General features: G+C 42.0%; 1 long non-coding RNA gene across 1 annotated transcript; it reads left to right on the top strand.

Annotated features, from left to right (window-relative positions):
- The first annotated feature begins 15,052 nt into the window (after window positions 1-15,052).
- Window positions 15,053-52,732, top strand: LOC138372361 (uncharacterized). Its single transcript, XR_011230795.1, has 2 exons — window positions 15,053-15,357; window positions 52,380-52,732. It is a non-coding gene; the product is annotated as an uncharacterized lncRNA (long non-coding RNA).
- Window positions 52,733-72,089: the final 19,357 nt, after the last annotated feature.

Genomic DNA, 72,089 nt, shown 5'->3' with positions numbered 1-72,089 from the left:
TTCATTTTATTCTTTATGCTCAATTAGTATTAAGTTTTAGTCATTTAAGTTTTTCATGCCCGAAACGCTTTGCGTAATAGTGACTTTAGGCATTGTATGTACTCTCCCTATCTATAAATCCATCACTCTTTGTAAAATCTCTTGTATGTATGTACCTTACCTAAATAAACATTTGATTTGATTTGATATACACTGATGGTTCCCTACACCGCACCACGGGTGCAGTTGTTCTGACAATGGGCGATGGCTTGTACTTTGAGTGGGGAGTCCGTATAAACAACTGGGCCTCTACACTTCAGACCGAACTATTTGCCTTGCTTCTTGCACTGAAATGTGTACAAGTCTCCAAACTTGATACATTAATTGTCAGTGACTCCTTATCATCCTTAATTGTTCTCAACTCTTTAACACATAACTGTAACGTGCTCGTGTACGAAGCTAGACACAAATACAACAAAATTATAAAGGATTGTAACAGAGTCCATTTCATGTGGCCTCCATCTCATGTTGGCCTCCGAATGCATGATAGAACTGATAAGTTAACCAAAGAATCTGCCTTTAAAGGAGATGTTGAGTGTAACCTTGGATTGTCAATGAGCAATCTGAGAGCAGCAGTACACCGAGAACTTCAACAAGATCTTGTATATCTGAGGCAAAGTGAAATTGACACCAGTAATTCCATCTATCATCATACTATCATGCAAGAGGAGCCACACATCAATGGTTCATCCAATAAAGTCACACCTTCCCTGATATCCTTAAAAAAGCAAGAGTAACGCCAGTCCATTAAGGAGGCAATCCGGCGGACATAAACAGCTATAGACCAATATCAAATCTACCCATTCTATCAAAAATATTTGAAAAAAATTATTTACAAACAGCTCTATTCCTACCTCGTAAAATTCGACATACTCAGCCCCTGCCAGTTTGGCTTCCGGTCCCAAAAGAGCACCAATGATGCAATCATTAGTCTCCTTGACGTAATCTACTCAGCCCTTGACAAAAATGAGTTTCCGATTGGACTCTTCATTGACCTAAGAAAAGCCTTTGATACTGTTAATCACAACTACCTCCAGCATTATGGAATCCGAGGCCTTGCCCTCGACTACATCCGATCCTATCTTAGTGACAGACACCAATGTGTAACCATCAATGGCACAACTTCTTCCACTCTACCAATTACCGTTGAAGTGCCACAGGGCAGCATCTTAGGACCTCTTCTATTTCTTATATATATCAATGATCTGCCTAATGTCTCTAATATTCTTAAACCTATATTGTTTGCTGATGATACTACCCTTATCTAGTCAGACCCCAACCCACATACACTAAATAATGTTGTGAATAATGAATTAAAAAAAGTCCACTTATGGATGTCAACTAACAAACTAGCATTAAACATACAAAAGACCTACTATATCTTATTTGGAAGCAAATCATCGAATGCAATTCAGCTACAGATAGACAATATTAACATCAGTAATAAAAATGATGGCAAGTTTCTTGGCCTATTCCTAGACAAGAGACTCAACTTCAGCACCCACATTCAACACATAACTAAGAAAGTCTCTAAAGCAGTTGGTATACTCTCTAAAATAAGATATTATGTTTCTAACTCTGCTCTCCTCTCACTATATTATGCACTAATCTACCCCTATCCTAATTATGGTATCTGTGCATTGGGGTTCTACCACTGCAAACCACCTTAAGCCTATCATCACCCAGCAAAAATCTGTTATCAGAATAATAACAAACTCTGCTTTCAGACAATACTCAGCTCCCTTGTTTAAATCCCTAAACTTGCTAAATATTAACTCCCTCCACACATTCTCTTGTGTCAACTACATTTACAAAACCCTGTTCTTAAACGCAAACCATGCTCTGAAACTCTCCCTGGACAGATGTAATAGGACCCATTATCACCACATCAGAAAGAAATATCTCTTTGATATCCCCAGGGTCAAACTTAATCTTTTTTTTTTTAGATATATACAAGAGTTGTTACATTCATGTACAGCCGCTAGTACGCGTAGCGTTTCGGGCAGGTCCCTGGAATACGATCCCCTGCCGCGAAGAATCGTTTTTTCATCCAAGTACACATTTTACTGTTGCGTTAAACAGAGGCTACAGTTAAGGAATTGCGCCCAGTAAATCCTCCCCTAACTGTCTAACATATTCAGAGATTTGAGAAGGGGTACCGAGTGATGTCTGGGGCCAGAGTTGGATATTGTCCTAATAGCAGCTTTGTGTTGAGTAATTAGAGGACGTAAATGATTTTGGGTAGTAGAACCCCAAGCACAAATACCATAGTTGAGATATGGATAGATGAGGGAGTAATAGAGAGTCACCAGGGCAGGGCGGGGTATATAATATCTTTTTTTTTTATTTATGCATATACAAGAATGTACATAAGGAATGTGAGGATACAAATATGGTAATTACAGTCTTGTAAAGCCACTACACGCGCAGCATTTCGGGCAGGTCCTTAATCTAAGAAAATTTTAAGGAGGTAAATACTTGCAAAAATTAGACAAAAAAAATGATAACAGATTACATGAAATGAAAAAAAGATGAGAGAAAATTGTAGGTACAGTATATTAAAGCACATAGGTAGCTGAGATTGATTGCAATGACAGCTTGAATGGTAGTTGACAAAAAATTGGTAGGCACAATACAGCAGAAACAATATAAGATTGGTTGCAATGACAGCTTGAATGGTAGTTTACAAAAAATTGGTAGTCACAATACAGCATATGGCTAGCACATAGAAGAAGACAGCAATGAACACAATGATAAGGTTGTTTGATATTACATAAAAATTAGGAGATTGGGTAACACTAGGTACAGAGCAAATTTAAAGCTCAGTGTAGGAAACTAAGAAGATGAAGTTAGGTACTTTTTGGTTTTGCTTTTAAATAAGGCAAAAGTTTTACAGTTTTTCAATTCACTAGGGAGTGAGTTCCATAGACTAGGTCCCTTAATTTGCATAGAGTGTTTACACAGATTAAGTTTGACCCTGGGGATATCAAAGAGATATTTATTTCTGGTGTGGTGATAATGGGTCCTATTACATCTGTCCAGGGAGAGTTTCAGAGCATGGTTTGCATTTGAGAACAGGGTTTTGTAAATGTAGTTGACACAAGAGAATGTGCGGAGGGAGTTAATATTTAGCAAGTTTAGGGATTTAAACAATGGAGCTGAGTGTTGTCTGAAAGCAGAGTTAGTTATTATTCTGATAGCAGATTTTTGTTGTGTGATGATGGGCTTAAGGTGGTTTGCAGTGGTAGACCCCCATGCACAGATACCATAATTAAGATAGGGGTAGATTAGTGCATAATATAGTGAGAGGAGAGCAGAGTTAGGAACATAATATCTGATTTTGGAGAGTATACCAACTGTCTTAGAGACTTTCTTAGTTATGTGTTGAATGTGGGTGCTGAAGTTGAGTCTCTTGTCTAGGAATAGGCCAAGAAATTTGCCATCATTTTTATTACTGATGCTGATGTTGTCTATCTGTAGCTGAATTGCATTTGATGATTTGCTTCCAAATAAGATGTAGTAAGTCTTTTCGATGTTTAATGTTAGTTTGTTCGTTGACATCCATAAGTGGACTTTTTTTAATTCATTATCCACAACATTATTTAGTGTATGTGGGTTGAGGTTTGAATAGATAAGAGTAGTATCGTCAGCAAACAGTATAGGTTTGAGAATATTAGAGACATTAGGCAGATCGTTTATATATATAAGAAATAGAAGAGGTCCTAAGATGCTGCCCTGTGGCACTCCAACGGTAATTGGTAGAGTGGAAGAAGTTGTATCATTGATGGTTACATATTGGTGTCTTTCACTAAGATAGGATCGGATGTAGTCAAGGGCAAGGCCTCGGATTCCATAATGCTGGAGTTTAAGTAAGAGGTAGTTGTGATTAACAGTATCAAAGGCTTTTCTTAGGTCAATGAAGAGTCCAATCGGAAACTCATTTTTGTCAAGGGCTGAGTAGATAATGTCAAGGAGACTAATGATTGCATCGTTGGTGCTCTTTTGGGACCGGAAGCCAAACTGGCAGGGGCTGAGTATGTCGAATTTTACGAGGTAGGAATAGAGCTGTTTGTAAATAATTTTTTCAAATATATTTGATAGAATGGGTAGATTTGATATTGGTCTATAATTGTTTATGTCCGCCGGATTGCCTCCTTTATGGACTGGCGTTACTCTTGCTTTTTTGAGGATATCAGGGAAGGTGTGACACTCTATAGATTTGTTGAACAGTAGTGCTATGGGTGGGGCAAGGGCATGGGAGGCTCTCTTGTACACAATGGACGGAATTTCACTGGTGTTCCCTGCCTTGGTTTTTAGAGAGTGTATGATGGACACAACATCTGCCGGGCTGATTGGTGAAAGGAGAAGAGAGTTTGGATAGCTGCCTGAGAGATATGTGTTAATATGTGTCTGAGTCTGTGGGATTTTACTGGCAAGATTAGCACCAACCGATGAAAAGAAACTATTAAATTCATTTGCCATTTCTAAATCAGTTGACGGTATATCCCCATCCTTGTAGAGTTTTATTTGGTTATGTGAGTGTTGTTTAGTTCCTAGGATACTAGAGATAGTTTTCCAAGTGTTTTTCATGTTGCCTTTTGCTTCATTGAATCTATTCACATAATATGCAAGTTTTGCCTTTCTTATGATACTGGTAAGCATTGATGAGTACCTTTTAGCTACTTCCTTTGAAACTAGGCCAATCCTAACTTTCTTTTCATATTCATGTTTCTTGTTGATTGAGTTGAGAATGCCACTTGTGAGCCATGGATTGTTTAATCTTTTGTCAGTTACTTGCTTGGTAAGAAGGGGACAATGAAGGTTGAAGAGGCTTAGAGTTTTGGAGAGGAAGAGGTTAGCTAATGAATTTATATCATGGGTATTATTGAATTCAGAATCCCAGTTAATATTGTGAAGTGCCTCTGTAAGATTGTCTAAAGCTGATTCACTGTGTAGCCTAAATGAAAGTTTCTTGCTTTTTGGTGGTGTTATGTCCATGTTCGCTATGAGAAAGGTAGGATAGTGGTCAGTTGTTCTGTCGTAGATTATACCAGATACAAGGGGAGCTGTTATGTTTGTCCATATGTGGTCCAAGGTAGTGGCTGATGTTTGAGTGACTCGGGTAGGTTTGGTGATTGTGGGGATTAGCATACAGGAGTTCATGCCGTTAAGGAAATAGTCAACTTGAGAGCAATTTTGTTGACCCAGGTCAATATTAAAGTTCCTCCCAGAATGATGTGGTTATTTGATTAGAGGATTTATTGCCACACAGAATATAGAAAGTTTTGTCAATGTTAAGGGTGAGTTTGTTGGCAGTTAGCCAAAGATGGACTTTATTTAGCTCAGTATTTACTGTGGCATTTAGAGCAAGGGGGTCAGGACTGGAGTAAATGAAGATTGTGTCGTCAGCAAATAGAATTGGTTTGAGGTGTTGGGAGGCATTTGGATGGTCATTAATGTAGATGAGAAAGAGGAGAGGGCCAAGTATGCTGCCCTGAGGAACACCAATGTTGATGGGTAGGGTGGGAGAAATTAAATTATTCACAGAAACATACTGGAGCCTGTCAGTAAGGTAGGATTTGAGGTATTGCAGGGAGTGTCCTCTGACTCCATAATAATGTAATTTAAGAAGAAGGTTTTGGTGGTTGACAGTGTCAAAAGCCTTACGCAGGTCCACAAATAACCCAACAGGGAACTCATTTTTATTAAGAGCTGTATGAATCGAGTTAAGCATACTAATAAGTGCATCGTTAGTGCTTTTTTTGGGTCTGAAGCCATATTGGCAAGGGCTAAGTATATTGTGTTTGGCTAGATAAGAGTGTATCTGATCTGTATAAATGATCTGCTACCAGAAATTTTAGCCAAATATCCCCAGTTTGCTAACTGTAGGTAGTAACTAAGTGATTGTTACACTATCCACCGCTGCTCACTGGATGGGGGGGGGGGGGGGTGGCGGTGTGCAGGAGAAACATATCAATTGTGACACCAGCTCTCCACATATGTCAGTTGCTTAATTTACAAACTGTACTTGTGGTCGATCTCGAACCCATTGTTGATGTGACGACTTATACTGAATTTTGTAACTAACTCATCAAGATTGTAACTTACTTAGATAGATGAATTGTGGGGTTCAGTCCCTGAGCCTATTATGTGCCTCTGTAACCCTTTCCACTACCGCCCACAAGATGGGTATGGGGTGCATAATATATGAACTAAACTAACTGTTGCAGGTGTATAACCATCCCTGGAGATTTTTACCTGGTTATATGAATGTTGTTCAGCTCCAAGGATGTTACAGATGGCCCTCCATGTGCTTTTCATGTTGCCTCTTGCTTCTTTGAATCTATTCTCATAATAGAATAATAAATAAATAAATAAATAAATAAATAAATGTTTATTTAGGTAAGGTACATACTTACAAGAGATTTTACAAAGTTTGTTGGATTAATAGATAGAGCTAGTACATACAATGCCTAAAGCCACTATTACGCAAAGCGTTTCGGGCAGGAAAAACATTAATGACTAAAGCTTAATACTAATGGGTAAAAAGAATAAAATGTGTTGAGAACAAATAAAAATAGAGGTAAAAGAGGAGGGAACATGGCTGAAAAAGCAGCACAAATACCATTACAAATTATTACAGAAAATTACATTCAAACAGCGTTGTTTTGAAAAAAAAAAACAGACATGGGTTGACAACAGAGAGGTAAGGTAGGTTACAGGGAATTTATTAGGTAGTGCTTCGTTTTTATCTTAAACTGGTTGAGAGAGGTACAGTCTTTAACATTGTTGGGAAGGTCATTCCACATTCTGGGTCCCTTGATTTGAAGAGCATTTCTAGTTTGATTAAGTCGTACTCTAGGAATATCAAAAATGTATTTCTGGTGTGGTGCTCATGGGTTCTGTTACAACCTTCAATGAATCTTTTGAGGTCAGGATTGGCATTACAGTTCAGCGTTTTATATATGTATAATACACATGAGAGAATGTGCAGTGATTTAATATCTAACATATTCAGAGATTTGAGTAGGGGTACCGAGTGATGTCTGGGGCTAGAGTTGGATATTGTCCTAATAGCAGCTTTGTGTTGAGTAATTAGAGGACGTAAATGATTTTGGGTAGTAGAACCCCAAGCACAAATACCATAGTTGGGATATGGATGGATGAGAGAGTAATGGAGAGTCACCAGGGCAGAGCGGGGTCGTAATATCTGATCTTAGAAAGAATGCCAACAGTTTTTGAAACTTTTTTTGATATATTTAGAATGTGTCCCTGGATATTCAGCTTGTGGTCGATGAGAACGCCAAGGAATTTGCCATCTAATTTGTTACAAATTTGGGTATTGTTTATTTTGAGATTTATATGATAAGAGGATTTATTGCCAAACAGAATATAAAACGTTTTGTCAATGTTAAGGGTGAGTTTGTTGGCAGTTAGCCAAAGATGGACTTTCTCTAGCTCAGTATTTACTGTGGCATTTAGAGCAAGGGGGTCAGGACTGGAGTATATGAAGGTTGTGTCGTCAGTAAATAGAATTGGTTTGAGGTGTTGGGAGGCATTTGGAAGGTCATTAATGTAGATGAGAAAGAGGAGAGGGCCAAGTATGCTGCCCTGAGGAACACCAATGTTGATAAGTAGGGTGGGAGAAATTGTATTATTCACAGAAACATACTGGAGCCTGTCAGTAAGATAAGATTTGAGGTATTGCAGGGAGTGTCCTCTGACTCCATAATGATGTAATTTAAGAAGAAGGTTCTGGTGGTTGACAGTGTCAAAAGCCTTACGCAGGTCCACAAATAACCCAACATGAAACTCCTTTTTATCAAGAGCGACATGAATAGAGTTAATTAAGTTAATCATCCTAATAAGTGCATCGTTAGTGCTATTTTTGGGTCTGAAGCCATATTGACAAGAGCTAAGTATTTTGTGTTTGGCTAGAAAAGAGTAAAACTGCTTGTAGAATAGTTTTTCGAATATTTTTGACAAGTTAGGCAGGATATTGATATAGGTCTGTAGTTGTTAACATCTGCGTGATCACCACATTTGTGGACAGGGGTTACTCTTGTTTTTTTTAGAATGTCTGGAAAGGTTTGGAGTTCAAGTGACTTGTTGAAGAGCAATGCAATAGCAGGGGCTAAAGATCTGGAGGCTTTTTTGTAAATTAAAGTTGGTATCTCCTCGAAGGCACTAGACTTGGTTTTAAGGGAAAGGATTATCTCAGTGACATCAGTGGAATTAGTAGGCTTTAGGTACAGAGACTGTGGATAGTTACCTGTAAGATAGTCCTTAACATCAGTACAGGAAGATGGAATATCATTTGCAAGGGATGACCCAATGGAAGAGAAGAACCTATTGAACTCAATAGCAGAATCAGAGGCTGAAAGCTGACCATCGTTATTGGACAGGAGTGTTGGTTTGTTATTTAAAATCTTCTTTGATCCCAATATTTGTGAAATTGTGCTCCAAGTTTTTTTAATGTTGCTCTTTATTTGGGTAAATTTATGTTCATAGTATTTAGTTTTGGCTCGTCTAATTATTTTAGATTGCAATAACTTCATTGTAGGCATAGAAGTGCTTTCTGGCTACTAGGTACGACATATATATATATATATATATATATATATATATATATATATATATATATATATATATATATATATATATATATATATATATATGTCGTACCTAGTAGCCAGAACGCACTTCTCAGCCTACTATGCAAGACCCGATTTGCCTAATAAGCCAAGTTTTCCTAAATTAATATATTTTCTCTAATTTTTTTCTTATGAAATGATAAAGCTACCCATTTCATTATGTATGATGTCAATTTTTTTTCATTGGAGTTAAAATTAACGTAGATATATGACCGAACCTAACCAACCCTACCTAACCTATCTTTATAGGTTAGGTTAGGTTAGGTAGCCGAAAAAGTTAGGTTAGGTTAGGTTAGGTAGGTTAGGTAGTCGAAAAACAATTAATTCATGAAAACATGGCTTATTAGGCAAATCGGGCCTTGCATAGTAGGCAGAGAAGTGCGTTCTGGCCACTAGGTACGACATATATATATATATATATATATATATATATATATATATATATATATATATATATATATATATATATATATATATATATATATATATATATATATATATATTATATATATATATATATATATATATATATATATATATATATATATATATATATATATATATATATATATATATATATATATATACCCTCTTCTTAAATGCAAATCTTTGTCTGAAACTCTTCTTGGACAGATGTAATAGGACCCATTATCACCACACCAGAAATAAATATCTCTTTGATATCCCCAGAGTTAAACTTAATCTGTGTAAACACTCTATGCAAATAAAGGGACCCAGTTTATGGAACTCACTCCCTACTGAATTGAAAAGCTGTCAAACTTTTACATCATTCAAAATCAATAGTAAAACGTACCTAATTTCATCTTCATAGTTTTTCACTTTTTGCCTTAAAATTGCACTGTATCAATTGCTACCCAATCTCCGAACCTTTATGTTCCCAATTTGTACATCTTTACCATTGTGATCATTCTGTTTTCTTATATGTGCTGCCAATCTGTTGTATGGTGTTTATAAATCTTGTTTATCTGTATCTTTTGCTACCCAGTCTCCCAATCTTTATGTACCCAATCTGAACATCATTACCATTGTGATCATTGCTGTCTTATATGTGCTGTCAATCTGCTGTATGGTGTCTATTAACCTTGTTTAAATTACTAATCAAGCTGTCAATGTAATCAATCAGAGCTTTAATATAACAATATACTTTATTATACCTACTTATCTCTCTCATCTCATTTTTCTCTTGTAATGTATCTTTATCATTTATCAATTCTGATTGAAATTACCTACTTAAAATTATCTGCTAGATTAAGGACCTGCCCGAAAAGCTGTGCGTACTAGTGGCTTTACAAGAATGTATATACTGTACTATCCAATGTATTCTCACAAACCCAATGTACCTTCTTGTATATATATAAATAAAATAAAATAAAATAAACAATAATATATATATATATATATATATATATATATATATATATATATATATATATATATATATATATATATATATATATGTCGTACCTAGTAGCCAGAACGCACTTCTCAGCCTACTATGCAAGGCCCGATTTGCCAAATAAGCCAAGTTTTCATGAATTAATTGTTTTTCGACTACCTAACCTACCTAACCTAACCTAACCTAACTTTTTCGGTTACCTAACCTAACCTAACCTATAAAGAAAGGTTAGGTAGGGTTCGTTAGGTTCGGTCATATATCTATATTAATTTTAACTCCAATAAAAAAATATTGACCTCATACATAATGAAATGGGTAGCTTTATCATTTCATAAGAAAAAAGTTAGAGAAAATATATTAATTCATGAAAACTTGGCTTATTAGGCAAATCGAGCCTTGCATAGTAGGCTGAGAAGTGCGATCTGGCTTCTAGGTACGACATATATATATATATATATATATATATATATATATATATATATATATATATATATATATATATATATATATATATATATGCAATTGACGATCACAAAACACTGATCATTTTATGCAGAAAATTCATATTCATATTTCTCTGTGGATTTTCCGCATATATATATATATATATATATATATATATATATATATATATATATATGTCGTACCTAGTAGCCAGAACGCACTTCTCTGCCTACTATGCATGGCCCGATTTGCCTAATAAGCCAAGTTTTCTTGAAGTAATATATTTTCTCAATTTTTTTTCTTATGAAATGATAAAGCTACCCATTTCATTCTATATGAGGTCAATTTTTTTTTATTGGAGTTAAAATTAACGTAGATATATGACCGAACCTAACAAACCCTACCTAACCTAACCTAACCTATCTTTATAGGTTAGGTTAGGTTAGGTAGCTGAAAAAGTTAGGTTAGGTAAGGTTAGGTAGGTTAGGTAGTCGAAAAACAAATAATTCATGAAAACTTTGCTTATTAGGCAAATTGGGCCTTGTATAGTAGGCTGAGAAGTGCGTTCTGGCTACTAGGTACGACATATATATATATATATATATATATATATATATATATATATATATATATATATATATATATATATATATATATATATATATATATATATATATATATATTAGTATATTTTGGTAGCAGTCTTTCCTGTAGACATATATTATTAAATATGACCGAAAAAGTAAGATTAATAATTCTAACACGAATTTTCTCAATCTTTCGTACATTACGCTTCACTGTTGGAGGTAAATCAAAAATCACTTCTCCAAAATTCATTTTTATTTCTAGTCTGACGCGACACGGGCGCGTTTCGTAAAACTTATTACATTTTCAAAGACTTCACAAATACACAACTGATTAGAACGTATATCTGATTTTATATCTACATTTGAGTGAGGTGGGAAGGGTGATGTGGCATTAACACAAGACAGAACAGGAGGGGATATTAATAGGGTATTAAAAGTATCAACACAAGACAGAACAGAAACAATGGGTATTGAATAGAAGTGTTTGTAGAAAGCCTATTGGTCCATATTTCTTGATGCTTCTATATTGGAGCGGAGTCTTGAGGTGGGTAGAATATAGATGTGCAATAATTGGCTGTTGATTGCTGGTGTTGACTTCTTGATGTGTAGTGCCTCGCAAACGTCAAGCCACCTGCTATCGCTGTATCTATCGATGATTTCTGTGTTGTTTACTAGGATTTCTCTGGCGATGGTTTGGTTATGGGAAGAGATTATATGTTCCTTAATGGAGCCCTGTTGCTTATGCATCGTTAAACGCCTAGAAAGAGATGTTGTTGTCTTGCCTATATACTGGGTTTTTTGGAGCTTACAGTCCCCAAGTGGGCATTTGAAGGCATAGACGACATTAGTCTCTTTTAAAGCGTTCTGTTTTGTGTCTGGAGAGTTTCTCATGAGTAGGCTGGCCGTTTTTCTGGTTTTATAGTAAATCGTCAGTTGTATCCTCTGATTTTTGTCTGTAGGGATAACGTTTCTATTAACAATATCTTTCAGGACCCTTTCCTCCGTTTTATGAGCTGTGGAAAAGAAGTTCCTGTAAAATAGTCTAATAGGGGGTATAGGTGTTGTGTTAGTTGTCTCTTCAGAGGTTGCATGGCTTTTCACTTTCCTTCTTATGATGTCTTCGATGAAACCATTGGAGAAGCCGTTATTGACTAGGACCTGCCTTACCCTACAGAGTTCTTCGTCGACTTGCTTCCATTCTGAGCTGTGGCTGAGAGCACGGTCGACGTATGCGTTAACAACACTCCTCTTGTACCTGTCAGGGCAGTCGCTGTTGGCATTTAGGCACATTCCTATGTTTGTTTCCTTAGTGTAGACTGCAGTGTGGAAACCTCCGCCCTTTTCCATGACTGTTACATCTAGAAAAGGCAGCTTCCCATCCTTTTCCGTCTCGTAAGTGAAACGCAGCACGGAACTCTGCTCAAATGCCTCCTTCAGCTTCTGCAGATGTCTGACATCAGGTACCTGTGTAAAAATGTCGTCAACATACCTGCAGTATATGGCCGGTTTCAAGTTCATGTCGACTAAGACTTTTTGCTCGATGGTTCCCATGTAGAAGTTTGCAAACAGGACACCTAGGGGAGAACCCATGGCGACCCCATCTACTTGCTTATACATGTGCCCATCCGGGCTCAAGAAGGGTGCCTCTTTAGTACAAGCTTGGAGTAGTTTCCTCAGAATACTTTCTGGCATGTCAAGAGGAGTACAGGCTGGATCACGATACACTCTGTCGGCTATCATTCCGATTGTCTCGTCCACAGGTACGTTGGTAAACAGTGATTCTACGTCCAACGAGGCTCTTATCCCTGTGGCCCGTGTGCCCCGCAGTAAGTCCACAAATTCCTTTGGAGACTTCAGGCTGAAGGCGCAAGGAACATAAGGAGTCAGCAGGCCGTTGAGTCGCTTTGCCAGTCTGTACGTGGGTGTGGGTATCTGGCTAATGATTGGCCGAAGTGGGTTTCCAGGCTTGTGCGTCTTGACATTTCCATACGCATATCCAGGTTTATATTCCCCAATGATCTTTGGCAGGTGGAGTCCGGATTTCTTTTCACTTACGAGACGGAAAAGGATGGGAAGCTGCCTTTTCTAGATGTAACAGTCATGGAAAAGGGCGGAGGTTTCCACACTGCAGTCTACACTAAGGAAACAAACATAGGAATGTGCCTAAATGCCAACAGCGACTGCCCTGATAGGTACAAGAGGAGTGTTGTTAACGCATACGTCGACCGTGCTCTCAGCCACAGCTCAGAATGGAAGCAAGTCGACGAAGAACTCTGTAGGGTAAGGCAGGTCCTAGTCAATAACGGCTTCTCCAATGGTTTCATCGAAGACATCATAAGAAGGAAAGTGAAAAGCCATGCAACCTCTGAAGAGACAACTAACACAACACCTATACCCCCTATTAGACTATTTTACAGGAACTTCTTTTCCACAGCTCATAAAACGGAGGAAAGGGTCCTGAAAGATATTGTTAATAGAAACGTTATCCCTACAGACAAAAATCAGAGGATACAACTGACGATTTACTATAAAACCAGAAAAACGGCCAGCCTACTCATGAGAAACTCTCCAGACACAAAACAAAACGCTTTAAAAGAGACTAATGTCGTCTATGCCTTCAAATGCCCTCTTGGGGACTGTAAGCTCCAAAAAACCCAGTATATAGGCAAGACAACAACATCTCTTTCTAGGCGTTTAACGATGCATAAGCAACAGGGCTCCATTAAGGAACATATAATCTCTTCCCATAACCAAACCATCGCCAGAGAAATCCTAGTAAACAACACAGAAATCATCGATAGATACAGTGATAGCAGGCGGCTTGACGTTTGCGAGGCACTACACATCAAGAAGTCAACACCAGCAATCAACAGCCAATTATTGCACAACTATATTCTACCCACCTCAAGACTCCGCTCCAATATAGAAGCATCAAGAAATATGGACCAATAGGCTTTCTACAAACACTTCTATTCAATACCCATTGTTTCTGTTCTGTCTTGTGTTGATACTTTTAATACCCTATTAATATCCCCTCCTGTTCTGTCTTGTGTTAATGCCACATCACCCTTCCCACCTCACTCAAATGTAGATATAAAATCAGATATACGTTCTAATCAGTTGTGTATTTGTGAAGTCTTTGAAAATGTAATAAGTTTTACGAAACACGTCCGTGTCGCGTCAGACTAGAAATAAAAATGAATTTTGGAGAAGTGATTTTTGATTTACCTCCAACAGTGAAGCGTAATGTACGAAAGATTGAGAAAATTCGTGTTAGAATTATTAATCTTACTTTTTCGGTCATATTTAATAATATATATATATATATATATATATATATATATATATATATATATATATATATATATATATATATATATATATATATATATATACTGTATATATATATATATATATATGTATATATGTATATATATATATATATATATATATATATATATATATATATATATATATATATATATATATATATATATGTATATATGTATATATATATATATATATATATATATATATATATATATATATATATATATATATATATATATATATATATATATATATATATATATATATATATATATATATATAGATAGATAGATAGATAGATAGATAGATAGATAGATAAATAAAAGGAAATATGAAACTCCTGTTGGTCAACTCTGCGCATGTAGTGCATCCAGTATGGGAGAGCTATTTCCTTCAAAAAGTACAATCGTGTGGCTTTATGTTTAAAAAAACAATTTCAAGTACATTGTTTGATTGAAAAACTTGAATATAAATACAAGTGTTAATTGTAAATGATCAGTTATAAACAAAAATAAGAAGTAGGAAAAATGATATGTGGAACTAGACAAAAACATTGGAACGCTCAGGTGATGAGAGGGTAAACAAACGCCACCATTTTAGCAGCGCCACAGCCGGTGATGTTCAGTACGAGCATTAAGGGAAAACCTTGACACACACTGTACCTATCATAAAGAAGAAGCACCACCATTGACCGCCAAGTGCTCACATCAAGTCTAACTCGAAGAAACAACACTCAAGCCTTGACGCTTCTCCCAACATCCGGGGGAGAAAACCTTCACACAAACTGCACCTGTCATAAAGAAGATGAAGACTCACCAGTGTCCACAGTGTCCGAAGGTATTCACCTGGCCTTCACATGTGAAGACTCACATGTTAGTGCATTCAGGTGAGAAACCTCATGAATGTCCAGAGTGTGGGAAGAGATTCAGTCAGCGTAGAAGTATGAAGCGTCACAGGATGGTGCATGCGGATGAGAGACCTTTTCAATGTGCCGAGTGTGGCAAAAAATTTAGAGAACGTAGAACTATAATACAGCACATGGTGGTGCATTCAGGTGACAAACCTCATGAGTGTCCAGAGTGTGGAAAGAGATTCGGTCTTCTTGGAAATATGAAGACTCACAGGATGGTGCATGCGGATCAGAGACCTTTTCAATGTGCCGAGTGTGGCAAAAAATTTAGAGAACGTGGAACTATAATAAGGCACATGTTAGTGCATTCAGGTGGCAAACCTCATGAATGTCCAGAGTGTGGGAAGAGATTCAGTCATCTTGGAAGTAATAATAATAATAATAAATATGTTTATTCAGGTAAGGTACATACATACAAGTGATGTTACATTAATGGATTGATATATAGATAGAGCTAGTACATACAATGCCTAAAGCCACTATTACGCAATGCGTTTCGGGCAAGAAAAACATTAATATCTAGAACTTAATACTAATTGAGCATAAAGAATAAAAAGTGTTGAAAACAAATACAAATAAAGATAAAAAAAGGGGGAACATGACTGAAAAAGCAGCACAAATACAATAGGTTGACAAACAGTGTTGATTAAAAAAAAAAAAAAAGTAATGATAATAAAATAAAATAACAGACATGGGTTGACAATAAAGGAGTGAGGTGGGTTACAGGGAATTTATTAGGTAGTGTTTAGTTTTTATCTTAAACTGGTTGAGAGAGGTATAGTCTTTAACATGGTTGGGAAGGTCATTCCACATTCTGGGTCCCTTGATTTGTAGAGCATTTCTAGTTTGATTAAGACGTACTCTAGGAATATCAAAACTGTATTTATTCCTGGTGTGGTGCTCATGGGTTCTGTTACAACCTTCAATGAAGCTTTTGAGGTCAGGATCGGCATTACAGTTCAGCGTTTTATATATGTATAATACACATGAGAGAATGTGCAGTGACTTAATATCTAACATATTCAGAGATTTGAGTAAGGGTACCGAGTGCTGTCTGGGGCCAGAGTTGGATATTGTCCTAATAGCAGCTTTGTGTTGGGTAATGAGAGGACGTAAATGATTTTGGGTAGTAGAACCCCAAGCACAAATACCATAGTTGAGGTATGGATAGATGAGGGAGTAATAGAGAGTAACCAGGGCAGGGCGGGGTACATAATATCTGATCTTAGAAAGAATGCCAACAGTTTTTGAAACTTTTTTTGATATATTTAGAATGTGACCCTGGAAATTCAGCTTGTGGTCGATGAGAACGTCAAGGAATTTGCCATCTAATTTGTTACAAATTTGGGTATTGTTTATTTTGAGATTTATCTGATTAGAGGATTTATTGCCAAACAGAATATAAAACGTTTTGTCAATGTTAAGGGTGAGTTTGTTGGCAGTTAGCCAAAGATGGACTTTCTCTAGCTCAGTATTTACTGTGGCATTTAGAGCAAGGGGGTCAGGACTGGAGTAAATGAAGGTTGTGTCGTCAGCAAATAGAATTGGTTTGAGGTGTTGGGAGGCATTTGGAAGGTCATTAATGTAGATGAGAAAGAGGAGAGGGCCAAGTATGCTGCCCTGAGGAACACCAATGTTGATGGGTAGGGTGGGAGAAATTGTATTATTCACAGAAACATACTGGAGCCTGTCAGTAAGATAAGATTTGAGGTATTGCAGGGCAGGGCAAGTATGAAGACTCACATGTTAGTGCATTCAGGTGACAAGCCTCACGAGTGTCCAGAGTGTGGGAAGAGATTCAGTCATCTTGGTAATATGAAGAAGCACAAAATGATACATGCAGATAATAGGCTAAACACTTAGAGTGTGGAAGGTAATTAAGAGAATGTTGAAGGATAATGAGGCACATACAGGTATATTAACTTAACTTTAATCTAACAGTGTGCTATCACAATGTCAGTTGGATGTTCTTCAAAGGTAATTCTATTTTGTTTGAGAAATACACTTCACCATGAAAGGTAAAGATCAAGATATTTTATTATACTGTTCTTTTATGAAAGTTAGATGACCAAGCAAGAACTAGAGAAGCTGTCACTATAGGAAAATTCAAAATTACTTATAAGTATAGAAATATATCTTAGTTATATATATAGTTTAGCAAAGATATATAGTTTAGCAAAGATAAATCAAAGCTTTAAATGTTTTTCTTCTTATGTAAATAATAATGTGCTTTCTGTTTTTGTTCTCTGTGAAAATTTATTTAAAATGTAATATACTCTGTAGCTAAGTTATGGACATTATTGTTGTAATATTATTTAGCATTGGTGCTGGTGAAGAAGACAGTCTGAGACGTACTTAAGATGAGATCATTTGATTGATAGGGAAATGTAGGTTAATCAGGGAATTTTCTCATCAGATTCATATGCAAACTGATGTCTATTTTATATTTTTTGTTTAGGCATATTTATGAATAATACTCTTGATTATAAATATTTCACCGAAGAGTTTATTGAAGGCTGACTGGCATTTATAACTGTCAGTCAAGTTAATATTAAATTTAAATTTATATTACTCTAGAAATTTACATCACTCTAAATTTACCAGAAATTTATATTACTCTAGCCTAACTTTATCAGTTATGCTGTAATTGTCTTGGAATAATATTTTACCCGATTTACCTGAGGGCCACTAACCCTAGTGGCCTCGATAAAAACGGGGAGCTGGCAGCTTGTTGAAGGTTCCCTTCTCCCCCCCCCCCCCCATTTTGCTTGATTTTTTCCAGGTATATTTTGAAATTCAGCACATTTTGGCAGTTATGGCGTTGGTGGGTAGTCAGTTCCATCGATCAATAACCCTGTGGGTGAAAAAGCCTGATTTAAAGTTATATTAGCTTGATTAGCAATAAGGGAGCCGGTCGGTCGAGCGGACAGCACGCGGGACTTGTGATCCTGTGGTCCTGGGTTCGATCCCAGGGCCGGTGAGAAACAATGGGCAGAGTTTCTTTCACCCTATGCCCCTGTTACCTAGCAGTAAATTAGGTACCTGGGTGTTAGTCAGCTGTCACAGGCTGCTTCCTGGGGGTGGAGGCCTGGTCGAGGACCGGGCCACGTGGACACTAAAAAAGCCCCGAAATCATCTCAATAATAATATTATCCTGATTTGTATAATCCTCTGTCAATTATATTATCCAAACTGGCAATTATATTAAGATGATTGTGAATTACATAAACCTTGCTGGCAATTATATTAGCATGACTGTCAATTTATATCAAACAGATATTTATTTATGTTATGGTGCTCGTGGGTTCTATTACATCTATCAATGGAGAGTTTCAGATCAGGATTAGCATTTAGGAACAAGGTTTTGTACATGTAAATAGCACAAGAGAATGTGTAGAGCGAGTGTATATTTAGCATGTTCATGGATTTAAACAGAGAGGCTGTGTGTTGTTTGAAGACAATTTTATTGTTCTGATAGCAGATTTTTATTGGGTGGTGATGAGCATCAGGTAATTTGCAGTGGATGAATGAACCCCATGCACAGATACCATATGTTCACATACCAACCCTAATTTTCAAAGAAACCTCTAAATTTTTAGCTCCAGCCATTTCATTGCTCTACAACAAATCATTTGAACTCCAAACCTTTCCTGATATTCTAAGGGAAAAAAAGCAAGAATAACCTTAGTCCATTAAAGTGTCAATCTCACTGAAGTCAACAATTATAGACCAAAATCAACTCTGCAGATTTTGTCTAAAATATTTTAAAGAGTTAATCTACAAGCAGCCTTAATACTATTTAGCAAAACAAAATTTACTTAGTTCTTGCCATAATGGTTTCAAGCCCAAAAAAGGACCAATCATGCACCGATTAGTATGATTAACTTTATATATGCAGCTCTTAGAAGAAATGAGTACCCTTGTTCATTTATTTGTTGACCTACATTAAGACTTTTTTACACTGTTAACACATTAACTTTCTTAAATTTCAACATTACGGAGTAAGAGGTTAATCCCTCCAATACCTACAGTCTTACCTTAGTGACAGGCTCCAGTATGTCTCTCTGAATGATTCCAATTCACCCACTCTGCCTATTAACACTGGTGTTACACTGGGCAGTATTCTTCACCCTCTTGTCTTTCTCATCTTCCCCTCCCTTTCCAGCCCGTTGCCATCATGAGGGGGGCTTTACACCCCTGGGGGGGGGGGGTGCACTGTAGATATACGCCACCGATGACTACCTCATCACATGGAGTGGCTCCATCTCTTATTGTAACAACTTGGCCTCTTTGTCCCCCCCCCCCTCTTACTGGGGGTGCTCGGTGCTGTTCCCTCCGCAGTCACACTCACACGATTCCTTCCAGTTCTAATATGTTCCAAGCTTTATTTGGTTCTGCTACATGGACTAAGTATTTTGATCTTAGGCATGTTGATTCTACTAGTCCTGATGATTTATTCATCCATAAACACCTAGTTGATTTGGTGGATACCTTTGTCATTTTTATCCCCTCGCCTACTGATACATGTTTCTTTGCAGCTCCTTCTCGGGAAGCAGCTGTTTGCTTAGCCTCGTTGTCCTGCATTGGGAAACCCCGGTTCGGATCTCCAAAAATGCCTAGTTAAATGCTAGGATTTACACTGCTATTCTTCCGCACCATGTAGCGACTGGTGATAGCTGTCAATGCTATCAATCAGAGCTATGGATGTGCTTAATATACCTAGTAATCTCTCATTTTTTTTTTACAAAGTATCTGTCAACTTTTTATAGATTTTACTACAATTTACCTACTTAAAATTATCCGTTAGATTAAGGACCTTCTCGAAACGCTGCATGTACTAGTAGCTTTACAAGAATGTAGTACCTCTAACAAGCCCAATGTTCCTTGTGTGTGTATACAGTGGTACCTCGGAATGCGAGTGTCCCTGTATGTGAGTTTTTCGGAAGACGAGCAGGATTTCCTCGAAAAATATATCTCGGAAGGCGAGGGTTACCTCGGGACGCGAGTTTGTTGATACGCGTACAGGCCGACCTAGCGCATGGTGGTTCGGCGATCGTCGCCCCTCCACCCCTCCGCCCCTCAGTTTACTATTGTCTCGCGCTCAGTGACTACCCCACATCAATTCTTCTCGCGGATTTTCAGTGTTTTGTTGGATTTTTGGTGATTTGACTATACAATTTATTATATATCTCACCATGGGTCCCAAGAAAGCCAGTGGTAAGGATAAAGGCCAGAAAGCCCATATAAGGATGACAATAGAGGAGAAACAAGAGATCATTCGGAAGCATGAGAACGGTACACAGGTTGAACTTTGTAGGCAGGGCAACAAAGCCACATCAACAATATGCACTATACTTAAGAAGAAAAATGAGATTATGAGTGCTAAAGTGGCAAAAGGAGTCAGAACAATAATGAAACAAAGACCACAAATACTTGAAGTGGAAAAGTTGTTATTAATTTGGATACACGACAAGGAGTTAAGGGGTGACAGTGTTTCGGAGGCCATTATTTGTGAGAAAGGCAGGGTTTGGACAGATTTGTGGTGAGGAAAATGAGCAGTGAGCCTCAACCAGGACCTAGTGGCACTCAGATAAAACGTCCCAGGGAGAGCACACCAGAAAGGTCCTCACTGCATGATGTGATAATGGAAGGGGACTCCCCTTCCAAACAGTAACTCCTCTCCTCCCCCCTCCTCACCTTCTTCCATACGCCTACAGCATTCAACAGAAAGGAAAGTAATAACTTGAACATAGTTTTGTAGGTTTATTTAGATGAATTAGCTATAAAAATTTAGTTTGATGTGTGGTTTTTGGGGTAGTCAGGAACGGATTAATTCATTTCCCTTTATTTCTTATTGGGAAATTAGCTTCGGAATGCGAGTTTTCGGAATACGAGGCGTCTCCAGGAACCAATTAAACTCTTAAACTGAGGTATGCCTGTATATCAAAAATCAAAATCAAAATGTTTATTTAGGTAAGGTACATACATAAGAGATTTTACAAAAAGTGGTGGATTTATAGTTAGAGCTAGTACATACAATGCCTAAAACCACTATTACGCAAAGCGTTTCGGGCATAAAAAACTTAAATGACCAAAGCTTAGTACTAATTGAGCATAAAGAGTAAAATGAAAACATAGCTGAGAAAGCAGCACAAATACAATTCTGTCGACAAACAGCGCTCTTTAAAAATAAAACAGACATTGGATGACATTAGAGGGGTAAGGTAGGTTACAGGGAATTTATTAGGTATAGCTTCGTTTTAATCTTAAACTGGTTGAGAGAGGTACAGTCTTTAACATGGTTGGGAAGGTTATTCCACAATCTGGGTCCCTTGATTTGTAGAGCATTTCTAGTTTGATTAAGTCGTACTCTAGGAATATCAAAACTGTATTTATTTCTGGTGTGGTGCTCATGGGTTCTGTTACAACCTTCTATGAAGCTTTTATTATATATATATATATATATATATATATATATATATATATATATATATATATATATATATATATATATATATATGAATGAAAACTCACACCCCAGAAGTGACTCGAACCCATACTCCCAGAAGCAACGCAACTGGTAACTACAGGGCGCCTTAATCCGCTTGACCATCACGGCCGTCAAAAGGAAGTGATAGCCGAGGCTATTTGAGCCACTTCCCCGACGGCAACTCGGATGGTAATCTTGGGCATAGCATTTCACCAAATCACCTCATTCTTTGGGGCACACGTGAGAAACACAAATGCGAACAAGCCTGAATGGTCCCCAGGACTATATGCGAATGAAAACTCACACCCCAGAAGTGACTCGAACCCATACTCCCAGAAGCAACGCAACTGGTAACTACAGGGCGCCTTAATCCGCTTGACCATCACGGCCGTCAAAAGGAAGTGATAGCCGAGGCTATTTGAGCCACTTCCCCGACGGCAACTCGAATGGTAATCTTGGGCATAGCATTTCACCAAATCACCTCATTCTTTGGGGCACACGTGAGGAACACAAATGCGAACAAGCCTGAATGGTCCCCAGGACTATATGCGAATGAAAACTCACACCCCAGAAGTGACTCGAACCCATACTCCCAGAAGCAACGCAACTGGTAACTACAGGGCGCCTTAATCCGCTTGACCATCACGGCCGTCAAAAGCATATAGTCCTGGGGACCATTCAGGCTTGTTCGCATTTGTGTTCCTCACGTGTGCCCCAAAGAATGAGGTGATTTGGTGAAATGCTATGCCCAAGATTACCATCCGAGTTGCCGTCGGGGAAGTGGCTCAAATAGCCTCGGCTATCACTTCCTTTTGACGGCCGTGATGGTCAAGCGGATTAAGGCGCCCTGTAGTTACCAGTTGCGTTGCTTCTGGGAGTATGGGTTCGAGTCACTTCTGGGGTGTGAGTTTTCATTCGCATATAGTCCTGGGGACCATTCAGGCTTGTTCGCATATATATATATATATATATATATATATATATATATATATATATATATATATATATATATATATACATATATGTATGTCGTACCTAGTAGCCAGAACGCACTTCTCAGCCTACTATGCAAGACCCGATTTGCCTAATAAGCCAAGTTTTCCTGAATTAATATATTTTCTATAATTTTTTTCTTATGAAATGATAGAGCTACCCAATTCATTATGTATGAGGTCAATTTTTTTTTATTGGAGTTAAAATTAACGTAGATATATGACCGAACCTAACCAACCCTACCTAACTTAACCTAACCTATCTTTATAGGTTAGGTTAGGTAGCCGAAAAAGTTAGGTTAGGTTAGGTAGTCGAAAAACAATTAGTTCATGAAAACTTGGTTTATTAGGCAAATCGGGCCTTGCACAGTAGGCCGAGAAGTGCGTTCTGGCTACTAGGTACGACATATATATATATATACATATATATTATTAAATATGACCGAAAAAGTAAGATTAATAATTCTAACACGAATTTTCTCGATCTTTCGTACATTTCTTTTCACTGTTGGTGGTAATTCAAAAATCAATTCTCCAAAATGCATTTTTATTTCTAGTCTGACGCGACACTTGAGCGCGTTTTGTAAAACTTATTACATTTTCAAAGCCTTTAATTTACACATACACAACTGAATAGAACTTACACATCTCCGATTTGTTTATATCTACATTTGAGTGAGGTGGTATTAATAGGGTATTAATTTCATCAACACAAGACAGAACACGAAACAATGGTTATTGAATGGAAGTGATTGTAGAAAGCCTATTGGTCCATATTTCTTGATGCTTCTATATTGGAGCGGAGTCTTGAGGTGGGTAGAATATAGTTGTGCATTAATTGGCTGTTGATTGCTGGTGTTGACTTTTTAATGTGTAGTGCCTCGCAAACGTCAAGCCGTCTGCTATCGCTGTATCTATCGATGATTTCTGTGTTGTTTACTAGGATTTCTCTGGCGATGGTTTGGTTGTGGGAAGAGATTATATGTTCCTTAATGGAGCCCTGTTGCTTGCCCTCTTGGGGACTGTAAGCTCCAAAAAACCCAGTATATAGGCAAGACAACAACATCTCTCTCTAGGCGTTTAACGATGCATAAGCAACAGGGCAGGGATAGTAAACATATCCTTGAAACCCAAGGCCATTCAATGCTCCAGATTGATATGTTACTCGACCTCCCTCGTGGTCATCCTGGCCAGTCTCTTTGCGCCAGTCTCTTTGCGGAATGAAGATCACTTTATATAGTCGGTCCCTTCCATCTTCCGTAATTCTTGCTGGTGCCAGATGCTCCTGAAGGAGCATCTGTTCTCCTCCCTCTACAATAGGTGCTGGAAATTTTGGCATGGTCCCTTCAAATGCACAAGTGCCGTGTCTCTATGCCCCTTGTGTGGATACTCAGGTCATTATAAGACAGTGCTTTTCTTCCCAAGCTCACTGCATCAATTGCAGTGATGCCCACCCTACCTTCTGCCGCACATGTGTGCAATACAAATTTGAGGAAGCTATCCTTAATTTGAAACATCAGAATCATTTATCTTTTCTTGAGGTGAGACGCCAAGTACGCCATCTTTTATCTTCCTCTGGCATGTCTTATACTCGTATATTGCGTTCCACTTGTCGCCCTCTCCCACTTTCTCAGTTTTACAACCGTTTCCGGGCCTTGGACCTGGACACCACCGCCACCACCACCACCTCACTTGCTCTATTGAATTCTGGGCCAGAGGGTTTTCCTCCTGGTTCTCTGTCTGGTGTCTCCCTTCCCTTCCTTCCTTCCTTCCTTCCTTCCTTCCTTCCTTCCTTCCTTCCTTCCTTCCTTCCTTCCCTGTCTCCTGTGCCCTCTTTTCCTTCTCGGCCCTCCCCTCTTGTATTTTGGCCCTCCACACCACCTGTTCATCCAGGTCGTTGTACCTCCTCCCAGCAATCTTCATATTGACTGCTCCTGTTGAGACTGCAACAGTTGTCGCCCAGTACGATGCTGCTGGCACACCTGTCTATATTAAAAACATAAGCCTGGCTCCTCTTCTTCCTCCCCAGCAGGTAAGAAGGCATCAATCTCTTCCTCACCTTCCGACTCCGACTCTATCCCTGAATCCCCCTCCCATTTCGGTGGTTAAGTCCTCTCCAAATATGGAAATTCCCTTGGCCCTCAATTCTCTCTTGGATGCTGCCCTTGATGAGGTGCGCTCCCCTGTTTCTGCCCCTCCTCTCCCTGATTGCCTTGACGGCACCTCTCCAATTTTGCTCTGGACCCTGTCAGTCCACCTCTGGTTCATCCTACCACTACCTTGACTCCATTGTTCTTGCTATGATTTACCTGTTCTTGCTAGATTTATCTATGCCCCATAACCCCAATTTCACTGATCCTGATCTTGCTTGGTATACTGTTTTAATTTGCCTTTGTTTGACCCGTGTTCTCTATTTCTATTCTCTCTATTTTTGACAATGTTTATTCTTCATTTGAATATTCGTGTATTTTATGCCAACTTCTATGAATTCCAGCTTCGGATATCACAGTTTTCACTGCTTTTGTCTGTCTCCAGGAGCTGATGCTTGGCACTTGTCCTGGTCACTTCCGTGGTTACACCATTCTCTTCCCTCCCTCCATTTTTTGCTAGGGCCCATAACACTACTGCTCTTTTGATTCGTACTGATATTACCTTCGTCCCCATACTTTTCCAGTTGCACATCGAGTGTTCTGTGGCCCATATCTTTTGAGTAATTGGTATACAGTCTGTTCCATTTATCTCCCCCCAAATTTCCCACTTTCTCTTCCTGGTCTTAAACACCTATTGGACTCTTTACCAGAGCCTGTGCTCCTGTTGGGTGATTTTACCTGTCGGCATACTCTCTGGGGCGATGTTCTGCACACGGGGCCGCCTTCCCGAAGGGTTCGTCCTCTGTTCTTCTCTGTCTCTTCTGAATTCTGGTGAACCCACTTATGTTGACACCTGCTCTTGCACCGTCTCCTGTCTTGATCTTTCTCTCCTTGCCCTGTTCTCTTTATTTAGATTTCACATGGCGGGTTCTTCGTGACCTCCATAACGGTAATCATTTCCCCATCCTTGTCACCTTTTTCTCTTTTCACCCTTCCGTCTCTGTCCCTAGGTGGCAGTTTGCCAAGGCTAACTGAAATCTATTCACCCTACATGCTACTCTTTTCGACCTCTCCGATCTGCCTCTCCCTCAAGCCTTACTCCTTTTTTATCACACCATTTTAGACGCTGCGCTCCGCTCTATTTCTTGCTCTACCTCCCGAGGCATGTGGAAGTGCGTTCCCTGGTGGACTGCAGGCCGTGTTTTGGCTGTCTGCTGTAAGAGCACAGCGTAGAAGAAAGACAGATGCAGATAGATGGTTGTTTGTTTTCTTTCGTTTCACAAGGCAAGTGTGGTCCATACGGCTAAACGTGTGAGTTTGAATTCTTTTGTCTCCACCATTACGACTGATATTCCTCTGCCCCAGATCAGAAAGAAAATCTGTAAGATATCGGATAAATTTGTTACAGATGTCTCGCCAGTCCTTCACTTCCGTGGTTCTATTGTGGTGGATCCAGTGTCGGTTGCCACCGAACTGGGTTCCCCGTTTTTCGACTCTTGGCTCTAGTTCTAGTCTTCCTCCATCTTTCCTTATTCGTAAGCACCTTCATGAATCTTGTTCCATAGATTTTCACATGCATCTCCAGCTTCTCTATAATGATCCTTTCTCTCTTACCAAACTCCAGTCTGCCCTGACTCATTACGGTTCTATGGCAGCGGGCTCAGATGGCAAAACATCTCATAATGAATGTCATCTCCCTCAATGCACATTTCAGTATATACTGAATCTGTTTAATCGTATCTGCAAGTCGTCATCTGTCCCTAAGGACTGGCTTGAGGTGGTTGTTTTTCCTATTCGGAAACCAGGGTCGTACACATCCTTGTCGAATAACCTGACTAACAGGAGATGCATATGTCTTGCTTCCCGACAGTCCCTCACTTGTCCCTCGATAGAATCCTTGATGAATCAGATACCTTTGATATTTTATTTTATTTTATTTTATTTATTTATATACAAGAAGGTACATTGGGTTAGAGAGAATACATAGCACAGTATTTACAATCTTGTAAATCCACTAGTACGCGCAGCGTTTCGGCAGGTCCTTAATCTAACAGATAATTTTAAGTAGGTAAATTCTAGCAGAATTAATAAAATGATAACAGATACATTGCAAGAAGAAAATGAGATGAGAGAGAATAGTAAGTATATTAAAGCACATTGGTATATTAAAGCTCTGGTTGATTATATTGACAACTTGATTGGTAATTTAAACAAGATTAACAGACACCGTACAGCAGATTGATAGCACATATAAGAAGACAGTAATGATCACATTGGTAAAGATGTTCGGATTGGGTACATAAAGATAGGGAGATTGGGTAGCAATAGATACAGTGCACTTTTAAAGCAACAAGGTAAAAAAACTATGCAGATGAGATTAGGTACTTTTTAGTTTTGTTTTTTGAATGACACAAAAGTTGGACAGCTTTTCAATTCATTAGGGAGTGAGTTCCATAGACTGGGTCCCTTTATTTGCATAGAGTGTTTACACAGATTAAGTTTGACTCTGGGGATATCAAGGAGATATTTATTTCTGGTGTGGTGATAATGGGTTCTATTAGATCTCTCCAGGGAGAGTTTCAGACAAGGATTTGCATTTAAGAACAGGGTTTTGTAAATGTAATTGACACAAGAAAATTTGTGGAGTGAGATTATGTTTAGCATGTTAAGGGAGTTAAACAAGGGGGCTGAGTGTTGTCTGAAAGCAGAATTTGTTATTATTCTGATAGCAGATTTTTGCTGGGGGATATCATTTGCCCTATGTGCTTTTGTTCTCGAATTGGCATTCTTAGTGATATTTACCATTTTTTTTATATTCCACATAGTTAATGGTGCTTCATAGCCTTCCCGGCTTGGTGCCCTCTTTAGATAATTACTTACGTACTCTTTCTCATCTACATAAATGAAATTCCAAATGTGTCTCAATTCCTCAAGCCAGTTTTATTTGCTGTTTACACCCCCTCCCCGCTCAGCTCGTTGTTGCCGTGTGGGGGCTTAGTGGGGGCTGCCGGAGTGTGATGCTCCTTGGGACAGTCCTCTGTCCTTCTCTAGCCTTGTGCTCCTGCTGCCGTCCTCTCCAATTCTGCTGGGCACCTTTTCCTTTTCCTTCTGTTTCGTTTTTCTCCCCCCTCTTCTCCTATCTGCTTGCCGTTTCCTGCTGACCTTTTGCTTGTTCTGGTTCTTCCCTTGGACTTCCTCTATTTTGACGCCCGGGTGCTTGAGGAGGCATACTCTTGCACCCGTAGAACTGTAGTACCCGATGTCAAGAGCGAGGGGAACCTTTTATTGTCAATCCCCTTTCGTCACTGAACCCGATCTCGACGGACTGTCGGTTTCTTAAGGTGGCGTTTGTGGGGCGTATACTCACGACGCACCCCTAGGAGGCCCCGGCAAGATCGGTGATAGCTTCTTGTTGGGTGTCCTGCCTCTAATTGTGGCTCCATGGTGGGTGTGGGGGCACATTCGTGAATGAATTTTCTTTTTTGTAATGATGTTACCCCTGTTTCGTCTGTTTCTGCTTTACCTTCTCAGGCTCGTGGGGTGGGCGACCAAGCCCCCGAGTCAGTCCGTGTTGGAAGACCGAGCTCTGTAGCCTCCACTGCATTGGGCCCCGACCTTGCTCCTCCTTTGGCCTCTCTGACTCCTTCCCCTGGCTCCCCTCCCTCCTCTGTGGTTGGGTCGAGCCCCAAGCCCCCAGTGGTGACTACCTCGTCCCCTGGCACGGCTCCTTCTCTAGTTGTAACTACTGCGCCTTTTAACCCCTCTCTCTCTGGGGGTTCTCACCGCCGTCCTCGTCACGGCCGCCCTCGCTCGATTCCTTCCAGTTCTGCTACCTATCAAGCCTTGTTTGGTCTCGCTTCGTGGGCCAAATATTTTGATCTCCTCCCTCTTGATTCTGTGCCTCCTGACGATTTCTCCCTCCATCGACATCTCGTTGATTCCGTGGATGCCTCCATTACTTTCAACCCCACTCGTCTTGGTACACGTGTCGTTGCTGCTCCTTCTCAGGATGCTGCTTCCCGCTTGGCTGCCTTATCCTGCCTTGGCGAGACCCCTGTTCGGGTCTCAAAGAACGCTCAGTTGAATGCCAGTGTTGGCACTATTTTGATCCCGCCCCATGTTGCGACCGGTGTTCGGGACCTGCGCGACTGCCACAACGATATTCGACATATCCTTGCTGCCCAGGGCCATTCTATTCTCCAGGTGGACACGTTTACTCGTCCCCCTCATGGTAGTAGCCGTCAACCCCTCCGGGTTGTGAAGATTACCTTTGATGGTAGGACCCTTCCACCCTCTGTCATTCTTGCTGGTGCCAGGTGCTCTGTCCAGGAGTACATTCCTTCTCCCCGGCTCTGTAACAAGTGCTGGAGGTTTGGGCATGGTGCCCTCCGCTGCTCTGGGACTCTCTCTGTCCTTTGTGTGGTGGCGAAGGTCACTCTAAGTCGGAGTGCACTTCTCCCCAGGCTCGTTGCCTCAACTGCGGTGAGGCCCATCCTACCTTCTCCCGTGTGTGTGTCCATTACAAGCTTGAGGCAGCCGTCCTTAACTTGAAGCACCGGGAGCGTTTATCTTTTCCTGAGGCGAGACGCCAGGTTCGCCGGCTCCCGCCTTATGCTAATATCTCTTATGCTCGCGTGTTGCGCTCTTCCTCTCCTCGTCCTTCCCGCCTTCCTCAGACTCACAACCGTTTCCGGGCCTTGGACCCTGATACGCCCACTGCCCCCTCCTCTGTTCCTTTGGGTTCTCTCCCGAAGGATCCACCTCCTGGTCCTCTGTCTGGGGTTCCCCTTCTTTCTACCCGGTCTGTCGTGTCTCCTGTGTCTTCTTCCTCGTCTCCCTCCGTTTCTCCTTCCCATCCTTCCCCCTCCGTCTCTTGACTCTCCCCGCTGCCTGTTGGTGCGGGCTGATGTCCATCGCTCTCCAACCAGCCGTCATGTGTGCTCTCGTTCGGCTTCTCCTGCTGAGACGCTAGAATCTGTTGCCCAGTACGTGGTTGCTGGGACACCAGTCTCTTTAAGTCAGAAGCGTAAGCCTGGCTCCTCTCCTTCCTCCTCCCCGGCGGGTAAGAAGGTTTCGCTTTCTTCCTCGGCCCCTACTTCTGCCTCTCTCGCTCCTTCCCCTCCCATTTCGGTGGTTGCGGCCCCTGTTCCTGCTATGGAGGTTTCTTTAGCCCCCGCTTCCCTCTCGGTTGTTGCCCTTGCAGAGGTTCGCTCCCCTCTTTCTACCCCCCTCTTCCTGCTGCTGTCTTTGACTGCTCCTCTCCGTTGTCTCCTCCTCTTCCTCCTCCTCCTCCTCCTCCGGACCCCGCCCACCCACCTCTGATCTGTTCTCCCGTTTCCTTCCCTCCGTCTTTGCTCAGTTTACCCATGCCCCCTAACCCTGACTTTGCTGACCCTGATCCCGACCCTGATATTCTTTAACGTGCTCTGTTGCTCTTTCGCCTTTGTTTCTTCCTTGCTCTCTGTTTTTGTCCTTTCTCTTCTCGTCGTTGTCCATTCTTCAATGGAACGTTCGAGGTTATTACGCCAATTTCCTCGAACTCCAACTTCTGATTTCGCGGTTTTCGCCCCTTTGTGTCTGTCTCCAGGAGCCGATGCTTGTTGCTCGTCCTGGTCGTTTTCGTGGCTATTCCTTTCTCTCCCCCCCCCAGCCGTTGCTGGGGCTTCTAATTCTTCTGCTCTCTTGATTCGTGCTGATGTTCCCTTTGTTCCTTTACTTTTTCCTTTGCCTCTTCATTGTTCTGCTGCTCGTATCTTTGTGGGGAAATGGTACACAGTTTGTTCCATTTATCTCCCCTCGAGTGTCCTGCTTTCTCTTCCTGATTTGAAACACCTCCTTGACTCCTTGCCGGAGCCTGTGCTCCTGCTGGGTGACTTCAATTGTCGTCATTCTCTTTGGGGTGACGTTCTGACGAATACCCGGGGTCGCCTTCTTGAGCCGTTTCTCCTCTCTTCTTCCCTGTCTCTTCTGAATTCTGGTGAGCCCACTCATTTGGACTCTCGGACTCGCACCCTTTCTTGTCTTGATCTTTCTCTCTGCTCTTCTTCTCTTTACTTAGATTTCACGTGGCAGGTTCTTGATGACCTCCATGGAAGTGATCATTTCCCCATCCTTGTTTCCTTTTTCTCTTTTCGCCCTTCCCTCTCTTTCCCTAGGTGGCAGTTTGCTAAGGCGGACTGGACCCTATTTACCCTCAGTGCTACTCTCTCTGACCTCTCCCTTCTGCCTCTCTCTCGCGCACTCCTCCTTTTTCATGACACTGTCTTCAACGCTGCCCTCCGCTGTATCCCTCGCTCTTCCGGGTCTACGGAAGTGCGTTCCCTGGTGGAATGCGGACTGTGCTCGGGCTGTCCGCTGTAAGCATGCAGCCTGGAAGAGGCACCGCCGTAGGCAGATGACCGATTCTTTTCTTTTCTTTCGGAAAGCGAGTGCGGTGGCCCGTAGGGCCATCCGTACGGCTAAACATGAATGTTGGGCATCTTATGTCTCGAAATTACGTCCGAAACTCCTCTGGCCCAGATCAGGAAGTGTATCCGCAAGATAGCGGGTAAGTTCGTTCCCGATGTTTCACCGGTCCTTCACCTCCATGATACTCTTGTGGCGGACCCGTTGCAGGTCGCTTCCGTACTGGGTTTCCACTTTTCTTCTGTTAGCTCTGGTCTTCATCTTCCCCAATATTTTCTTCTTCGTAAACCTGTCCTTGAGTCTCGTCCTTTAGATTTCTGCACTCATCTTCAGCTTCCCTATAATGATCCCTTCTCTCTCTCTGAACTTCGTTCTGCCCTGGCCCTCTGCGGTTCTACGGCGGCTGGCTCCGATAGTATTCATTATGAGATGCTTCGCCATCTCCCTCCGTGCACGTCTCAGTATTTACTGAGTCTGTATAATCGGATCTGGGAGTCGTCGTCAGTCCCTGAGGACTGGCTCGATGCCGTTGTCCTCCCTGTTCGCAAACCGGGGTCTCTGGGTACTTCCCCTGAGGACTTTCGCCCTATTGCTCTCACAAGTTGTGTCTGCAAACTCTTTGAACGTATGGTTAACGTTCGTCTGATGTGGTTCCTGGAACACCATCACCTCCTCTCTCCTTCTCAATTTGGTTTCCGCAAGTGCCACAGCACGACAGATGTCCTGGTGAACTTGGAGGTCTATATTCGTACTGCTTTTGCTGCGAAGACCTCCGTTGTTGCCTTCCTTTTTGACCTGGAAAAGGCTTACAACACCACTTGGCGATATCATATTCTATCTCAACTTCATTCTTTTGGCCTTCGTGGTCATCTCCCTCTCTTTCTCCGCAGCTTCCTCTCCCGTCGTTCCTTTCGGGTGCGCCTTGGTACCGCTCTCTCTGCCTCTTTTCAGCAATACGAAGGTGTGCCCCAGGGTAGTGTTCTGTGCACTACTCTTTTTCTGGTTGCCCTCAATGTTCTTCTTTCCTCTCTTCCTTCTGGTGTCTTCTCCGCTCTCTATGTTGATGATCTTACCCTTTGCTGTCAGGGTGATGATTCGCCTCTCCTTCAGCGCCGGCTTCAACTTGCAATTGATGCCGTGTCGTCTTGGGCCACCGATCATGGCTTCAAGTTCTCTACTTCTAAGACTTGTGTCATGACTTTTACGCGGAAACGGGTTGTTCTTCGTCCCTCTTTGTCACTTTATGGTATCCCCTTGAATACAAAGATTCCGCGAAGCTTTTGGGGTTATTCCTTGACACTCGTTTGTCTTGGTCTCCCCATATCTCTTACCTCCGTGTTGAGTGCTCTAAGGCCCTTACCCTCCTTCGGGTCTTGTCCCATACTTCTTGGGGGGCAGATAGGCGCACTCTCCTTGCTTTACATTCCTCTCTCATCCTGTCTAAGCTCGATTATGGTTGCCCTGCTTACTCATCTGCTTCTCCTTCTACTCTTTGCCATCTTGATGCTTTGCACCATACTGGGTTGCGCCTCAGTTCTGGTGCCTTTCATTCGACTCCCGTCCTTAGCTTGTATGTTGACACTGGCTTCCTGTCTCTCCAGGACCGCCGTGATCACTACTGTCTTCGCTATCTTGCGCGGTCCTTACAACATCCTTCCTCTCGCCTCTGTCGTGCTTTAACTTTTACCCCTCCTGCGGTTCCTGTTCCTCTTCACCAGCTCCCTCTTTCTGTCCGGTTATCTCGCCTCCAGGATTCTCTTTCCGTTCGTATTTCTAATGTTTCTCCTCGTGTTGTTCCTTCTTTGCCCCCATGGAGAGTCCCTCTTCCGCGGTTTTGTACTTCCTTGACCCGTATCACTAAAGCTTTTACCCCTCCTACGGTTCTAAAACGCCTTTTCCTTGAGCACTTTTCTTCTCACTCCCGCTCCGTTTCTGTCTTCACCGATGGGTCAAAGTCGGCGGATGGTGTTGGCTACTCTGTTGTTTTTCCTGATCGCACTTATATGTGTCGCTTACCTCCGGAGACTAGCATCTTTACAGCGGAACTTTATGCTATTCTCTATGCTCTTCGTCTCCTGCTTTCTCGTTGTCAGTCTTCTTTTGTAGTTGTTGTTGACTCTTGTAGTGCCCTCATGGCTCTCGGGTCCTTTAATCCGGTTTATCCAGTAGTTGTCGAGATCCAGCATTGGCTGTTTCTTGTTCACAGTAAATTTAAGTCGGTTGAGTTTTGTTGGGTTCCCAGCCATATTGGTGTGTCTTTAAATGAGTGTGCAGATGCTGCCGCCAAGGAAGCTGTCCACTCTTGTCCCATCTCTCGTAAAGGCATTCCGTATTCTGACTTTTACCCAGTTATCCATTCCTCAGTCCTTACCCGTTGGCAGGCTTCTTGGTTGTCTGTTACTGGTAACAAGCTCCGTACTCTTAAATGTTGTGTTTCCTCGTGGCCGTCCTCCTTCCACCATAACCGGCGGTGGGAAACAGCTCTGGTGAGGTTGCGTATTGACCCATGGTCACTTGATGGAGCGCCGCCCTGCTCCTTATTGTCCTAGTTGCATTGTCCCTCTTACGGTCGTGCATGTCCTTCTTGAATGTCCTGACTTCCAGGACGAGCATGTGTCTTGCTTTCCGACCGCCCCTCGCGGTCACCTGTCCCTCAATAGAATTCTTGGTGACTCAGATACTTTTGATATCGTTCGCCTTATGCGTTTTTGTTCTCGTATTGGCATCCTTGGTGATATTTAGCGCCCTCTGATTATTTTGCGCATTTGATGGTCTACATAGCCTTCCCAGTTTGGTGCCTTCTTTTGATAATTACTTACTTGCTGTTTACACAACCCTCATTTTCTTAAATAAAAAATTGGCAATATCCCGATTGGTAATAAAGTAGATGGCAAATTCCATGAAGTTCTCATTGATAACAAGCTGAATTTCCAGTGCCACATACCAAATATAGCTAAAATATATTTCAAAATCACTTGGCATTCTTTTCTAAATCAGATATTATGTACATAAATACAAAAATCAAATGTTTATTCAGGTAAAGTACATACATACAAGGGGTGATACAAATATTGATGAATTTATAGATACAGCTAGTACATACAATGCCTAAAGCCACTATTACATAAAGCGTTTCGGGCAGGGAAAACACTAAAGACTAAAACTTAATACTAATTGAGATTAAAGTATAAAATGTGTTGAGAAAATATAAAAATAAAAAAAGAGGGGAACATGGCAGAAAAACAGCAAAAATACAATTTGGTCGACAAACAGCAATGTTTAAAAATAACAGACATGGGTTGACATTATAGGGGTAAGATAGGTAACAGGGAGTTAGTTAGGTAGTGCTTAGTTTTTATCTTAAACTGGTTGAGAGGTACAGTCTTTAACATGATTGGGAAGGTCATTCCACATTCTGGGTCCCTTGATTTGTAGAGCATTTCTACTTTGATTAAGTAGTACTCTTGGAATATCAAAAAGGTATTTGTTTCTGGTGTGGAGCTCATGGGTTATGTTACAACCTTCAATGAAGCTTTCAAGGTCAGGATTGGCATTACAGTTCAACATTTTATATATATATATAATACACATGAGAGGATGTGCAGTGACTTAATATCTAACATATTCAGAGATTTGAGTAGAGGTACCGAGTGATGTCTTGGGCCAGAGTTGGATATTGTCCTAATAGCAGCTTTGTGTTGAGTAATTAGAGGATGTAAAGGATTTTGGGTAGTAGAACCCCAAGCACAAATACCATAGTTGAGATAAGGATAGATAAGGGAGTAATAGAGCGTCACCAGGGCAGGGCGAGGTACATAATATCTGATCTTAGAAAGAATGCCAACAGTTTTTGAAACTTTTTTTTATATATTTAGAATGTGTTCCTGGAAATTCAGCTTGTGGTCAATGAGAATGCCAAGGAATTTGCCATCTAATTTGTTACAAATTTGGGTATTGTTTATTTTGAGATTTATTTGATTAGAGGATTTATTGCCAAACAGAATATAGAAAGTTTTGTCAATGTTGAGGGTGAGTTTGTTGGCAGTTAGCCAAAGATGGACTTTATTTAGCCCAGTATTCACTGTGACATTTAGAGCAAGGGGGGTCAGGACTGGAGTAAATGAAAGTTGTGTCGTCAGCAAATAGAATTGGTTTGAGTTGTTGGGAGGCATTTGGAAGGTCATTAATGTAGATGAGAAAGAGGAGAGCACAAAGTATGCTGCCCTGAGGAACACCATTGTTGATGGGTAGTGTGGGAGAAATTGAATTATTCACAGAAACATACTGGAGTCTGTCAGTAAGGTAGGATTTGAGGTATTGCAGGGAGTGACCTCTGACTCCATAATGATGTATTTTACGAAGAAGGTTTTGGTGGTTGACAGTGTCAAAAGCCTTACGCAGGTCCACAAATAATCCAACAGAGAACTCATTTTTATCAAGAGCTGCATGTATCAAATTAATCATACTAATAATTGCATCATTAGTAATTTCATTGGGACTGAAGCCTTATTGACAAGAGCTAAGTATATTGTGTTTGGCTAGATAAGAGTAAAGCTGCTTGTAGATGAGTTTTTCAAATATTTTTGACAAGTTTGGCAGGATTGATATAGGTCTGTAGTTGTTAACATCAGTGAGATCACCACAATTGTGGACGGGTTACTCTCGCTTTTTTTAGAATATCTGGAAAGGTTTGGAGTTCAAGTGACTTGTTGAAGAGCAATGCAATAGCAGGAGCTAAAGATCTGGAGGATTTTTTGTAAATTAATGTTGGTATCTCCTCAAGATTTGATTTGGTTTTAAGCGAAAGGATTATCTCATTAACATCAGTGGAATTTCCAGGCGTTAGGTACAGAGACTGTGGATACTTACCTCAAATCAAATCAAATGTTTATATAGGTAAGGTACATACATACAAGAGATTTTACAAAGAGCGATGGATTTATAGATAGGGCTAGTACATACATTGCCTAAAGCCACTATTATGCAAAGCATTTCAGGCATGAAAAACTTAAATGACAAAAGCTTAATACTAATTGAGCATAAAGAATAAAATGAGTGGAGAACAAATAAAAAAAAAGATAAAAAAGGGGGGAACATAGCTGAAAAAGCAGCACAAATACAATTCTGTCGACAAACAGCGCCATAGAAAAAAAAAGACATTGGTTGACAATAGAGGGGTAAGGTAAGTTACTGGGAGTGACCTCTGACTCCATAATGATGTATTTTACGAAGAAGGTTTTGGTGGTTGACAGTGTCAAAAGCCTTACGTAGGTCCACAGAGAACTCATTTTTATCAAGAGCTGCATGTATCAAGTTAATCATACTAATAATTGAATCGTTAGTACTTTCTTTGGGTTTGAAGCCTTATTGGCAAGAGCTAAGTATATTGTGTTTAGCTAGATAAGAATAAAGCTGCTATAGATTAGTTTTTCAAAAATTTTTGACAAGTTAGGCAGGATTGATATAGGTCTGTAGTTGTTAACATCTGTGAGATCACCAAATTTGTGTACAGGGGTAACTCTTGCTTTTTTTTTTAGGATATCTGGAAAGGTTTGGAGTTCAAGTGACTTGTTGAAGAGCAATGCAAAAGCAGGGGCTAAAGTTCTGGAGGCTTTTTTGTAAATTAAAGTTGGTATCTCCTCAAGGGCACTAGACTTGGTTTTAAGGGAAAGGATTATCTCATTGACGTCAGTGGAATTAATAGGCTTTAGGTACAGAGACTGTGGATAGTTACCTGCAAGATAGTCCTTAACATCAGTACTGGAAGATGGAATATCATTTGCAAGGGATGACCCAATGGAAGAGAAGAACCTATTGAACTCAATAGCAGAATCTGAGCCTGAAAGCTGACCATCGTTATTGGACAGGAGTGTTGGTTTGATATTTAAAATCTTCTTTGATCCCAATATTTGTGAAATTGTGCTCCAACTTTTTTTAATGTTGCTCTTTATTTGGGTAAAATTATCTTCGTAGTATTTAGTTTTGGCTCGTCTAATTATCTTAGATAGCAATAATGAGTAATTGAGAATTCTTTGGAGACAGTTCCTAACCTAAACTTCTTCTCAAGGTCATTTTTTTTATTAACCCTCAAACCGCGCATATCATATATAAATGATATCAGTGACAAAACCGAAACCGCGCACATCATTTATATATGATTTCGTGTCTAGCGCTATAATTTAAACTCCCCGCCTGGGATAGGGGCAGCTATAGTACAGCCACGACCGATAGTTGCCAGATGCCACCTAGAAAAAAAATCCAGGCCAACATTCTTGGGTGTGCGAGCGTCAGTATTGAGCAAGCCACCAAGGCTGGCGCACGCAGCACGAGCTCACAGCACCCCTGTTCAGCTTGTGACCACAGCATCGCCTACAAATACCATAATATATATGATACTGCTATTATTTAGCAGTGAGAGTATTACTGAAGCCCCCTGACTGTGATAAAACTGACCAGGATTCTGATAATAGCAGGATTGTGGTGATATTTAGCGCTGTGCTCCATGGAGGGAGGCGTAAGGCTGTGCGAGGGAGGGTTGTGGCGTCGTCTTCTGACTGTGTGTGGCCACCATTTATTGACTGCACTCACCATACCAGCTTAGTGGTTCGATATGGTGAACACAAATGTAGATACTTATATATAACGTGTGTATATAGGGTATAAACAGCAAGAGGAGTAGGTTGGGAGCCGCCATTTTGGTGAGGGCGGTGGCGTCGTCTGCACGACTTATCATGTTGTTTACTGGTGACCACAATAGTCTTTGGGCACCATACCAGCTTATTTGTTCAGGTATGGTGAATAAAACAGGTAGATACTTATATATAATGTGTGTATATAGCGTAATAACACCACAAACAATATTGTTGGAGGACAAATTTTAGTGCGTCTGGCCTTAAGGGCGACCGCCGATCAGCTGACTGTGTGAGTAGCTACGTCTTTGTGGCCTTTACTCACCATTCAAGCTTAGATGTACAGTTATGGTGAACAAATCATGTAAATACGTATATATAACGTCTGTGTATAGTGAATAAATACAGAAAGAGTATTGTAGGAGGTGAATGAGGGTGAGTGAGGTGGTGTTGAGGGAGGGAGTGGCAGTGAGTGGCTCGCTGGTGTTTGGCGGTCACTCCTCGTTGCTTTTTGACTCACAAGACCAACTTAGTAGTTCGTTATGGTGTACAAAACATGCAAATACTTATATATAACCTGTGTATATAGTGTAACAACAGCAAAACTATTTGTTTATTGTTTTATGAACATAATAATTGAATCACTAATATGCACCACATAATTTTGAGTACAGCGATGGTCCACACATTTTATAATATAAATATACCACAATTCACTGTATGGAATAATATTACTGCAAAAAAACTAAGTAAAAATAAATCAGAGACATTGAAACAATTAGGTAATAATATATTTGTGGCAACTGCCTGTTACGGCCCTCTCGGGACGCAACGGGGTTCTTACTCTGATGTTGTTAGAGGAAGTTGTATCCGACCCCAAGCCAGTAGTGGCTTTCAAGGGATGTGATCCGTGACGCAAGTAACTTAAAGGGGGTAGGGAAAGAAAGTTAAGAACTTAAGACTATAATTATCATCACCATATAAATAATATATAAAAGAGTGCACAGGGGGAGGGGTATAAACACTATACAAGGGGATTATTCACAATCGTTGTCTTCTGCTGAAGACTCTGGTGCAGAACTCTCTCTCGGTGCTGAGTCCTCGGTGCTTTCGTGGCCTCACAACGAATCCTCTGAGAAGTTGAGCCTACTCTGGCCACAGGTCAGCCAAAACACAGGTCCACTGGGGGCACCGCCGTGGAGGCCATCAACCACACGTCCAGCTGGTCTGCTGGCAGGTTCCGGATCAGCAAGGCTGGTCAGGCCACTCCATGAACGATATAAGGGGAACGCCCTAGACAGGAGTCTCGTGTGACACCACAAATCACTCTCCTGTCCTCAATACCCCAGTGGATAAACGTCTCCAACAGTCGGTCCCGGGTAAACCTTTTACTGCCACTCCACTGGCAGGCTAACACACCACAGTGTTCTTCCGGGGGGACGACTTCGCAACTGCTGCAGCAAAGCTCAAGGTTTGGAGACGGCTGCCTCGGGTAGACTGACTCAACTCCCATCACAGCAGTCCCAGGTCGGCTCTGTAAGCAGACACGTCATCAATAACTGGGACACTAAAACACCTCACTTACAGGCTCAGACACAAACGCCCGACACATCCACTTCATAGATGGCGCTGGTGTCTGAGCACCACCTCACCAGAGGTCAGCAGCGGCTGTGTTGTGAGCTGCACAGGACTGGAAACTGGCCCTTGTGGCCGGTATTCGCCGTCCTCACCAGGTGTCGTCGTCGTTTGGCGGGGGTTTCGGGAGCTGACCCACAGATGGCGCGGTCGTTACTGCTCCGTGCTCGGACGCTGGATCCGGGTTCGTAACACCTCCCCACCAAAAAGAATTTGGTTTGGGGTTCTATAAAGAGAGACACAAACCAAATTAGTACGGCGACACAACTCCAAAAGGACTCACATGCATTATGAACTGGAGTGATGAGGCTGTCTTGTCCACAGAACTGTTCTACTAGACAATTCCGGCACAACGGGAACTTGCAGATAGAAGGCAATGACCTGCCTGATGTAATCGTCCACATCTTCACTGCGATGTCAAGCAGGGGCATCATCTCACACCTCTCGAGTAAGGATCGGTGTAGACACGATCTGGGGCGACTCGACACTTCCCTGTGTCGTGGCACCGATGACGGCTGATCACAGACGGCATTTCTGGTACCAGTCCGGTGGTCCTTCAGGGAGACGGGCACCTGGAATACAGGGGTCTGATAATTTAGAGTGACAGCGACAGCGGGTAAAACAGTACTTACAGCATACTCTACTAGGTCCACTCCTAGTCCCAACGGGGCTGTTCGTACGTCGCAGATGGCATTCGCTCTGCCACCGTCAGGTCGACCAACGTTCCGCATAACGCTGCGTTGAGGCTCAGCAGTCACGCGGGGGGGGTGTCAACCTGTCGGAAACAGTCACTCACATTATCATATCTCGTACCTCCTGTATCAACCATCACCTTCCAGGTCCCTTCTTCAACTGCAACACTTGCAGTGCACGTCTCTAATCCCTGGGATCTCTTTGCGATGTTCAAGGGAGCCATCATCCTTCGGGTCGTCCACTGATCCTTACTGAGAACACAGAGAACACATACGAGAACAAAACAAAATACCGGTAGGAAACATTTGGTTACCTTAGGGACAAGTTTCCTGAGCCTGTCATGTCCATAGCCGGCAACATCCACTAGCCTGGCTTGGACCGAAGAGGGCACTAGACCTTTTGAACACACCTCACATACCTCTGTCGTCTGGGGAATCTCTGGCTGGTTCAATACACGCTGTAACTTGCCATACCGCAAGCACACATCCGCCTTCGTTCCAGACTCGTTGGTATCCGTGGGTGCCCGCACACAAGGCCTCTCTTCTAGCTCGGGTACTTCTGCTATCGTAACCGCATGTTCCTCATTGGGAGAAGAACCAGGAGACACTGTTAGATAACTGTCGATCTGCGGGTGAGAGGACAAATTAGACATGTTCAAATCCGGGTCTGTCTTTACCTGGACATTACCACGGCCCGTCGTTACTTCAGACCTTGCTGTTCTGGCTGACTCGTCCGCTATCTTGGAATGATTGGTGCTCCAGTCGGTCACCAAGTCGTTGGCTAGTACCACGTCAATCCCAGCCACAGGGAGGGTATCGACTACTGCCAACGCACATGTGCCGCTGAAGTAAGGCGAGTCGAGATGTACCGGCACTAAGGGGGCGATATACTGCGTCCTAGGAAACCCAACCAGGACAACCTGTTGTCTCCCGTCCACATTTACTCCCTCGGGTAACGAGCTCTTCACGATCAGGGACTGGGCTGCTCCACTATCTCTGAGCACTACAACTGATCTACCAGTATGATCACTCGATACATACCCGCCTGAAGTGTGAGGGGAAAACAATCTGGGTTCTTCCTGCGTCGTCGTCGACTGGCTTCCTGCTGGTGATGTTCCACAGCTCATCAACATCACCTCTCTACGTGCGCCGCCACCTCTCCTGCCTCGGCACCTTGCAGCTACATGCCCTTTCTGCCCACAAGTCCAGCACACCATATTCCTCCTCGGACTCCGGTGTTTCGGACTGCTAGGACTTGTTCTTCGAGGGCTACTTGGGGGCGTCTTCTTAGCACTTTGTGGGAAGGGTCTTTCCTCTTCGTCATGAGGTCTGTCAAACCGGCGTTGGTAATTCCTCGGGACGTACTTAGCAGACGGCCTATGAGTCAGGATATACTCTTCAGCCATTGTGGCTGCTGCACTCAAGGTCTCTACCTGCTGCTCTTCCAAGTACGTTTTTAGGTCTCCAGACAAACAATCCTTGAAGTCCTCGAGCAGAGTCAGCTGCTCGAGGTCTTCCTTGGTCTCCACCTTCCGAGAGGCACACCATTCCTGGAAAAGTCGCTCCTTGATCGTGGCGAATTCGGTGAACGTGTGCTCTGAGGTCTTTTTCAGGTCTCTGAACTTCTGTCTATATGCCTCAGGTACCAATTGGTACGCCATGAGCACAACCTTCTTCACCTTGTCGTAATCGCCGGAGTCGTCAAGGGATAACGTAGAGTAGGCGATTTGGGCCTTCCCAGTCAAGACTGACTGTATCATGATGGCCCAATTCTCCCTTGGCCACTCCAAAGAGGCAGCGACTTTCTCGAAGGCTGCAAAGAACTTCGAGACTTCCCTCTCATTGAATTTGGGGACCATTTTGATGTTCCTTACCGGATCGAAACCGCTGGTGTCCGTTGTTGGCCTCCGACCACCGCCTAATCCCAATTTTTCTAGTTCATGTTGTCTCTGTCTTTCTTTTTCTTCTCTCTCTCGCTGTTTCTCTTCCCTTTCTCGCTCTTCTCTCTCTCGTTTCTCTTCTCTTTCTCGTTCTTCTCTCTCTCGTCTCTCTTCTCTTTCTCGTTCTTCTCTTTCTCTTTCTCGTTTCTCTTCTCTTTCTCGTTTCTCTTCTCTTTCTCGTTCTTCTTTCCTTTCTTCTAATTCTAAACGTCTCATCGCCAATTCTTTATCTTTTAATTCTCGTTCTAATTCTAACTTCTTCCACTCTATTTCTCGATTAATTTCTAAGGCACGCATTTTGACAGTTAACAAGCTTATATTCAGCTCGCCTGCATCACTGTCAATGTCACTACCTTTATCTTCCTTTTCCGTGGAAGCTATTTCTTCACCTTCCCTTGTACTAGGAGTCTCGCCTTCCTGTTTCTCTTCTGCCTTCAGGTGCCGGTGAACCTTGGACAAGATCTCCACACGGGAATCACTGGCACGGATCTTGATCTCCAGGTAGGCGCTCACTAGTACAAGTTCTGGTTTGCTCAGATATTTTAATCTGGCAAGACAGTCCTCTCTGTTCAGAAAAGCCTGCACATCGTCCAGATCATCGATGGTAGCTTTCTCTGCCATTGTCACCGATGGAACACTTAACTAGCACTTGACACACTGCTTACACTTTAGCACTTAACGCACCGAGCACTGTTCTACGCCAATATTGCACTTTATCGCACCTGGCGCCTCACTTGCCAATATTGCACGTAATCACTTCGGGCACCGCACTACGCAATATCGCACTCAATCATAGCGAACCCTTTGCTCTACAATATTGCACTGAATCACTGAGCACCGCACTACTCAATATTGCACTTAATCGCTTAATCACAGCGAGCACCGCACTGCACAATATCGCACTAAGTCACTCTTGAACACCGCACAGGACGTATAACGTCACAATCGTCACACAGGGGGAATTATATACAGGGATTACGCCACTTCACCACCCCTGTCAAACATACTTAACAAGGGGACGGATCCCGCTGGGGATGCCAATTATGTTACGGCCCTCTCGGGACGCAACGGGGTTCTTACTCTGATGTTGTTAGAGGAAGTTGTATCCGACCCCAAGCCAGTAGTGGCTTTCAAGGGATGTGATCCGTGACGCAAGTAACTTAAAGGGGGTAGGGAAAGAAAGTTAAGAACTTAAGACTATAATTATCATCACCATATAAATAATATATAAAAGAGTGCACAGGGGGAGGGGTATAAACACTATACAAGGGGATTATTCACAATCGTTGTCTTCTGCTGAAGACTCTGGTGTAGAGCTCTCTCTCGGTGCTGAGTCCTCGGTGCTTTCGTTGCCTCACAACGAATCCTCTGAGAAGTTGAGCCTACCCTGGCCACAGGTCAGCCAAAACACAGGTCCACTGGGGGCACCGCCGTGGAGGCCGTCAACCACACGTCCAGCTGGTCTGCTGGCAGGTTCCGGATCAGCAAGGCTGGTCAGGCCACTCCACGAACGATATAAGGGGAACGCCCTGGACAGGAGTCTCGTGTGACACCACAAATCACTCTCCTGTCCTCAATACCCCAGTGGATAAACGTCTCCAACAGTCGGTCCCGGGTAAACCTTTTACTGCCACTCCACTGGCAGGCTAACACACCACAGTGTTCTTCCGGGGGGACGACTTCGCAACTGCTGCAGCAAAGCTCAAGGTTTGGAGACGGCTGCCTCGGGTAGACTGACTCAACTCCCATCACAGCAGTCCCAGGTTGGCTCTGTAAGCAGACACGTCATCAATAACTGGGACACTAAAACACCTCACTTACAGGGTCAGACACAAACGCCCGACACATCCACTTCATAGATGGCGCTGGTGTCTGAGCACCACCTCACCAGAGGTCAGCAGCGGCTGTGTTGTGAGCTGCACAGGACTGGAAACTGGCCCTTGTGGCCGGTATTCGCCGTCCTCACCAGGTGTCGTCGTCGTTTGGCGGGGGTTTCGGGAGCTGACCCACAGATGGCGCGGTTGTTACTGCTCCGTGCTCGGACGCTGGATCCGGGTTCGTAACACTGCCGTCTGACAGCTCGGGCGGAGTAGACCTCATCTGGTGAAGGCTCTGCCAACGCCCCTTTTTTGCCACACTTCCCTACCCTATTGCGGCTAAAATATGCCACCTATGATTTTTTTGTTATTTTTTCTGTGATCAGGGAACCAAAATGAACACTTCTATGAGACGAAAGAATTTTTTGGAATTTTTTTTTTTGTTGCGCCTGTGGGTGTGAATTCCATTTGGGCCCCTAGCGGTTTGAGGGTTAATGGATTTAAGTATTCCCTTTGTAAGCCAGGGATTGTTAAGCCTTTTGGTTGTGACTTGTTTTGCAAGCATAGGACAGTGGGTGTTATAAAGGCTAAGAGTTTTTTGAAGAAACGATTGCACTGCTAGGTTGATGTCCCCTATGTTACCTAATTCGGACTCCCAGTTGACATTATCAGCAACAGTTACAAAATTGTCTATAGCAGTTTCATTGTGCAGCCTAAAACTTAACTCCCTTGACTCTAGAGGTGGTTTACTAATGTTAGTTAAGAGAAATGTGGGGTAATGGTCTGTAGTGCTATCGGTGATTATACCTGAAGTAAGTGGAGAGGTTATGTTTGTCCAGATGTGATCTAGAGCCGTGGCAGTACTATCAGTGATTCTAGTAGGTCTAGTGATTAAGGGTATGAGGAAGCAGGAATTCATACAGTTGAGGAAGGTAACAGCAGTAGGGTGTTCAGGCTCGCAGAGGTCAATATTAAAGTCCCCTGCGATAATTAGATGGTTTTTGTTCAGTCTGTTATCAAGTATTAGATTTCTAATGTTTGAGTTGAATTCGGACACATCAGTGTTAGAAATTCTATAGACTGCACCCACAGACAGGGCAGACTCGGCACCCCTTGACTCTGAAGCTGGCGAAGATATACTCCCCACAGCAGTCTCTAGTTCTAATTACTTTTAAGCATGTTAGTTCTTGGTGGTAGTAAAGAGCAGTACCATCACCTCTCTGAATTTGACGACAGTTGTGAATTGCCAAGTAGTTAGGCATGTTAAAGAGTTGAGTAGTATCCTCTTTCAACCATGTGTCAGTAGGTATAATAAAAGAGAATTTGTTGTCAATAGTTTCAATCAAGGCAACATCATCGAAGTGTTTACCTAGGGATCTAACGTTCAAGTTAATTACAGAGATATTGTGATTATGTGTTAATACATTGTTTACATCATGTGCTGCAAAATATCTGCAATTTAGATCATTAAAGTGATGATTGTCAAAGATAGTGGATAAGAGGTTTAGTTCTGGGTCTATACTTGTCTGCATAAAAAAGCTGGTTGCAGGAAAACAAGGCAAGAATGGCAAATTACAAATTAGAATTAAGCTATAAAAGGGGGAAAATATATAAACAATACTATAGAAAACAAACACAAAATGAACAACAAAAGAAAAAAATGACGTAGCTTACAAGGGGCTTACAGGGGTACAATGGAGTAAGGGAGTATGGAGAGGCTAGGCACCCTAGGTAATAAATGAAATTAAAGAAAAAACATATAAACATGGACTATACAAAACAAAAGATATAGATGTACAAAACAAAGATATAAACAAGACTATACAATACAAAAACAAATTGAACAAAAAAAAAAATGAGGTAGATTGCTTACAAGTACTCTCAGGTACACTGTAAGTAACAATTTGCAATTTGAGATACAGGCAAAGCCAGGGGTACAATAGAATAGGGGAGTACGGCGAGGCTAGGCAAACTAGGTAATAAATGAAATCAAAGAAAAAAGTTGAATAATAAACATAGGCAAATTTAAGCTAATGATTATTAACTATAAATAGTTCAGTTATCACTGTATAATTAATAAGACCTAAAGAAATATTAATGCACTCAAATTAATTAAGTCCAGTAAATGACTAGTGAGGAGTAAGTTAAAAATTAAGTCAAAAAATGAAACAAGGAGACTTAGGATACCTAGCCCTCACTAGGTGACAAGGGGGTTAATTAAGTTGATTCATTGAGTGATAATATGGTGAGACAAACCCAATTAGGAGAGGAAAGTGTTGAGGTTCTCTTCATTAGCAATTGTAAACATTTTACCCTCTGCAGTCTTTCTCACCTTAATCAATCCATCTCTAACGAAGCACTGATGAATCGCATCTGGGTTTTGTTGACGGATTTGACGCAGGCGGTACAGGAGTTGCTGTCTGTTCCTAGTCAAGCACTCGTTGATGTATAATTCCTTCCGTTGGGATGCAGCTGTCCAGACAAGATGGGATTTCATGGACTGGGAAGTCAGCTTCAGGCGAATTTTCCGCTGGTTTTGTCCTGATGGATTCTTTTTGCCTACTCCGTAGGCAGCAATAATATCAGTTTTGTTTAGAATGACCTGCAATTCGTTTTTTATGAGAGCCTGAGCTATTTCAACACACTTTTCACCTTCACGTTCCACAGGTATATCTTGGGACGACACAATAACAGAGTCTAGCAGCTTTTGCTGATCTTGTTCTTCCTGGGTGACGGAACGTTGCGCGGATAATGTACTGATACATGCAGTCATTTTGCTGAGAGCTTCCTTCTGTTTTTTTATGGCTTCGTCCGTTTTCAGAAGATTGTTTTCCTCACGGAGATCATTCAAGTCATGCTGGAGTTGGTCTTGGTTAGCCTTAAAGTTTCTAATATCCTCGCGGAGGAGGGTTATTTCTTGTTGTTGATGCTGGAGATTCGCACGGTTTGCTAGATTTTCATTTTGAAGACTCAAGATGATAGAATTTTGAGACTCAAGGACTAGGCACAACTTTTTGAGCCACTGATTCTCGGTCCAGTTAGGGAAATCCGGTGAGGGACCGGAAGCTCACTTGAATTGCATAAACTGGGATGTTAGCATGTTAATAGGAGAGGTTTGAGAGGACACCGCTCCCTGGCTCAATGGGGAGGAGGGGAGGGCAGCACCGCCGCCTTGGACCCCAGAGCTTCCAGACGGAGAAACACGTTAGAGTTGGCCAGGATGGATGCCTTGTTAGGGGGTTTGTTGCCCTTATTTCCCTGCGCAGTCACATTTTTAGGAGACATGATTGGTTAGAATGGACTGGGGGTATATGTTGTGAAGAAACTTGCGTCAGGCAGCGCAGTGGCGGGCAGAGGCGGGCAGCATGCACTGAAACTCACAGCCGTAGAGGATTGTTTTGAAATTTGTTTGAGATGGAATGAGTTGATTTTGGTTGGTTACTTTGATTTTGCTATAACATGCTTGGACTCCAAGTACTTAGCTGCCTGTGGGTGGCGGTCTACATCATCTGGCGGTAGTTTGAGGGCTGAAATACAGCTTAGAGGGAGGAGCGTAGCGTGCACTCAACAGCGTCAGACGACAGACCATCCTCTATATATCAAGACGACAGACCTTCCTCTATATATATTCTTCTATATACATATTCTCTATATATATTCTTCTTCTCCTCCTCTATATATCTTCCTCTATATACCTGTAAGATAGTCCTGAACATCAGTACTGGAAGATGGAATATCATTTACAAGGGATGACCCAATGGAAGAGAAGAACCTATTGAACTCAATAGCAGTATCAGAGGCTGTAAGCTGACCATCGTTATTGGACAGGAGTATTGGTTTGTTATTAAAGTCTTCTTTGATCCCAGTATTTGTGAAATTGTGCTCCATGTTTTCTTAATGTTGCCCTTTGTTTGGGTAAATTTATCTTCGTAGTATTTAGTTTTGGCTCTTCTAATTATTTTAGATAGCAATTATGAGCAGTTCTTTGAAAAATTTTTGGAGATGATTCCTAACCTATACAGGTACTTCTTTTCAAGGTCATGTTTTTATTAATAGATTTAAGTATTCTCTTTGTAAGCCAAGGATTGTTTAGCCTTTAAGTTGTGACTTGTTTCGTTAGCATAGGACAGTGGATGTTATAAAGGCTGAGAGTTTTTTGAAGAAAAGATTGCACTGCTAGGTTGATGTCCCCTGTGTTACCTAATTCGGTCTCCCAGTTGACATTAGCAGCAGCAGCTATAAAATTGCCCATGGCAGTTTCATTGTGCAGCCTAAAGCTTATCTCCCTTGTCTCTAGAGGGGGTTTGTTAATGTTAGGAGAAATGTGGGGTAATGGTCTGTAGTGCTATCGATGATTATCCCTGAAGTAAGCGGAGAGGTTATGTTGGTCCAGATGTGATCAAGAGCCGTGGCAGTACTATCAGTGATTCTAGTAGGTCTAATGATTAAGGGTATGAGGAAGCAGGAATTCATACAAAGGAGGAAACTAGCAGCAGGAGGGCCCTCAGGCTCGCAGAGATCAATATTAAAGTCCCCTGCGATAATTAGATGGTTTTTGTTCAGTCTGTTATCTGTTTCCCTCACTAAAATGATCACTTCAACGTCTGCTCTATTCATAGAATTATTTCTTCGATCTCTGTTTAGATTTATTTTCCTTTCTAAAGACAGTTGTGTCTGTTTAAGCAATTTTTTCCTTCTGTACAGTCGTCTGCGTGTTCTCTTTTCTAGAGTTGTCCTCTTTCTGACCCTCCTCACAGGCATGTGCTTTAAGCAGATCTAATAGGTTTCAGCTGTCAGTGGAGCTATTCCCTGTGTGAGAGTTTTGTCGCTTAAGATGGTTTCCCAAAAAATGTTTCCAAGGTCTATATTTATTTCTTCCCAGTCGATCCTCTTATTGTTGAAATTGAATTGATTGAATAAGCCTTTTAGCTTGTTGGTTCTGTTGGACTTACTACTGTTATTAATGTTACTGTCTCCACTCGATCATCCGGACTATATGGGAAGGACCCCCAGCCGGATTATCACATTTTTCGGATAATGGTACTTTTTCACCTACGAGTCCAAAAGTGACCATTTCCAACTATTTTTATACTACAAACAACATAATTTGAATTGCCTTGCCACATACAATTATTAAATATTCAACTAGAAACCTCAACTTACCTTGTTGGTGTTCGTCTTCTTGATTGATGCCACACATCTTGAAGTTAAAAATTCTTAACAATTTATGTAACCTATACTAACACAACACTAAAATTAACACTTAAAATTACTGTACAGTTCATTAAGCTAAGTTAGTTTTGACTGCCAGCTGCTGAAGCCTCACTGGTTGAGGGCATTTGGGTTGCCTGTGAGGCCTCACTTGTTGAAGGTGCTTGCTTGCACCTCACTTGTTGAAGCGCTTGCATGCCCTCACTTGTTGAAGGCGCTTGGCTTGCCTGTGACGCCTCACTTGTTAAAGGCGCTTGCTTGCGCCTCACTTGTTGAAAGCGCTTGGCTTGCCTGTGGCGCGTCACTTGTTGAAAGCGCTTGGTTTGCCTATAATGCCTCACTTGTTGAAGGAGCTTGGCTTGCCTGTGGCGCCTCACTTGTTGAAGGCGCTTGGCTGCCTGTGACGCCTCACTGTTTTAACAACACGTAACTTGTCTTTAATTGCTAGGACAATCTTCTTCCTCTTAACACTTCCAGAACGATTGATGCTGCTACCAGACATATTCATGGCCAAAAATGTTCAAAATTACTATGAAAATTAAGAAAGTTATTTAAAAAAATATTTCACTAATGGCGCAACACTGTGAGGCCGCACTGGTTGAGGTGTATATCTGTGACTTGTCTTTTATTGTTAGGACAACTTTCTTCCTCTTAACACCTCCAGAACGATTGATGCTGCTACCAGACATAGTCTTGGCCAAAAATGTTCAAAGTTACTATGAAAATAAAAAAGTTATTTAAAAAAATATTTCACTAATGGCGCAGCACTGTGTATAACACGAGGGACGGACGCACATGGGTTGACCAGTATTGGACAGGTCCACTTGGGGCAGCCATAGCGTTACGTAGGCCGCCAGGAGGAAAAAAATTCACAATATTTTTTAAGGAAACTTCAGCCTGTGCACAATGCTTTTAGGAAACTTATTTATTTGTTATTACATAATTACTAGTAGTTATTTTATTTGTTTTTGGCTATGATTAATTGTTCTAAAATTAATGGTAATTCCTGTACCCAGGTAGTCCCTCCTGACGCACCCCTCCCACCCTCCCAACACCACCCACCCACCCCACCCCCACCTACACCATGCGCCTCGAGTCTCGGGCAGACGGGATTAATACCGTATGGCCCGCCTCATGTTTTCATATACGGACAAAGGCACGATTATCAGGGGGACTGACCGGATAGTGTAATTTCTGCAGAAAACCTGCTTTAATCCGGTCCCTGTGGCTATTTTGGCCGGATATTGTGATAACTTTATCCGTTCATGACTTTGGCCGTATAAGGGCGTTTTTCGGATGTTCGAATCCCGGATAATCGCGGGGTTACAGTAGTTTGCACTTCAATGAGCTTACAGTGTGAATGTGTAGAATCTGAGATTGTAATGTGTCTGATTAGTCTGGTGAGTAACGGTTGTGGTGTCAGTGTAGCCAAAAATTTTGTTGTGTGTTAAATTATTTTTAATTAAAACAGTTTGTTAGGGTGTGCTAGAGGTACACTTTACTTCTCATTTGACTTTTACACTAGAATATGAGCTCATTTTGGACATTGTCAAGATGAGTGTTTATTTACCATAACTGTTGTTGTTGTCTACCTTACATGGTACAAGCAGGTGAGTTGTGGCGTTCATTTACATAATTGTGTGTTAGACTTGAGACCAAATAGATCTTTTGGATGTAATTTGATTCATTTGTTAAGAGCACGTTATTACGGCCCTACTGGGACGCAACCGGGTTCTTTTCTGATGGTATTAGTTTTTTGGGTATCCGGCCCCAAGTTAGTAGAGGCGTTCAAGACGTGAGCTCCGTAACGCAAGTAAAATCAACGGGGGAGGTACATTAAATACACAAGTATACTTAAGTATATATATTCCTTTCCCACCACCATATGTAAATTAAAGTCACAAAAGGGGATTATTATTACACAGTATTTACATCTTCATCTTCCTCTGCAGACACTGGATACTTGGCGATGCTCACTCTGGGTAGCCTTTCCTGGTTTTCTCATCTGTCGCCCAGAACCCACGATGAATCTATCCAGGCCACAGACCAGCCAAATTACAATCCCACTGGGTGCCTTGTCGTGATGGCCTACAACCACAGTCCAACCTGTAGCTGGCAGGTACTAGTCAGCCTCGCTGTTAGGCCACTCCACGACTAATACTAGGGTTGCGAGCCCTAGGCAGAAGCCTCGTGTGACTTCCTGTTCACTCTCCTCGGTCGGCACCGCAGTGGGTGGTCTCTTCCACCAAGCAGCCCCGGAGACGGTGAATCACGTCACTGCCACTCCTCAGGCAGGCTATCACACACTCAGCAGAGTTCGTCCAGGGATGGCTCACAGCTTGTACAAAGCAGACTGGTGAAGAGACCTTGGCTGCCTTGGGCAGACTGATTCAACGTACCTCACAGCCGTAAAAGGTTGACTCTGAAAGCAGACACGTCATCAGTATTGGGGACACTACATGGGATCACTAGGAAACATCACTTACTAGCTTAGACACAAACGTCCACCTTTTCACTCCATAGATGGCATTCACTTTCTCAGCGCCACCTCACCAGAGGTCAGCAGCGGCTACGTCACGAGCCGACTAGGACAGGCATCCAGCACTTATTGCCGGCATCTCACGTCATCACTAGATGGCGTTGTCCTTATTGTGGGATTTTCGGGAGCGGACTCACAGATGGCGTGGACTTCATGGCTTCGTGCTCAAGCGAGGAATTTTGGTTCGTAACACATGTGCCCAAAGCCCATGCTTTGGGCACACTATACAGTAATGTAAGTTTGCCTCGGGTAATAAATAACAGTGATCATCATTACCCGGTTTTAGGGGATGGACGGTGTTTCAGGCCATCCTCCAAAGGTTTCACAATGTCAAGAAAACGGTCAATTTAAAGTAGTCTCTCCTACCCTACCAGAGGCTCTAAAACAGAAAATGGGACAGTACATCACTTTCTTGAGTTGCTTTACTTTTCTCGTAAATTTTTTGGCCTTGTGTGATGCATATGAGCAAAAAGTGATGCTCTTTATCGGAGGACAGGTTAGGTATTTACTCGGAGTAGAGAGAATATTATAGAGAATCTTTTTTTTTTTCTTTGGCAGGAACACCACTTGAATATGGCGCTGCTTGTGTGGGTGTGGCGGCGAAGTGATCTGGCCGCAGCGGTGCGACCCATCGTGGCTGTACTGATTTACGTGCTGGATGATCCCGGAAGCGCCTTAGTCGGACCTTAGCGTGCATCTTAGCCCGGACACAAGTTTGAACCCTCATTACGGCCTTTGTGGATTTGTTCATTAAATGTATCATGATATTGTGATTTCTGTATCACAAGTGATGTTCTTTTCCTTAAGAATGTATTCCATGATTTGTATACAGATAGAGGTTTGATTGTTAACAGTTGTGTACCTCAACTTGTCTTGATAATAAACAATAAAAGTATATTTGAGTTTAAAAACTTATTATTACTGTCAAGTTTCATAATTTCTGGAGTTCAAGACGACTGGTATTGCCCCTTTTAACCCCTCAGTGGTGCCTCCTTGCCGTGGTGAGGGGCTCACGTACACCTCCCTGTGACCGGTGTAGGTTGCCTTTGCCCCCTCTCCTGCCCCTTTTTGGGTGGTGGACGTGCTGAAGGGCACCACGTAGGGGCCTTATGAGCCATCGGACCACCCGCTGGAGGGGCCGCCCTGAGTGGATGGTTGGGTGTCCACGCTGGGGCGGTAGGGGGAATGGGGTCTTAGCACCAGTGTGGGAGAATGGACGATGTAGTAGGACTCCCCTGTTGAAAAGGGGGAGCACCGCTGGGGACAACGCACCCTTCCTGCACTGGCCCGCGCTCGGTCTCCCTGGCTGCCCTGGTAGGTGGTAACTCTTGGTTCCAGGTCCCAAACTTTTGATATTGTTTGCTGCATGGATGACGACACGACTTCTCTTACCCAAGCTCATGGGGTGGGTGACCAGTCCCCTGAGTCAGACCGTCCTGGAAGACCAGGATCTGTAGCCCCCGCTACAGGGCCTGGTTTAAGCCCAGACCAAACTCTTCCTTCCTGCTCCCCTCCCTCCTCTGTGGTTGGGTCAAGCCCCAAGCCTGCTGTGGTGACCGCCTCGTCCCCTTGCATGGCTCCATCTTATTGTGACTACTGCGCCTTTTGACCCATCTCTCTCTAAAGGTTCTCATCGCCGTCCCCGCCACGGCTACTCTCGTATGATCCCTTCTCATACTAATTCGTACCATGCTTAGTTTGGTCCTGCTACATGGACAAAGTACTTTGACCGCCATCCTTTACATTCAACTCCTGACAATTTTTCCCTTCATAGGCATCTTGTAGATTCCGTAGATGCCTCAGTTACCTTCAACCCCACCCGTCTTGGTACCCGTGTCGTTGCTGCTCCTCAGGATGCAGCCACCCGCTTGGCCGCCTTATCCTGCCTTGGCGAGACCCCTGTTCGGGTCTCAAAGAGCGCTCGGGTAAATGCCAGTGTTGGCACTGTTCTCCTCCCACACCATGTTGCGACTGCTGTTAGGAATCTAAAAGACTGAAAAGACCACGAGGATATCAAGCATATCCTCAAGGCCCAGGGTCATTCTGTCCTCCAGGTGGATACGTTTACTCATCCCCCTCATGGTTATCGCCTTCTGCCCCTTCGGGTTGTGAAGATTAACTTTGATGGTAGGACCCTTCCTCCCTCAGTTATTCTTGCTGGTGCCAGATGCTCTATTCAGGAGTATATTCCATCTCCTCGGCTCTGCAATAAGTGCTGGAGGTTTGGGCATGGTGCCCTCAAATGCTCTAGTCCTGTCTCTCTCTGTCCCATGTTTGGGGGCGAGGGTCACTCTAAGCTGGAGTGCACTTCTCCCTAAGTCCTCTGCCTCAATTGCGGTGAGGCCAACCCTACCTTTTCCCGCACGTGTATACGGTACAAACTTGAGGCAGCTGTCCTCAACTTGAAGCACCGGGACCATTTGTCTTTTCCTGAGGTTCGGCGCTAAGTTCATTGTCTCCCCTCTTTCGCTGGCGTATCCTATGCTTGCGTGGTGCGCTCTTCCTCTCCTCGTCCTTCCCACCTTACTCAGTCTCACAACCGTTTCCAAGCCTTAGACCCGGACACACCCACCACCACCTCCCCTGTTTCCTTCCGTTCTGTCCCAGAGGGTCCCCTCCCCTTCTGGTTCTCTGTCTAAGGTATCCCTTCTTTCTACCCAGTCTGTCATGTATCCTGTGTCTTCTTTCTCCTCTCCTTCTGGTCTTCCTACACATCATTCTCCTCCGTCTCTTGGCTCACCACGCCACCTGACAGTGCGGGCCGATGTCCATCGCTCTCCTGATGGTCATGTTGTTTGCTCGCGCTCTTCTTCTCCTTTCGAAATGCTGGAGTCTGTTGCCAAGTACATTGCTGCTGGGAAACCTGTCTCTTTGAGTCAGAAGTGGAAACCTGGCTTCTCTCCTTCCTCCTTCTCGGTAGGTAAGAAGGCTACGCTTTCTTCTCAACCCCCTATCTGTGATTCTTTCCTTCCTTCCCCTCCTGCTTCGGTGGTGGAGCTCCCTGTTACTACTGTGTGGGTTTGTTTAGCCCCCGGTTCCGTCTCGGATACTGCCCTTGCTGTGGTGCGCTTCCCTCTTTCTGCCCCTCCTCCTCCTCCTCCTTCTCCTCTTCCCTTTCCTCCTCCAGACCCTGTTCGTCCACCTCTGCTCAGTCCTCCCACTTCTTTCCCTCCTTCTTTACTCAGTTTACCCATGCTCCCTAACCCTGACTTCGCTGATCCTGACGCTGTGCTTCTTTCACGTGCTGTATTCCCTTTTCACCTTTGTTTCTTCTTTGATCTCTGTTGCAATCCTTTCTCTTTTTGCCAATGTCTATTCTTCCGTGGAACATCCATGGATAATACGCCAATTTCCTTGACCTCCAACTATTAGAGGTACGTAACAGTCGCCTCCTTGAACCTTTCCTCCTCTCTTCTTCCCTGTCCCTTCTTAATTCTGGTGAGCCCATTTATTTGGACTCTCGAACTTGCTCCCTTTCCTGTCTCGATCTTTCTCTGTGCTCGTCATCCCTTTCCTTAGATTTTGGGTGGTGGGTCCTTGATGACTTCCATGGCAGTGACCATTTTCCTATCTTTGTTAGTTTTTTCTCTTTTCACCCTCCTCTCTCCTTCCCTAGGTGGCGGTTTGCAGAGGCTGACTGGTGTCTCTTTACTCTCCATGTTACTATTTCCGACCTCTCCGTTCTGCCTCTCCCTCATGCCCTCCTCCTTTTTCATGACACTGTCTTTGATGCTGCCCTCCACTCTATTCCTCGCTCTTCTTCTTGGGGAATGTGGAAGTGCGTTCCCTGGTGGAATGTGGACTGTACTCGGGCTGTCTGCTGTAAGCGTGCAGCCTGGAAGAGACATCGCCGCCGGCAGAAAATTGAGTCTTTTCTTTTGTTTCGAAAGGCGAGTGCGGTGGCCCGTAGGACCATCTGTTCGGCTAAACGTGCTTGCTGGATGTCTTATGTCTCCACCGTTATGTCCAAAACTCCTCTACCACTGGTCTGGAAGTGTATTCACAAGATTACGAACTTACCCGCGTAAGTTCGTTCCCGATGTCTCGCCGGTCCTTCGCCTCCGTGGTGTTCTTGTGGCGGACCCATTGCAGGTCGCGACCGAACTGGGTTCCCACTTTTCATGTTAGTTCTGGTTCTCATCTTCCCCAATCCTTCCTTCTTCGTAAGCGTATTCTTGAATCTCATCCTTTAAATTTCTGTACTCATCTTCGCCTTCCCTATAATGATCCCTTCTCTCTCTCTATGAGTTTCGTTCTGCCATAGCCCTCTGTGGTTCTACGGCAGTGGGCTCCAATGGCATTCATTATGAAATGCTTTGCCATCTCTCTCCGTGCACGTCTCAGTATTTACTGAGTCTGTAAAATCGGAAGAAAAACCAAGAACTGGCATGCTTAAAAGTAATTAGAACTAGAGTTTACTGTGGGGAGTATACCTTCGCCAGTTTCAGTCAAGGGTGCTGAATCTGTCCTGACTGTTGGAGCAGTCTATAGAATTCCTAACACTGATGTGTCCGAATTCAACTCTAACCTTAGAAATCTAATACAAGATAACAGACTGAACCAAAGCTATCTAATTATCGAAAGGGACTTTAATATTGACCTCTGCGAGCCTGAAAACCCTACTGCTGCTAGCTTCCTCAACTGTATGAATTCCTGCTTCCTCATACCCTTTATTACTAGACCTACTAGAATCACTGATAGTACTGCCACGGCTCTTGATCACAACTGGACCAACATAACCTCTCCGCTTACTTCAGAGATAATCATCGATAACCCTACAGACTATTACCCCACATTTCTCCTAACTAACATTAACAAACCACCTCTAGAGACAAGGAAGATAAGCTTTACGCTGAACAATAATACTGCCATAGGCAATTTTATAGCTGCTGCTAATGCTAATGTCAACTGGGAGTCCGAATTAGTGAACATAGGGGACATCAACCTAGCAGTGCAATCTTTTCTTCAAAAAACTCTCAGCCTTTATAACACCCACCTTCCTATGCTAACGAAACAAGTCACAACTAAAAGGCTAAACAATCCCTGGCTTACAAAGGGAATACTTAAATTCATTAATAAAAAACATGACCTTGAGAAGAAGTATAGGTTAGGAATCATCTCCAAAGAATTTTCAAAGAATTACTCGTCATTGCTATCTAAAATAATTAGAAGAGCCAAAATTAAATACTACGAAGATAAATTTACCCAAACAAAGGGCAACATTAAGAAAACATGGAGCACAATTTCACAAATATTGGGATCAAAGAAGATTTTAAATAACCGATACTCCTGTCAAATACAGGAGTATTTGATTTATTTTTAATACATATATAATAATTTATTTTTATATAATATTTAATAATATTTTTAATACTCCGTGGTGTAAATACACCACGGAGTATTTACAGTCTCCGTGGTGTAGTGGTAAGACACTCGCCTGGCGTTCCGCGAGCGCTATGTCATGGGTTCGTATCCTGGCCGGGGAGGATTTACTGGGCGCAATTCCTTAACTGTAGCCTCTGTTTAACGCAACAGTAAAATGTGTACTTGGATGAAAAAACGATTCTTCGCGGCAGGGGATCGTATTCCAGGGACCATAGGATTAAGGACTTGCCCGAAACGCTACGCGTACTAGTGGCTGTACAAGAATGTAACAACTCTTGTATATATCTCAAAAAAAAAAAAAAATAATGATGGTCAGCTTACAGCCTCTGATACTGCTATTGAGTTCAATAGGTTCTTCTCATCCATTGGTTCATCCCTTGCAAATGATATTCCATCTTCCAGTACTGATGTTCAGGACTATCTTACAGGTAACTATCCACAGTCTCTGTACCTAACGCCTGCAAATTCCACTGATGTTAATGAGATAATCCTTTCTCTTAAAACCAAGTCAAGTGCCCTTGAGGAGGTACCAATTTTAATTTACAAAAAACCTCCAGATCTTAAGCTCCAGCTATTGCACAGCCCTTCAACAAGTCACTTGAACTATAAACCTTTCCAGATATCCTAAAAAAAAAAAGCGAGAGTAACCCCTGTCCACAAATGTGGTGATCTCACAGATGTTAACAACTACAGACCCATATCAATCCTGCTAAAGTTGTCAAAAATATTTGAAAAACTAATCTACAAGCAGCTTTACTCTTATCTAGCCAAACACAATATACTTAGCTCTTGTCAATATAGCTTCAGACCCAAAAAAAGCATAAACGAGGCACTTATTAGTATGATTAACTTGATTCACGCAGCTCTTGATAAAAATGAGTTCCCTGTTGGGTTATTTGTGGACCTGCGTAAGGCTTTTGACACTGTCAAACACCAAAACCTTCTTCTTAAATTACATCATTATGGAGTCAGAGGACACTCCCTGCAATACCTCAAATCTTACCTTACTGACAGGTTCCAGTATGTTTCTGTGAATAATTCAATTTCTTCCACCCTACCCATCAACATTGGTGTTCCACAGGGTAGCATACTTGGCCCTCTCCTCTTTCTCATCTACATTAATGACCTTCCAGATGCCTCCCAACACCTCAATCCAATTCTATTTGCTGACGACACAACCTCCATTTACTCCAGTCCTGACCACCTTGCTCTAAATGCCACAGTAAATATCGAGCTAAATAAAGTCCATCTTTGGCTAACTGCCAACAAACTCACCCTTAACACTGACAAAATTTTCTATATTCATTTTGACAATAAATCCTCTAGTCAAATAAATCTCAGAATAAACAACACCCAAATTTGTAACAAATTAGATGGCAAATTCCTTGGGTTCTCATTGACCACAAGCTGAATTTCCAGGGACACATTATAAATATATCCAAAAAAAAGTTTCAAAAACTGTTGGCATTCTTTCTAAGATCAGATATTATGTACCCCGCCCTGCCCTGGTGACTCTCTATTACTCCCTCATCTATCCATATCTCAACTATGGTATTTGTGCTTGGGGTTCTACTACCCAAAATCATTTACGTCCTCTAATTACTCAACAGAAAGCTGCTATTAGGACAATATCCAACTCTGGCCCCAGACATCACTCGGTACCCCTACTCAAATCTCTGAATATGTTAGATATTAAGTCACTGCACAGTCTCTCATGTGTATTGAATTCCTGCTTCCTCATACCCTTAATCACTAGACCAACTAGAATCACTGATAGTACTGCTACAACTCTAGATCACATCTGGACCAACATAACCTCTCCGCTTACTTCAGGTATAATCACCGATAGCACTACAGACCATTACCCCACATTTCTCTTAACTTATTTATTTATTTATTTATTTATTTATGCATATACAAGAATGTACATAAGGAATGTGAGGATACAAATATGGTAATTACAGTCTTGTAAAGCCACTAGCACGCACAGCGTTTCGGGCAGGTCCTTAATCTAAGAAAATTTTAAGGAGGTAAATACTTGCAAAATTTATAGACAAAAAATGATAACAGATTACATGGAATGAAAAAAAAGATGAGAGAAAATTATAGGTACAGTATATTAAAGCACATAGGTAGCTATGATTGATTGCAATGACAGCTTAAAATGGTAGTTGACAACAAATTGGTAGGCACAATACAGCAGAAACAATATAAGATTGATTGCAATGACAGCTTGAATGGTAGTTGACAAAAAATTGGTAGTCACAATACAGCATATGGCTAGCACATAAAAGAAGACAGCAATGAACACAATGATAAGGTTGTTTGATATTACATAAAAATTAGGAGATTGGGTAACACTAGGTACAGAGCAAATTTAAAGCTCAGTGTAGGAAACTAAATAGATGAAGTTAGGTACTTTTTGGTTTTGCTTTTAAATAAGGCAAAAGTTTTACAGTTTTTCAATTCACTAGGGAGTGAGTTCCATAGACTAGGTCCCTTAATTTGCATAGAGTGTTTACACAGATTAAGTTTGCCCCTGGGGATATCAAAGAGATATTTATTTCTGGTGTGGTGATAATGGGTCCTATTACATCTGTCCAGGGAGAGTTTCAGAGCATGGTTTGCATTTAAGAACAGGGTTTTGTAAATGTAGTTGACACAAGAGAATGTGTGGAGGGAGTTAATATTTAGCAAGTTTAGGGATTTAAACAAGGGAGCTGAGTGTTGTCTGAAAGCTGAGTTAGTTATCATTCTGATAGCAGATTTTTGCTGTGTGATGATGGGCTTAAGGTGGTTTGCAGTGGTAGACCCCCATGCACAGATACCATAATTAAGATAGGGGTAGATTAGTGCATAATATAGTGAGAGGAGAGCAGAGTTAGGAACATAATATCTGATTTTGGAGAGTATACCAACTGTCTTAGAGACTTTCTTAGTTATGTGTTGAATGTGGGTGCTGAAGTTGAGTCTCTTGTCTAGGAATAGGCCAAGAAACTTGCCATCATTTTTATTACTGATGTTAATGTTGTCTATCTGTAGCTGAATTGCATTTGATGATTTGCTTCCAAATAAGATGTAGTAAGTCTTTTCGATGTTTAATGTTAGTTTGTTCGTTGACATCCATAAGTGGACTTTTTTTAATTCATTATTCACAACATTATTTAGTGTATGTGGGTTGAGGTTTGAGTAGATAAGGGTAGTATCGTCAGCAAACAATATAGGTTTGAGAATATTAGAGACATTAGGCAGATCGTTTATATATATAAGAAATAGAAGAGGTCCTAAGATGCTGCCCTGTGGCACTCCAACGGTAATTGGTAGAGTGGAAGAAGTTGTATCATTGATGGTTACATATTGGTGTCTGTCACTAAGATAGGATCGGATGTAGTCAAGGGCAAGGCCTCGGATTCCATAATGCTGGAGTTTAAGTAAGAGGTAGTTGTGATTAACAGTATCAAAGGCTTTTCTTAGGTCAATGAAGAGTCCAATCGGAAACTCATTTTTGTCAAGGGCTGAGTAGATAATGTCAAGGAGACTAATGATTGCATCATTGGTACTCTTTTGGGACCGGAAGCCAAACTGGCAGGGGCTGAGTATGTCGAATTTTACGAGGTAGGAATAGAGCTGTTTGTAAATAATTTTTTCAAATATTTTTGATAGAATGGGTAGATTTGATATTGGTCTATAATTGTTTATGTCCGCCGGATTGCCTCCTTTATGGACAGGCGTTACTCTTGCTTTTTTGAGGATATCAGGGAAGGTGTGACACTCTATAGATTTGTTGAACAGTAGTGCTATGGGTGGGGCAAGGGCATGGGAGGCTCTCTTGTACACAATGGACGGAATTTCACTGGTGTTCCCTGCCTTGGTTTTTAGAGAGTGTATGATGGACACAACATCTGCCGGGCTGATTGGTGAAAGGAGAAGAGAGTTTGGATAGCTGCCTGAGAGATATGTGTTAATATGTGTCTGGGTCTGTGGGATTTTACTGGCAAGATTAGCACCAACCGATGAAAAGAAACTATTAAATTCATTTGCCATTTCTAAATCAGTTGACGGTATATCCCCATCCTTGTAGAGTTTTATTTGGTTATGTGAGTGTTGTTTAGTTCCTAGGATACTAGAGATAGTTTTCCAAGTGTTTTTCATGTTGCCTTTTGCTTCATTGAATCTATTCACATAATATGCAAGTTTTGCCTTTCTTATGATACTGGTAAGCATTGATGAGTACCTTTTAGCTACTTCCTTTGAAACTAGGCCAATCCTAACTTTCTTTTCATATTCATGTTTCTTGTTGATTGAGTTGAGAATGCCACTTGTGAGCCATGGATTGTTTAATCTTTTGTCAGTTACTTGCTTTGTAAGAAGGGGACAATGAAGGTTGTAGAGGCTTAGAGTTTTGGAGAGGAAGAGGTTAGCTAATGAATTTATATCATGGGTATTATTGAATTCAGAATCCCAGTTAATATTGTGAAGTGCCTCTGTAAGTGCCCTAACTAACATTAGCAAACCACCTCTACAAACAACTCTTAGCCTTTATAACACCCACTGTCCTATGCTTACAAAACAAGTCACAAGCAAAAGGCTTAACAATCCTTGGCTTACAAAGGGAATACTTAAATTCATTAACAAAAAACACGACCTTGAGAAGAAGTATAGGCTAGGAACAGTCTCCAAAGAATTCTCAAAGAATTACTCGTTATTGCTATCTAAAATAATTAGACGAGCCAAAACTAAATACTATGAAGATAAATTTACCCAAATAAAGAGCAACATTAAAAAAACTTGGAGCACAATTTCACAAATATTGGGATCAAAGAAGATTTTAAATAACAAACCAACACTCCTTTCCAATAACGTTGGTCAGCTTTCAGCCTCTGATTCTGCTATTGAGTTCAATAGGTTCTTCTCTTCCATTGGGTCATCCCTTGCAAATGATATTCCATCTTCCTGTACTGATGTTAAGGACTATCTTACAGGTAACTATCCACAGTCTCTGTACCTAAAGCCTACTAGTTCCACTGATGTCAATGAAATAATCCTTTCCCTTAAAACCAAGTCTAATGCCCTCGAGGAGATACCAACTTTAATTTACAAAAAAGCCTCCAGATCTTTAGCCCCTGCTATTGCATTGCTCTTCAACAAGTCGCTTGAACTCCAAACCTTTCCTGACATTCTAAAAAAAGCAAGAGTAACCCCTGTCCACAAATGTGGTGATCTCACAGATGTTAACAACTACAGACCTATATCAAGCCTGCCTAACTTGTCAAAAATATTCGAAAAACTAATCTACAAGCAGCTTTACTCTTTTCTAGCCAAACACAATATACTTAGCTCTTGTCAATATGGCTTCAGACCCAAAAAAACCACTAACGATGCACTTATTAGTATGATTAACTTAATTCACGCAGCTCTTGATAAAAAGGAGTTTCCTGTTGGGTTATTTGTGGACCTGCGTAAGGCTTTTGACACTGTCAACCATCAAAACCTTCTTCTTAAATTACATCATTATGGAGTCAGAGGACACTCCCTGCAATACCTCAAATCTTATCTTACTGACAGGCTCCAGTATGTTTCTGTGAATAATACAATTTCTCCCACCCTACCCATCAACACTGGTGTTCCTCAGGGCAGCATACTTGGCCCTCTCCTTTTTCTCATCTACATTAATGACCTTCCAAATGCTTCCCAACACCTCAAACCAATTCTATTTGCTGACGACACAACCTTCATTTACTCCAGTCCTGACCCCCTTGCTCTAAATGCCACAGTAAATACTGAGCTAGAGAAAGTCCATCTTTGGCTAACTGCCAACAAACTCACCCTTAACATTGACAAAACGTTTTATATCCTGTTTGGCAATAAATCCTCTAATCAGATAAATCTCAAAATAAACAATACCCAAATTTGTAACAAATTAGATGGCAAATTCCTTGGCGTTCTCATCGACCACAAGCTGAATTTCCAGGGACACATTCTAAATATACCAAAAAAAGTTTCAAAAACTGTTGGCATTCTTTCTAAGATCAGATATTATGTACCCCGCCCTGCCCTGGTTACTCTCGATTACTCCCTCATCTATCCATACCTCAACTATGGTATTTGTGCTTGGGGTTCTACTACCCAAAATCATTTACGTCCTCTAATTACCCAACACAAAGCTGCTATTAGGACAATATCCAACTCTGGCCCCAGACATCACTCGGTACCCTTACTCAAATCTCTGAATATGTTAGATATTAAGTCACTGCACATTCTCTCTTTTGTATTATACATATATAAAACGCTGAACTGTAATGCCAATCCTGACCTCAAAAGCTTCATTGAAGGTTGTAACAGAACCCATGAGCACCACACCAGATATAAATACAGTTTTGATATTCCTAGATACTTAATCAAACTAGAAATGCTCTACAAATCAAGGGACCCAGAATGTGGAATGACCTTCCCAACCATGTTAAAGACTGTACCTCTCTCAACCAGTTTAAGATAAAAACTAAACACTACCTAATAAATTCCCTGTAACCTACCTCACTCCTCTATTGTCAACCCATGTCTGTTTTTTTTTTTAATCAACACTGTTTGTCAACCTATTGTATTTGTGCTGCTTTTTCAGTCATGTTCCCCCCTTTTTTTTTTATCTTTATTTGTATTTGTTCTCAACACTTTTTATTCTTTATGCTCAATTAGTATTAAGTTCTAGATATTAATGTTTTTCTTGCCCGAAACGCATTGCGTAATAGTGGCTTTAGGCATTGTATGTACTAGCTCTATCTATATATCAATCCATTAATGTAACATCACTTGTATGTATGTACCATACCTGAATAAACATATTTATTTATTTATTAACTCGTCAACCTCATGCTAGTTGATTAATTCTTGAGACGTGTTCCCCCTTCCATCCGTTTATATATAGCAGATAAAGAAGAAACCGACTACATCAAATGTGCGAAGTCGGCTGACACCTACAGCCTCATCCACCGGCTTACACCAGAACCACCTTCCAGTAAGATGTCTTGGTATAGTTATGATAAAGTAGGTACAGATCAAGCAAGCTCACAATTGTGTTGTAAGTATTGCAAACTCTATGGACATACCATAGATAGATGTGGGAAGGCTCAATACAAAGGCAAGGAAACTACTAAACCCAAACCGACTCCTCCTAAGTCCGGTAAGCCTGTGATGAATGTTGGTGTTCTTGTTAATGATCTTTCTCTCTTCAGCAAACACCTGTATCCCGGAACTGTCTCTACCAATGGTGTAGATTCGGAGGGACGTTTCAAATTGAAGATCTTGAGGGACACAGCGGCTCTTCAGTCAATAATATTGAAATCAGCTGTGCCTAACATCACCTACTCCGGGGAAACCGTCCTTATCACTGACTTCACTGCTACCACTCCGTATCCACTCGCCAGAGTCCACCTGGATTGTCCTTTTGTGACCGGTGAAGTCCAAGTCGCCATCAGGGAAAAGCCTTTTCCCATGTCTGGAGTGCAACTTCTCCTGGGCAACGACTTGGCAGAAGATCTGCAGCCGTCCAACCTGATCATCATGGACAAACCCCAGGTGTGTAACTCTGTAGTGGACAATCCCATCTTTAAGTATGTTTCAGCAGAGGTCCAAGAAAGTGATGAAGTTTCTCCTCCAGTTTTGGTGGCCACCCGTACACAAGCTGCACGACCGCAACCAGCTGACTCTACTGCTACCGCTGTCCCTCAAGACGCTCAGAATCTACCACCGAATCTTACTAGTTTGGAGTTCCATAAGTTACAGAGGGAAAATCTATCATTAACACCATTATTCTTCCAGGCTGAGACTCAACCTGACAATATCCCTGGGTTCTTTCTAGAGAATCAGTTGCTCTACCACAGGTACAGACCCAGTAAGCTGAAGGAGGACGACGATTGGGCAAATGTCGAACAACTAGTGGTTCCCACCAGCCTACAGCCCGATATTCTACACCTGGCCCACGGAGCACTTTCTCACTATGGTTTTAACAAAACCTACCACGGAATCAGACAAGACTACTACTGGCCAGGTATGGTTAAAGACGTCAAAAGTTACGTGCAACAGTGTCATACATGTCAGATGGCAGGTAAACCTAACATCTCTATTCCCCAGGCCCCATTGACTCCTATCCAGGTGCCTGTGGAACCTTTCCACAGACTCATCATAGACTGTGTTGGTTCTTTACCCCGGACCAGTTCTGGCAACGCCTATATACTAACTATCCTGTGTCCTACCACCAGATTCCCCATAGCAGTTCCAGTAAAGAACATTACGGCTGCTACTGTGGTGAAACAACTATTGAAGATCTTCACCCAGTATGGATTTCCAAGAGAGGTTCAAAGTGACTGTGGCACCAACTTCACCAGTGATCTCTTCAAGAAGACACTGGAAGAGTTCAACATCACACAGGTATTGTCCAGCCCCTATCATCCTACTTCACAGGGTTCTCTTGAGCGTAGTCATCAGACTATTAAAGCACTCCCAAAGAAATTTTGCAATGAGACCTCGAAGGACTGGGATAAACAACTTGACCTCATTATGTGCATTTTCAGAAGTCTCCCCAATGAGTCTCTAGGAGTATCTCCTTATGAGATGCTCTACGGACGTAAGTGCCGTACTCCTCTTAAAGCTTTCAAAGACTCTCTGCGTAATGCCACCTTCAGTGACCCTCAGAATGTGCCCCAGTTTCTTCAAAACTTAAAGCACATTCTAGAGAGAGTACGTAAATTTGCTAATGACAATCTACTGAAAGCTCAGGAGAGGATGAAGACTCATTTTGACCAACGCAGCAAACTAAGGAAATTTAAACCAGGAAACTTCGTGTTGGCATATTTTCCTATCCCAGGTTCTCCATTGCAAAACAAGTTTTCAGGACCTTACCGCATCAAGAAGTGCAGAAACAATCACAACTACGTTCTTGAGACTCCAGATAGACAGCGGAAGACCCAGTTGTGCCACATCAACCTCCTGAAGCAGTATCAAGGTACTCCCCCTACTGTGTTGGTATCATTATCCACCTTTAAAGGTCCATACCTCCACAGTGAGACCTTCCCTGCTTCTCCTTCCGAAAGCACTAACACTGAGTCAGTGCCTTCAAACTCGGAAATCCTTAATGATCTTCATACCTATTTGCAGAACAGTAATAGTGCTCCTCTCATCAGAATCTTCAAGGAACATCAGAAGTTGTTCAGCGATGATCCACAGGAGTGTAATGTGGTTCAGCACGACATCCAGCTACTCCCTGACACCCGGCCGATTCGTCAACCTTTCTACAGAATCAGCCCGAGCAAAGAGGAAGTTATGCGTGCTGAGGTACAGTACCTCCTGAATCATGGGCTGGCTACCCCTTGTGAGTCCCCTTGGGCCTCACCCTGCATCTTGGTGCCGAAACCGCAAGGTAAAGTGAGGTTGTGTACTGATTACCGGAAATTGAATCTTGTGACTATAAAGGATGCTTATCCATTACCTAGAATAGATGACATCCTTGATGCCATTGGTAATGCTCGGTATCTATCAAAGTTAGACTTACTCAAGGGATACTACCAAGTATGTTTGACAGAGCGAGCTAAGGAAATATCTGCCTTTACCACTCCTTTTGGCCTTTACAGATACGAACGCCTTCCATTTGGACTATGTAATGCCCCTGGCCACCTTCCAGCGAGCTGTCAACCGCATCATCCAGGGCTTAGATAACACCTACGCCTACTTGGATGACATCGTTGTGGCAACCAACACCTGGAGCGAACATCTGCTCCAGCTTCAACGATTGTTTGCCAAGCTCCTGACAGCCGGCCTCACCATCAACTTGGGCAAGTCCACCTTTGCCAAAGGTAAAGTGCGTTATCTTGGTCATGAGATAGGGCGTGGCAGCCTAGCTCCGTTAAACATACATACCCAAGCCATCCAGCATTACCCACAGCCTACCACCAGGAAGCTGCTCCTGCGCTTCCTTGATCTTGCCTCCTACTACCGTAGGTTTGTGAAGAACTTTAGTATGGTGGCGACACCATTGATCACTTTAACCAGCCCCAAGCAACGGTATCATTGGACCATTCAGCAAACCATTGCTTTTGAACAACTTAAATTCCTGCTCTGTTCTAATCCTATTCTCGCCTCACCAGATATCACGAAGCCTAGATAAGGCTTATTCTTGCCTGGATAAGCACCTCCAAAGGATACCTGATCAACCAGGCTGTGACTCACACGTCAGGCTGCGAGCAGCCGCGTCCAACAGCCTGGTTGATCAGTCCAGCAACCAGGAGGCCTGGTCGACGACCGGGCCGCGGGGACGCTAAGCCCCGGAAGCACCTCAAGGTAACCTCAAGGTAAGGTAAGCCTTTCATCCTCCATGTCGACGCCAGTGGTACCGGCATCGGGGGTGTCCTGATGCAACAACGAAGCGAGGATGTTTTACCTGTTAGCTACTACAGGTACAAGTTAAAACCACACCAGAAGAATTACAGCACTATCGAAAAGGAGCTACTCTCCATCGTCCTGAACTTGCAGCACTTTGAATCATACCTGCAAGGTGCTCGGTCTACCACCATCTACTCGGACCACAATCCCCTACACTTCTTGCAGCAAGCCCAATTCACCAATCAACGACTTCTACGATGGGCTTTATATCTGCAGAATTTCAACCTGGAGATCTTCTACATCAAAGGTTCTGACAACATCATAGCAGACGCCCTCTCCAGAGTCTATGAGGTAGAGACAGCTCCACCTACCACTCTACCACCTGAAGACGTAACTTCACCCGTAAGTGCAGGCTTCGGGGGAGAGTTGTGACGATAATCTCTTTCAAGAGAGATTTAGCCTGCTCTTCTCTACATCAAGTTACGTATATTATACAAGAATAAAATGCTACCTTAAAGATACGTCTACTAGTAGCACAAAACGTTTTGACCAGGAGGCAAACGTACCCAAGACTCACCCCCTACTCCACACTCCCTCCACACCGGCTCGTCATCAACCAGCCAACTACCCTTCCCAGCCTGCCTGCTCCTGATTGGTGACTTGCCGACTGCACACCTGCACTTCTGCACCTCAGCGCCCTCTATCTGAGTCGATGTCTGGGCTTGAACCAGCCATTGAAGTCAGAATATCCTTGAGCTCTCAAGCCTTGAACAACTAACTGATATACGCTGTGTATCAGGTGGATGTTTCTCAGCTAGCGCCATATTCTCAGCACCTGATTATTTTTCACTGTGTATTTATATTATTGTAGAGTAACTTCATCCCTAATCTTCATTATGTTATATGTTTTTGACTTGTTTATTTGCACTGTACATAGCCAAGGGATTATCTTTGTATATAATTTGTTTTTTATATTAATTAAAGTTTCATTGTTCATACTATGTGTTTTGCGTATCTTCCCTTACTTTACCACAGATAAACAGGCAAGCAGTCTATCTTTTTTTTTTGTAAGTGTGACTAGGCATTGACACCAGCCATTAGGAGGACTGCCGAACATCTACACTCCTACACTTTCCCGTCACACTCTCAACACCTCAAACCAATTCTATTCGCTGACGACACAACCTTCATCTTCTCCAGTCCTGACCCCCTTGCTCTAAATGTCACAGTGAATACTGAACTAAATAAAGTCCATCTCTGGCTAACTGCCAACAAACTCACCCTCAACATTGACAAAACTTTGTTTGGCAATAAATCCTCAAATCAAATTAATCTCAGAATAAACATTATCTAAATTTGTAACAAAGTAGATGGCAAATTCCTTGGCGTTCTCATTGACCGGAAGCTGAATTTCCAGGGACACATTCTAAATATATCAAAAAAAGTTTCAAAAACTGTTGGCATTCTTTCTAAGATCAGATATTATGTACCTCGCCCTGCCCTGGTGACACTCTATACTCTCTCATCTGTCTTTATCTCAATTATGGTATTTGTGCTTGAGGTTCTACTACACAAAATCATTTACGTCCTCTAATTATTCAACACAAAGCAGCTATTAGAACAATAACTAACTCTGGCCCCAGACAGCACTCGGTACCCTTACTCAAATCTTTAAATATGTTAGATATTTAGTCACTGCACATCCTCTCATGTGTACTCAATATATTTAAAACTCTGAACTGCAATGTCAATCCTGAACTTAGAAGATTAAAACAGACCTCATGGGCATCGCACCAGAAACAAATACCTATTTGATATTCCAAGAGTGCGACTTAACCAAACTAGAAATGCCCTACAACTCAAGGGACCCGGAATGTGGAATGACCTCCCCAATCATGTCAAAGACTGTACCTCCCTCAACCAGTTTAAGAGTAAAACCAAGTACTACCTAATTAACTCCATGTAACCTACCTTACCCCTTAAATGTCAACCCATGTCGTAGTATTTTTTTTTAACAATGCTGATTTGTTCACCAACTTGTACAATTGCTGATTTCTGCCATGTCCCCCCTCCCCTTTTTTTTATTCCTTTTTTTAACATAATTTATACCTAATCCCAATTACTATTAGGTTTTAGTCTAAGTTTTTTCCCCCCATACCTTGCCCGAAACGCTATGCGTACTAGTTGTTTTAGGTATTGTATGTACTAGCTCTATATACAAATCCAACATTATGTTTGTAAATCAACTTTGTATGTACTTTCCTAAATAAAATTTACTTTACTTTACTAACTTTACCAGTAACAGAAGACAAATGACCCTACCAACAGACAAGGATTGAGGAATGAATAACTGGGCAGAAGTTGGAGTAGAGGATACCTTTACGGGAGATGGCACAAGTGTGGAGAGCCTCCTTAGCGGCAGCGTCTGCACGCTCATTTAAGGACACGCCAATATGGCTGGGAACCCAGCAAAACTCCACAGTCTTCAATCTACTAGAGATAAGAAACAGCCAATGTTGAGTTTCGACTACTACAGGATGGACTGGATTAAAGCACTCCAGAGCCATGAGGGCACTGTGAGTGTCAACTACAACAACAAAGGAGAGTTGACAGCGAGAAAGCAGCGACGAAGGACATACAAAATAGCATAAAGCTCCACCATGAAGATGCTAGTCTCCGGAGGCAGGCGACACATATAGGTGTTGTCAGGAAAAACAACAGAGTAGCCTACACCGTCGGCAGACTTCGACCCTTCTGTACTTAGATTTAGACCCAGACTTTACTCCTCTTACCCCCCCCCCCCCCCGTAGGAGGGGTAAAGCTTTCAGATTCAGATGTTTATCAGATGTTTATTCAGGTAAGGTATATACATACAAGTGATGTTACATTAATGGATTGATATATAGATAGAGCTAGTACATACAATGCCTAAAGCCACTATTACGCAATGCGTTTCGGGCAAGAAAAACATTAATATCTAGAACTTAATACTAATTGAGCATAAAGAATAAAAAGTGTTGAGAACAAATACAAATAAAGATAAAAAAAAGGGGGAACATGACTGAAAAAGCAGCACAAATACAATAGGTTGACAAACAGTGTTGATTAAAAAAAAAGAAAATAACGGACATGGGTTGACAATAGAGGAGTGAGGTAGGTTACAGGGAATTTATTAGGTAGTGTTTAGTTTTTATCATAAACTGGTTGAGAGAGGTACTGTCTTTAACATGGTTGGGAAGGTCATTCCACATTCTGGGCCCCTTGATTTGTAGAGCATTTCTGGTTTGATTAAGTCGTACTCTAGGAATATCAAAACTGTATTTATTTCTGGTGTGATGCTCATGGGTTCTGTTACAACCTTCTATGAAGCTTTTGAGATCAGGATTGGCATTTCAATTTAGCGTTTTGTATATGTATAGTACACATGAGAGAATGTGCAGTGACTTAATGTCTAACATATTCAGGGATTTGAATAGGGGTACCGAGTGATGTCTGGGGCCAGAATTGGATATTGTCCTAATAGCAGCTTTGTGTTGAGTAATTAGAGGACGTAAATGATTTTGGGTAGTAGAGCCCCAAGCACAAATACCATAGTTGAGATATGGATAGATAAGGGAGTAATAGAGAGTCACCAGGGCAGGGCGTGGTACATAATATCTGATCTTAGAAAGAATGCCCACAGTTTTTGAAACTTTTTTAGATATGTTTAGAATGTGTCCCTGGAAATTCAGCTTGTGGTCAATGAGAATGCCAAGGAATTTGCCATCTAATTTGTTACAAATTTGGGTATTGTTTATTTTGAGATTTATTTGAATAGAGGATTTATTGCCAAACAGAATATAGAAAGTTTTGTCAATGTTAAGGGTGAGTTTGTTGGCAGTTAGCCACAGATGGACTTTATTTAGCTCAGTATTTACTGTGGCATTTAGAGCAAGGGGATCAGGACTGGAGTAAATGAAGGTTGTGTCGTCAGCAAATAGGATTGGTTTGAGGTGTTGGGAGGCATTTGGAAGGTCATTAATGTAGATGAGAAAGAGGAGAGGGCCAAGTATGCTGCCCTGGGGAACACCAATGTTGATGGGTAGGGTGGGAGAAATTGTATTATTCACAGAAACACATTGGAGCCTGTCAGTAAGGTAGGATTTGAGGTATTGTAGGGAGTGTCCTCTGACACCATAATGATGTAATTTAAGAAGAAGGTTTTGGTGGTTGACAGTATCGAAAGCTTTACGCAGGTCCACAAATAACCCAACAGGGAACTCATTTTTATCAAGAGCTGTATGAATCGAGTTAAGCATACTAATAAGTGCATCGTTAGTGCTTTTTTTGGGCCTGAAGCCATATTGGCAAGGGCTAAGTATATTGAGTTTGGCTAGATATGAGTAAAGCTGCTTATAGATTAGTTTTTCAAAAATTTTTGACAAGTTTGGCAGGATTGATATAGGTCTGTAGTTGTTAACATCTGTGAGATCACCACATTTGTGGACAGGCGTTACTCTCGCTTTTTTTAGA

The sequence above is a fragment of the Procambarus clarkii genome, chromosome 38 (assembly GCF_040958095.1).
Source record: "Procambarus clarkii isolate CNS0578487 chromosome 38, FALCON_Pclarkii_2.0, whole genome shotgun sequence".
Lineage (NCBI taxonomy): Eukaryota > Metazoa > Arthropoda > Malacostraca > Decapoda > Cambaridae > Procambarus > Procambarus clarkii.
This window is presented reverse-complemented; position numbering and strand designations above follow the sequence as displayed.